Below are 72,089 nucleotides of genomic sequence, written 5' to 3' on the forward strand. Positions count from 1 at the left end.
GTCTTTCTCATCCGACATCCAATGTTGGTGACTCAAACTGAATTGAAAAGCTAACTCAAAAAGCTACAGATTCTATGTTTTCGATTTTACAAAATTTGGAGGGAAAAAAACGATCAAAATCGCGTTTCAAGTCGAAACAGTGTTATTAAAACTCGAACGACATTTGTCACATCCCAATTAAAATTAATAGCATGTAAGTCACAATATTTATACATGCTCATGAGAAATATATTTTAATTTCTAACAATAATAATAAAGAAAAAGTCTAGAGAAGTTCACACACAACACACACTCACCCACCAACACAAGAAAGAATAACACAATTTAATAATAATATTTTTATTTGAACGGATACATTGTCCCACGTTTTATAATAAAACATAGTACTACGTGGAACAATCGAGTCAATTACACCCCCCCCCACCCCACCCCCCTACCCCCACCCACCCCCCACCCCCATTGTGTATATATATAAAGGCCAAAGGTTTCATTTTTCTTCGTTTCAGAGAAGATTCAAAGCAAACTATAGCAGCAGAAACTGAGAAAAAGAAAAGTCAAGTCTTAGGGGAATTAATAATAAATAAAAAAAAAGGATAATAACTAAGAAGATTATTGGATAGTGAATGAAGGGTGGCGATCAGCAGTTGAGTTTACCGGCGGGATTCAGATTCCATCCGACGGACGAGGAGCTTGTGGTGCATTATCTCTGCCGTAGGTGTGCGGGACACCAGATTGCACCCCCTATTATCGCTGAAATTGATCTCTACAAATTTGATCCATGGCAACTTCCTGGTATGCTATTTTTTTTCTTTTGTTCTAATTATTATATTAATATTAAATAATAATAAACTATTATTATTATTCTTATTATTATTATTATTATTATTATTATTATTATTATTTATTTATTTATTTATTTTTAATTTTTGGCGGTGGATCTACAGTAATCAATATGCCCTCTGATTTCGAATATTCTTGTATTTTGATTTAATTTAATTTAATTCCAATATATTTCAATTTAATTCTCGATATTTGGTTCCTAATTATTTATTGTAAATACAGGTATGTCACTGTACGGTGAAAAGGAGTGGTATTTTTTTTCTCCAAGAGACCGGAAATACCCGAACGGTTCACGGCCGAACCGGGCCGCTGGAGCCGGCTACTGGAAAGCCACAGGAGCCGATAAGCCGGTGGGAAAGCCGAAGACTCTGGGAATAAAGAAAGCACTAGTGTTTTATGCAGGAAAAGCTCCTAAAGGAATCAAAACAAACTGGATTATGCACGAATACCGTTTGGCTAATGTGGATAGATCCGCCGGCAAAACAAACAATTTGAGGGTAATTTTGTCTTTTTACACTTTAATCCTTTTTTTTTGGTTAATTAATTTCCACTACTTTTCTTTTGTCTAGTTTTGATGATTAGTAAAATCTAAAATGACAGTGAAAATGAAAATGCAAAATGAAATCAAATTGCCCTTATTCCCGTTTTAATTTCTATTTTGAGCTAGTGCATACGTATTAAGAAAATTAATAATTTTATTGATTAAAGCAAAAAAAATCTCATAAAGTGACTAAAATGCCCCTTCTTTATTAATTGTTTCACTATTAATTATCGGTCAATAAATTAGGAGTAGTAAGGGCATAATTGAGAGAACTATAATAAATGCTTAATGGTAATTCTGATAGTGACAAATAATTTGAAATAAAAATTGATTATTGAATGCAATTGATGATTTGAATTATTAAATATATTATTGCAGCTTGATGATTGGGTGCTATGCCGAATATACAACAAGAAAGGAACGCTCGAAAAGCACTACAATGTGGTTGATCAAGAGGCGGTTCAATTTTCAGACAACGAAGAACAAAAGCCGAATGTGAATACTAATGTGTTCCCGCGCAATAACAATCCGATGAATAATGAGTACGTGAATTTCGACACGTCGGAATCCACACCTAAGTTGAATAATACCTACTCGAGTACCACAAGCTCTCGTGAGCACGTTTTATCGCCCGATTTTAAGGAAGTTCAAAGTGAACCGAAGTGGAGCGAGTTCGAAAGTAACACTCCGTTTGGTTTTCAGACGAATTATTACATGGACGAAGTGTTTCAAGAAGACCATTTTGCCTATCAGACGATGCAATATAATAACGAGCAGCTCTCGTTATTGCAAGAGGTGTTTGGTTATAACTAATGTGTCTAGTTATAGTAATTTTGATCATCAATAGTATAGTATAGTATAAAAAGAATAGATAGCTATTAGTTTGAGGGTGACAAAAATTCTCTCTCTAGACCTTTCTAGAGAGAGAGAGATCTTGAAAAACTATGGTGTGGAGGACTAAAATGTGGAAAAATGACGAGGTAGTCAAATTTGATGGGCTTGGAGAGTTGCTAAGATGTGGGTGGTGCTTGTGGTGTTAGTTGCATTGAATATATCTTGACCGAAAAAAAATGTTGCATTGAATATTGGGCTTTCTTGTATGGTATGGTTAGAAAATTTTTGGATGTATTCGATGATTCGTTCCTTCTTTCTTACTGTATGATTAGAATGTTGTGTTGATGCATGATGAATATGATTTCGCTTTCGGCAAAATACGTTTGTAAATATATACATTTGAGTAATTAATCCTACATATATATAACTATATGGTTCAAGACTCAAGAGCAAGCTAGATATTCATCGTCCATTCTATTACGATAATAATTCCGGTTCGTCTATTTTTTTCTCCGAAGCTAATGTTATCGGTTGTGATGGAATTTTACAATAATGAGAGGATTCCTTTTTCCCCACCAAGAAGATTTTTTGGATGAAAATTTGAGAAAAAATGAATTGTTTATATATTAATGTAGATGCAGCGTGAAAATTAATGTAAATGTAGCTTTCCCTCTGCGAAAGAATAGTTTTTGATCGTAATGGTGACCAAGAAATTACCTTTGGTGGAGTGTGGAGAGACTTCAAGGTCGACCGATTGTGATAGTTGGCGAAGCCCGAACAGCCCAACATGTTTTGTTGATTGCAATCTCGGAGGGATTGAATTCAATTATTCACGAGAGTAATAGTAGCATGGTGACGGAAGCTCTGCAAAATGATATTGATTGAAGATTATTTAGTTTCAACCAAGTTCTTTCGTTTGTGCTCTTTCTCAAGGCAGTCCGTCTTGCTCACGCTGTAGCTTATCCTACGAACCTTGTTAGGTTGGAAGACTTTAGTCTTAACTCTTAATTCAAGCTACATATATGTGTTTATAATATGCTCCAAGCAGGGGCGGACCCACAATGTGTCTTAGGGGGCCGCCCCTACAGAAAAAAATATAGCAATTTTTTTATATTATTATATTATTTATCTATTAGTTTATATGCTTAAGCCCCCAAAGTTTGAATTTTATACAATTTAAGCCCATAAAAATAATTCTAATAATAATAATATAATAATATAAGCTTTACGTTATTATCATTTCAAATAAAATTACATAAAAATAGTGCATTTGTTTAAATGATTTTTGAATTGTTACTTCCTTCGGAGTTCGGACTTCGCAATTACTTTGCTCTTTTTTAAGGGATCAATAATTATTAGCATTACAACTGCTGTCATGTGTGTTTGCCTGGTCCCACGTAGTTATATACCTTAATCTACCATATTCGAACAAAAAGCTCTCATAGCTCAGTTGGTTAGAGCACCCGTTTAGTAAGCGGGAGGTCTTGAGTTCAACTCTCAATGAGAGCAGAAAATTAGAATAGCTGTACATTTTAAATAATATTTAGGTTGTGTTTTTTAATTTTGAAAATTGATTTTGGTCAAATTACAAACATTTGGCACAATAAGTCGTTCATGTTGCATCATAAATTAAATATTTAAAACTATTCGCCAACATAAATTCAAGCATACAAAATTTAAAAAATAAAAAAATAAATCACATATTATTTAAAAACTATAGTATTATGGAACCTCAAATGATTTTTTAAATCTAATGACTGTAATTTAATATTTTTAATATATTTTTTTTGGTATGCCAAATGTCAAGTTTTTTTTTTTTTTTTTAAATATTCATCAATCATTTTCAAACTACACAATGCAAAAATAAAAATATATCTTATCAACATATTTAAATATTTTTTCAAAAAAATGATATTTAAAATAAAGGAAAAAACTTCAAGTATTTTGTTATCAAATTATTTGAAAAATATATTTTTTTTCCCAAAGATTTATACTAAATATTTTCACCAATTACAATAAAAGATCCATCAATTAAATAATTTAGTGTTTAAAAAAAAAAAAAAAAAACCAGTTGTAAGAAATTGTAGTTTTCCTAGTAATTCGCTGTCATTTTTTTTTCGCATTTTGTACTCTCGTATTTACGTTGGAGGTAGAATAAAATAACAATTTAATTTGTTATTTTTCACCACGGAAATAAAAAGCCAATAAAAATTTAAATTACCTTCATTAAGATTTAAATATTCAATTCGGGGTGCATTGTAAATGATTGATTGGGTTTCTAGGATGCAAAATGCTATTAATTTTTTCAAATATGCAAAGTACCAGAATGTTATATTTCGAGCGTATAAAATGGAATATAATTAAGCCCAAACAACTTCCCTAGTTTTCCCTTTCTTTTTTCTCTTAGAGAACAAACACCTAGAGGAAACATGATTATACTCATTTGTAGTAGATTTCTGTAAGGTAAGCTTATCAAAAAATTCTTTAACAAAATGTTAATTTTTAGCTTTTTTTAAAAGGTAAAAAGAAAGATATTTTATAAAAACAGAATAAGCTAGCAAGTTATAAAAAATACTGAATGAAGTTTGAAGAAAATCGTACATCAGGACAATATAGTCCTTTTACTTCGTAAAAGGGGTTATCCAATAAAATGGACCCTAGAAAAAAAAATGTTGTCGGAGAAAAAAATATTGTGAGAAGCTTAATCTTAAACATGGTTATCGGATCGTAAATATATCTCGTATCGTTTTGCTCCACATCTCGTACCGTATCGTTTATCGTATCGTATCGTAAGATATTTAACCAACTATTAAACTGGTAAAAACATATATATATATATATATATATATATATATATATATATATATATACACACACACATAAGAACCACCCAAAATATGCTGGAAAATGCAAGAACCACCCCAACAATGCTGAAAATTGTACAAGCAAACCCCATTTAATGTTGAAAGTTGCAGAAACACCCCAACCAATGCTGAAAATAGCACAACACCCCCCAACTAATCTGAAATTTGAACCAATCACCACAAATCAACGAGCCCACCTCAAATTGAACAAACCCATGACAAAAAACGAACAAACCCAGCCCTGATTGAACGAAAATTTGAAGAAATAGGGTTGTAGATCGCAAGCCCGTTCCAATTGGTGTTGAATCTCAAACAAAACGAAAGAATCAATAGAAATTAAATATTAGAGTTGAGATATTGTGAGGATTGTTGAAGAAATTGAAGAGATGAGTGAAAATTAGTGTTAAGTGTATATTTATACACTTAATTGTACCTTTTAATTGGAGCTTTTGATGTGTTTTTACGATAATTGGTGCTTAATATGGTTATTATTTGTATTTTAGGTGCAAATTGAAGAATTGGCAACTTTTGGGGTGAAAACTGCAAATTCGGAGAAAAAGTGGGCCAAAAGTGACAAAATCAGAATTCTGGAGAATCAAGGACCGGACGGCCGTCCGGATTTTAAAGCCTATTCTCGCACGGCCGTCCGGATGGACGTAGGGGCGCAGTGAAGGAAGTTTAATTACACAAGGAGACCCGCCCTATTATAGTTTTGCACCCTATTTAAAGGCCACAAGCACACAATTAGGATTATCTTTTACCTTTCATCTTTAATCTTTAGGTTTTTATTTTTTCATCTTTCTACACGCAATCAAGGAGCATAAGAACGAAGACGAAGACTTGACGATTCTTCATCATAGTTCTCCTCCTTTATTAGCTTTTATGATTTTTCGAATTTTTATTATGTTTTTCGTAACGAACATGAGTAGCTAAGTTTTTATTTTAGGATTTTATTGGAACCCTATGTGGTAATTCGAACCTATTTTTCTAATTTTATGCAAAGTTTAATTCTTCGATTATTTCTTCTATCTTGATCTTATTTAGCGCATGAACGTAGCTAATTTATGTTGCTATTTGTTATTGTTAGAATTGATTGACAGATCGTTTTAATAATTAGAACATGATAGAAGAGCCTTCGAGTAGTTTTTCACCGAATGTGTGTGTTAAATTGCATGTATTATTGTAGACATACAGATAATACCTTAGGTAGCCGTTTACGAGACTTGTTATTTAATGCTTTATTTGTACTAGGTTTGCATAGACATATAGTGAATCTTTTATGAATAATAGGCTTATAACGCAGCGACAGCTGGTTATGAGTAATTTCGTGTCTTGGGTTAATAATCGGGAATCGTAACTTGCATGATAGGAGATTAATTGGGTGAAGAATTATCGCATATGGGGAAGATAAAATCCTAGATCCGTTTTATATTGCTATTTTTCTCGTGTTTAATTGCTTTCTTAATTAGTTTAATTTATTTAGTTAATTAATTTGACAACCCTGCGTAGGCTGGATAAAAATCACAATTGTTAGGATTTGGTACTTAGGATTAAATAATTTGCGTATTCCCTGTGAGATCGACATCCGACTCTCACGAGTCTACTTTACTACTTGTTTGCGATACGTACACTTGCGTGTTGGTATTTAGCACCCAACAAGTTTTTGGCGCCGTTGCCGGGGAATACGGCTAAATTATTTATTTATCCTAATATTAAATTTGAGCAATTTTTCTTACTTCAGCCATTTATTTTTTTTATTTAATTTAATTATTTTGTTTTATGTACTTTTTATGCGAAGAGGACACGACACGAGCTTGCTACCTCTTGATCCCGAAATTGAGCGAACGTTTAGGCAAGCCAGGAGAAATCAACGGTTAGCTCAAAACACTCCCGCAACGATGGAAGACGAGAATAATCGTGGGGGAGGTGTCCAAGGGCGCCCTACCGAATGCGGCAGGGAAAGTCGTTATCGAGCAAGAGCAACGCCAGCTAATTAATCCACCACCGCGTCAACGGGCACTGCATGAGTACACCGTCCCGACACTCAATGGGTTCCAATCAAGCATCCAGCAGCCCCCCATTGAAGCCAACAATTTCGAGATTCGAGCGGGACTCCTCATGATGCTTTAAAACAATGGTCTTTTCAGCGGATTGGCTCATGAAGATCCACATCTTCACTTGGTCAACTTTCTCGAAACGTGTGACTCGCATAAGATGAACGGAGTAACACCCGAAGCACTGCAACTCCGCCTGTTCAAGCATTCCCTACAAGGAGCAGCCCGAGAATGGTTGCAAACTCGTGCACCGCACTCCAACTCGTCGTGGGCCCAGCTAGCGCAACTCTTTATGAACACATACAACTCCCCAACAAAAACTGAGAGAATCCGGCGAGAAATTCAAAACTTCATACAAGAAGCCGGTGAAGCATTATTCGAGACGTGGGAGCGGTTCAAACAGTTAGTAAGGAGGTGCCCGAATCACGGACTACAAGAGTGGCGCCAACTGCAAATATTTTACGATGGACTGCAAGACAACTTGAGGACAGTGCTCGACTCTGCAGCTGGAGGTATGTTCATGAGTTTGACCTACGACGAAGCATACGAGCTCTTGGAGCGAATTGCTAGAAATAAATACATGCGGGCATCGGACCGGTCGAATAGCGGAGCAGTCAGGACGGGAGGAATTTTGGAGTTAGACGGAGTCACTGCAATCACGGCCCAATTGGAGAAGCTATTGAAGCAAGTAACAGCCTTGCAGACTCAGCAAGTCCACGCAGTCCAAGTTCCCGACCAGCGCGTAGAAGAAACGGAGTCTCTGAATTATGTGCATGACACCAACCGACAACAGAGGAACCCGTACTCCAACACTTACAATCCCGGATGGAAGGATCACCCTAACTTTGGGTGGGGAGGAAATCAGCAAGGACAAAGGCAAACAACACCTCAAGGTCAACCGCCAAATCATTCACGACCAGCTCCCGGATTCCAAAATTCGCCTCAAGCTCAACCTCAAGGTGTAGATCTCGCAAATATCTTGGCGCAATTCATGACAACCACCCAAGCCTCCATCCGGAATTTGGAAACACAAATGGGTCAACTTGCAACCCAGCTAACCGCGAGGCCATCGGGAGCACTGCCATCAAATACTGAAGATCCTCGGAAAAACAACGTCGAGCAGTACAACGCTGTGAGTTTAAGGAATGGGAGACAATTGGAGGAAGCCCCACGAAAGGAGAAGCAAAACACGGTAATCGAGAAGCCGAGCGTGATTGGGGAAAAAGAAGCAACTCACAAAGAACCACTATCATCTCTAGTCAAATCACGAGCCCCTCCAATTCCATATCCTCAGAAGCTTATAAAGAAGAAGCTCGATGCCGATTATCAAAGATTTTTGGACAAGCTGAAGGAAATCCAAATAAATATTCCGTTTATTGAAGCCCTTCAAAAGATGCCAAAGTGGGTGAAGTTCCTCAAGGGAACGAGATGATCCAACTCACGGAACAATGTAGTGCAATTCTTACACGGCCCCTTCCACAAAAACTCGGCGATCCAGGTAAGTTCACTATCCCTTGTACTATATGAGGTAAAAATTTTAGATCGCTTTTTGATTTAGGTGCTAGCATTAATCTTATGCCTTATTCTACTTTTAAAAATCTTGGGTTAGGTGAAATTGAACCTACGGCTATAACTCTGCAATTAGCCGATAGGTCTTTGGTTTACCCAAAAGGTATTTTAGAGAATGTGCTAGTAAAGGTGAACAAATTTATCTTCCCGGTTGATTTTGTTGTACTCGATATAGATGAAGATAGGGAGATACCTCTGATTTTAGGGAGACCGTTTTTAGCCACTTCAAAAACTTTAATTGATTGTGCGAGTGGTGATCTTACAATGACAGTGCATGATGAAACGATCAAATTTAATGTTTTTTGTGCTAATAAAAATCCATGTGAGAATAATGAGTGTTTTACTATTGATCTTATGGATTTTACGAATCATGAAAAATTTGATGTTTCAATTTTGGACCATGGGAAAGCATCGTTGAGTGCAGGAGATGATAACAGAAAAGGGAATCGGAAGGAGCACGTTTGTTGTGCGAACTCAATTTCAACACCTCCGAGAGATAGTCAAAAGAGTTGGGGTGCTAACGATGATGAACGTGCAAGGAGGATGTGGCCACCTAAAAAATCAAACGAGAGTCATCGGGGAGAGGAATTCAATTGCCAAGTGACTTCGGTCACGTTAGCTTGAACAAAGAAGCAGACAAAGTCCGACTGAAGACTGTAAACTTAGCGTTTCTCGGGAGGCAACCCGAGATTTCGTTTTTCTTTCTTTTATTTTATTTTCTTTTAATCTTTGTTTTTATTTATTTATCTTGTTAGTGTTAGTTCTTATTTTATTTTTACTTAAAAAAAAAAAAAAGTCTCAGGGGCACTTATAAGAAGTTTTTATTTTTCAGGGGCTTAATTGCAAATTTTGCAATTATTCACACGGCCGTGCAAGAAAAAGGCAGGAATTTCACACGGCCGTGTGAAATTTGAAGAGGCTACTGCCCAAAATTGGAAAAGGGCACGGCCGTGCGGATTTTTCACCTAAATCTCGCACGGCCGTGCGGGAAAAAAAAAAAAAAAAAAAAAAAAAAAAAAAACAATTTCCATAATTTCAAATCCCCTCTCTCCCCCACTTCGAACCTTCGCCTTTTTTTTTTCGAAATTTTCTCTTTTCTTTGACAAATTTCCCCGAAAATTTACCAACTACACACACATAATACGTAATCAAGGTGGTTTGTTATTGATTTGCGCAGGGAGATTCAAGAACGGTGCAATTTTCTCGAAAAACCCATTCCACAAAGAACGCCCACAAGGTGTTCGACGATTTTCCCGCACCGATTATTGAGCCGGTACCCGAGCTTTCGGATGATGAAGGAGATGGTGATGCTCATGCGCAAGGTGGAGTTGGTGAGCAACCCGACGATGGTCCCGACGTTTAAAAACAGGTGTTTTCTATCCTTAAACTCCGGGCGAATCACATTGAGGGCAATGTGAATTTTAAGTTTGGGGGTGGTTAATTACTTGTTTTCGTTTATGTGCGCTTTAGTTGTGTTTTAGTTAAATATATTTTTTAGTTTGCATGCTTTATTTGCGTCTTATTATTTCCGTTTTATTATTTCCGTTTTATTATTTGCTGTGAAGAAAAAAAAATAAAAAATTTCGATACATCGATGAACTTGCACCAAAAGGCGAATCCCTCGCCCCCAGGGCCCCCATCCCTTGGCCCGACAAGGATTGATGGAGGATGTAAATCATGGTAACTCAACGGCCCGTTAAGGTAGCGGACCCGGACCTGGTGCCTACAAGGAACCAACCCTCATTTGGAGTTGAAATTCCCACACTGCGGCTGCCAGGATTCGATCCTAGGACCTTGCACCAACTTACCACCTCCGGAACCAGTTGAGCTACACCCATGCGGGCGATACATCGATGAACTATGATGATGGGAGATGGTCAATGTTTGATGATGAGATTACTTGTTTTATGTTGATAAGGAGTAGATATTTGTTTAGCTTTCGATTCAACGGAACGTAGAAGTGAATTATTGCTAGGAATCACGCCTTATGCATTGCTTTGGTTGAATGTTTTGCATTTTAAATTTGGAATTTATTTGTGCTCAATCATGCTTTGTTCGGTTTTAAATCTCACCTTAGGACATTTATGATACGAAGTGTTGATAGTAAGTGAATTGAGATATGATTTGGGCCTTCTTTGAACCGTTTGAGCCTTTCAAGCCTACCATTTTTGTCAAATTATCCTTAGAACCTTGATTTGAGCCTCGGAGAAAAGGTGTTCTTTCTTTTAGCCAATATGTAGAAGGTAGAAAAGTGGAGATTTCTGAATAATCATCCCTTGGAGGTCGGTCGAAAAATTCTTATAAGATCTTTCTTCTTCTTCGAAAAAAAAAAAAAAATAACAATAGATATATATGTGCATCTTCATATATATATATATATATATATATATATATATATATATATATATATATATATATATATATATATATATATATATATATATATATATATATATATATATATATATATATATATATATATCTAAGTTCTTTGATTCGAATAAAAAAAAAATAAAAAAATAAAAAAAAATAAAAAAAGAAGAAGAAGAATAGATTATAAGGGAGAAATAAGGACTAGTTGTTGAATTGTGTTGAAAACTCGAGTCATTGCCTCAAAGGCAAAAGTGTTGACGTGTGAATTTTGGAGAATCGAGTTTATTTAAGTCCCTAGAGGTGAATTCATTGTTTCAAACGCCTATCTTTCAAATTTTGGCGTAATCACCTCAATTCAAGAAAATTAGCCACACATACCCATATTACCTACCTCGGACCAAAGAGCCTAACAATTGAAAGCCACAAAGCCCCAATGATCCCAATAGCTTATTGTTCAATATTAGTTGAGTAAAATAATTTGGTGGGTATTTGGAGTCAATTATATGTATGTAAGTATAAATTCTTTCTATCTTTAACTTGCAAATATTGGATACTTGAAGCAATTGTATGATTTGTGATTTTTGGTAATGGTGAGTGACTAAGTACCGTTGAATGTTAAGCTTGCGAATACCTAGGAATTATCATCATAATTGCAAGTTCTGAAAACGCGAAGTTGACCAATCGATCTATGTAATGAGATGTATGGTTTTGTTTTGTGCTCTTAATTTGATTTTACTTGAGGACAAGCAAAAGTTCAAGTTTGAGGGTGTGTTAAGTGTATATTTATACACTTAATTGTACCTTTTAATTGGAGCTTTTGATGTGTTTTTACGATAATTGGTGCTTAATATGGTTATTATTTGTATTTTAGGTGCAAATTGAAGAATTGGCAACTTTTGGGGTGAAAACTGCAAATTCGGAGAAAAAGTGGGCCAAAAGTGACAAAATCAGAATTCTGGAGAATCAAGGACCGGACGGCCGTCCGGATTTTAAAGCCTATTCTCGCACGGCCGTCCGGATGGACGTAGGGGCGCAGTGAAGGAAGTTTAATTACACAAGGAAACCCGCCCTATTATAGTTTTGCACCCTATTTAAAGGCCACAAGCACACAATTAGGATTATCTTTTACCTTTCATCTTTAATCTTTAGGTTTTTATTTTTTCATCTTTCTACACGCAATCAAGGAGCATAAGAACGAAGACGAAGACTTGACGATTCTTCATCATAGTTCTCCTCCTTTATTAGCTTTTATGATTTTTCGAATTTTTATTATGTTTTTCGTAACGAACATGAGTAGCTAAGTTTTTATTCTAGGATTTTATTGGAACCCTATGTGGTAATTCGAACCTATTTTTCTACTTTTATGCAAAGTTTAATTCTTCGATTATTTCTTCTATCTTGATCTTATTTAGCGCATGAACGTAGCTAATTTATGTTGCTATTTGTTATTGTTAGAATTGATTGACAGATCGTTTTAATAATTAGAACAGGGATAGAAGAGCCTTCGAGTAGTTTTTCACCGAATGTGTGTGTTAAATTGCATGTATTATCGTAGACATACAGATAATACCTTAGGTAGCCGTTTACGAGACTTGTTATTTAATGCTTTATTTGTACTAGGTTTGAGTAATTTCGTGTCTTGGGTTAATAATCGGGAATCGTAACTTGCATGATAGGAGATTAATTGGGTGAAGAATTATCGCATAGGGGGAAGATAAAATCCTAGATCCGTTTTATATTGCTATTTTTCTCATGTTTAATTGCTTTCTTAATTAGTTTAATTTATTTAGTTAATTAATTTGACAACCCTGCGTAGGCTGGATAAAAATCACAATTGTTAGGATTTGGTACTTAGGATTAAATAATTTGCGTATTCCCTGTGGGATCGACATCCGACTCTCACGAGTCTACTTTACTACTTGTTTGCGATACGTACACTTGCGTGTTGGTATTTAGCACCCAACAATTAGGTTTGGGAATATTGAGATGTTGAAGAGATTGCTCAAATTCGTTTTTTTTTTTTTTTTGGCAGTCGATTGAATTTTCTTTTTTTTTTTTCTTTTTTCTTTTTTTTTTTGGTGGATAAATATCGTATATATCGTATCGTATCGCGATACGGCGATACGATACGATATATCGCAATATTTTCCGATCTTTATGAAAAATCGATACGAAGCCCGAGTTGTATCGTTTTGATTGAAACCGTACCGTATGGTGATATATATCGCGATATATCGCGAGATTAACTACCATGATCTTAAATAGTGGTACACAAATAGCAAATCATGTGAAAAAAAAAAAAAACGAATTAAAACTTACGAAGAGAAATACAAGCATGGAAAATTCACAAAGCATAGAAATAAAGATGTTGATCTCACTTCTGAACAAGACAAATGAGTTAAAATGCACATTTTTGCAACCAATAATCTAGCCCTAAACAATAAACACGCACAAAAAAAAATTACGAAAACCTTACGCGATTATTGAGAACAAAATTAACAAATCAGCTACACAGAAACAATGAGGTATGTATCAACACACTTGGAATTATTACCAAAACCCAAAACCATGAACTCATTGTCAAGAATAGTATCTCTTTTGCATTCACCGTCAAGCATTGGGTTACAATAATTCAACACTTGTGAGAGCATTTAACCTTCCTTAACCAATTATGATAGGTTGTACCTTTATTCCAAATGAAGCAACAATCACAAGAGGCACTCCAACAAAATAATAGATTCCGGTGTTTATATATGCAACTTGTGAAATTTATAGGCCCGTGAACCGCCGGTTCAATCCGTCGATTCAACCCAGGGAATCGGAACTCACCCAAAAATGTGTTTGGTGGGATTTAAATTTGCGACAATTGAAATGAACAAGAGACCTTACCGTTGGGCCGCAATAAACTATTGAAAACTAACTAACAATAGTTTATTATTTTATGCAAACACAATGTATAAATATAAAAATATAAAGAATTGCAGTTCAACCCGTGTAATTTAAAAAAAAAACTATTTATAATTAAAGTCCAATATTCTTTAATTAAAACTTATCATACAAATAATCAAATTTAATTCTGTAACAATCAAATCGTAAATCGTAAGAATAGATCGACTTGTAAAGACCTAATCAAATCGTAACATTTGAATCGACATGTTTGTGTGTATAGGGTCTGGTAACCTTATTGTTGATATACTTAATTATTAAGTAGATCAGTAACTTTTTACATAAAAGAAATATTAATTTATTTCAAAAGTGTTTTGATTCCAATCTAATGGATCTGACCCAACCCAAATGAAAAATCATATAAAACTCAGTCAGAAGATGTATATCAAGATTAACAAAGAATGATTTCATTACCGTTCATTTATGCACACTAATATAATGTGATACCATTAGTTCTGTGATGCTTAGCTTATGTGTTTTTATGAACGAATTAGGAGATGTTGTTTTTTTTATACGAAGTTTTTTTTTATATGAAATCAAAGTCAAACTTAGTCGTCTTGTCTCATTTCTTCAGCGAGCTAATTATTTTTAAAAAAATTCATTTAGTTTTTTAATTTCATTTTTTTCAATATGTTAATGTGTTTTATTATCTTGTTTTCTAGCCATGGGTGTCCCAAGCTCTTCTCCCAGAGGAAGAGTTACAATAGGTCGTAGGTTTAGATAGTCAGTCTGCAAATCTATCTGCTACTGTAAACTTTGTTGGAGTTTTGAGAAAGAGTTACTATTGGGTCACCCATAGGTATGGCTAATCGTTCTGCAAATCTGTAAACTATTGTAAAGTTTGTTGAAGTTCTTTTTTATCCGAGAGTAGAGAACCACTTATACTTTCTGATTTATGTGCGTGGATACGAGTATAACTCAAAAAAGAGCAAATATCATGTGGGACATTGGGGAGTATAACTCATTAATCATTGTAAAACAGAGTGTGAACCAGATGTGCCCTTAACTATGAGATTGGTTGCACTTTACGCCTAAAAACTAAATTGACATTTGTAATTAGTGTTTCGCCCAAATTCGAAAATAAGCAATGTGCAACTAATAATCGAGTTTAGGGAAAAATGTGAGTAACAATTATTTGAACGGCAATGTACAAATCGACATATAATCATGTGAAAATTTATTTCTACCCATATAACATATACCATTGTTGTCAAAACAGGACCGGGCACAAAATCGGCTAGATATTCTGGTCACGGTTGGACCGGTTCAATCCGAGTTTTATTCATTTTTTTTTTTACTTTTATACACGTATAAATATATCCAAAAAAACATTTACTTCATTGAGCAACATATAAAACTAAAGCCTAATATAATCCAAAAACCATATATGAAAGACTCAATTGAATTGAAAGACTGAGACATGAATTAGAACTTAAACCAATTGCAAATTGCTCATCAAATGAAATAAAAAATGAATTTAAAAGTTGCACGATTCAGCTTAAAGAAAGAACTCAATCGCTTCGGCACCTGGCGGATTCTAGCAATTGTTATGAACTCCACATTATCTTCAATTTTCAAACTCTAAAAATGATAAAACCTGCAATAATGGTAACTCATCAGTTTAACAATGGCGGCGGCTCTAATATTCTAGGGTTGATAAGAAAAAATCTAGAATATAAAGTTAATCTATATTAACCTGAGAATTACCAGAAAATGGACCAAAGTTGTCAGCTCCCTCCTTGTCTTCTTATACTGCCAACATGTGAGGGAACGAGGGTTTGTGTGTGGTGCTTCCCATGCAGATCAGGGGTGCATACTTTTCTGATCTTCTCAAAACGACGTCGTTCTACTTTCACTAATAAACTTAATAAAATGTTGAAACATAAAAGCGCGCTCACGCTTATATAAGTTGGACGACGCCGTTTTATTCACGAATTTAAAAATTCATTTATTCGGTTGTTACACTACTCTTTTCTTTTCTTCAGTCATGTCTCATGGCTGAAAAGTGGGAAACTTCTTCCCCATCTCTTCTGCATTTTCCCAAGTAGCATCCTCCCTGGACAGATGAATCCATTTCACCAATCATTGCACTACGACAATATCGTTCTTCTTTATCATTCTTCTTTCTAAAATTTCTTCTGGCACTAAGAGAAATTGGTTGTTTTCATCAAGGGGTGGTATATTGGTAGATACTTGAGCATTTCCCCCTACATGTTTTTTTAGTTGTGAAACATGAAACACTAGGTGCACCTTATTGTCAAAGACCAAGCTTATATGCCACTGGTCCAATCTTCTTAAGAATGAGAATGGACCACTGTATTTTGGAGAGCTTCCATAAATGACTTTTCCTCAAGCTTAGTTGTTTATAAGGTTTATGTTTTATATAGACTAACTCTCACCTTCCTCAAAATTTCTTTTACTTCTGCTTTGATCATAGTAGAATTTCATCCTAGCTTGAGTTTTTTCTAGCAATCTCTTCAATTGCTGAGTAAACCTTTGGTGTTCTTCCATCCACACTCTGACTCCTATTTTTTTGAGCAATTGGGGACCATATCCCAATTGTGGTGGTTTATAACCATACAGAGCTTCAAAGGGTGTCATCTGGATGGTAGAATGAAAAGTGGTGTTGTACCATCATTCAACCATACAGAGCTCCATTTTTTAGGCATTTGCCCACATATGCACCTCAAGTAAGATTCCAAGCATTGGTTTACTCTCTCTATTTTTCCATCAATCTGGGGATGGAATGCAGTGCTCAATTGTTGTTGCACTCCTAAGGATTGCATTAGCTCTTTCCAAAAGTGGCTTGTGAATATGGGGTCTCTGTTAGAAATGATGTAATTTGGTAGTCCATGTAACTTATAGATCTCTTTTATGAATATGTGAGCCAGAGAAGAAGCTGTCACATGTTGTGAGAGAGCTATGAAATGTCCATTCTTGGTAAACGTATCAACTACCGCCCATATGCTCTCTTTCCCATGAGATTTGGGTAATTTCACAATGAAATCCATTGTAATGCAAGTCCAGGCACCCTCTGGAATAGGTAAATGTTGGAAAACTCCTTGTGTTTTGACATTTTCATGCTTAATCAGTTAACATATGTGGCAATTCTTGACCTATTCTTTTACTTGACTTCTGAGGTCAGGCCATATAAACACCCCTTGGATAATTTGATAAGTGTTCTGGATTCCAGAGTGCCCTCATATGCTTGTTCCATGCATTTGCTCAATCAAGTTCTTTCTCAGATCTTGTTGACTTCCTACAAAGATTTTGCCTTTGGATATTAGAATCTCCCCACTGTATTGGTAAAATGATACATCAAATGGTCTCAAAGAGCAATTAGCAATATTTTCCTATGACTCTTCATCATTCTCATAGCTTTGTCTAACCTTTTGAAACCACATAGGTTGGATTACTATCACTTGATTCAATGATATCTCATCATTCTCTCTTCTGAAGAGTGCATCAGCTGCACTATTTTCAGTTCTCTTCTTATATTCTCTGGTATAGTTGAAGCTAGGTACTTATATTGTAATAGTTTTTTTATTCCAATAGATATCTAAAGCTTTTCTGGTTCTTATCACAAAAGTCCCACAAATGAGATCTGCTCTCCATTTCTGTACTGCAAAAAATATAGCTAGGAATTCAAAGCAATGTATATGTGGCATCTCCTCAACCATGTTCTAGGAAATTCCCCATCAAACTTTGGGAATTCTACTTTGACAGCTCTATTTTTCCCTCATCTACCAGGGTTATTATGATTTTCCACTTCTACATGCATTTGGTGTTGTGCATTGTGTGTGTTTTCAGAAAACCTTAGAGGATTTTCAAATGAATTACCTTGAGTGTAAGGATCTTTTCCATGGTTTCCATTGACAGCTTTCACCAGCTCTCTCACCAGCTTACTTAGATCTTCAATCTTTTGGTTAGTTTCCACTCTTATTTTAGCCATTTCAGCTTGGAAATTGGCTTGCATCTCAATCATTGCTAAGTGTAAATTTTTACACTTTACCGTACCTTTTTATTTGATCTTTTGGTGTGTTTTAACGATTATTGGTGCTTAAAAAGTTGATTTATTGTATTTTAGGTACAAATTGAAGAATTGGAAAAGTATGGGGTAAAAACTGCAATTTTGGAGAAAATATGGGCCTAAAGTGAAAAAGTCAAAAATATGAAGATTTAAAGCTCGGACGGTCGTCCGAGTTTTAGTTCAAAATGCGGGACGGCGGTCCGAGACCACGAGGCAGCGCAGTAAAGGGATTTTAATTGCACAAGGAAACTGCCTTCTTCCCCAAGTTTTTCACCCTATATAAGACCAAGCCAAGCACGCAATTGGGAGTCGATCTTTTACACAATTTCAAGAGCAACAAAGCAATAACGAAGAATTCGAAGACTCCAAGCATAGACTTATCGTTTATGATTAATTTTATTTGCTTTTTTCCATTAATCATGAGTAGTTAGTTTTCTTATTTCTAGGATTTTATTTGGAACTCCATGTGGGATTTATGAACCATTTTCTATGATTTTATGCAAGTTTTAATTTCGGATTATTTCTTATACTTGTTTTATTAAGTTCATGAAACTGGCCACTTTATGCGCTTTTATGTTATTGTTAATCGCATGAATCGGAAGATCGGGTTAATAATTAGAACTATGGTAGAAGAGCCTCTGTGGTATTAACATATGAATATAGTTAATCTATTAGGTAGCCATTATTGAGATTTGTGTTTAATGCTATGTTTTAGAATTAATTGCGTAGGAATACAGTAATTGAATCTAGGGTATTAGAATCGTAATACACGCGGAAGCGGGTTAGGATTAATTTAGCATCTCAGGTTAATAATCCGGGTTAATTACTTGCATAATTGAAGGATTTGGGGGAGTAATAATCACATAGGGGGGAAGAATAAAATCATAGGCTTGCTTATCTTGATTAAATCTTCGTTTTAAATTGCTTTCTTGTTTTTGCTTGCCTTTTAATTTAGTTTAATTTAATTAATTCTCTCTAAAGTCGATTGTGTAGGGTGGGCTTGATAATAATTGCTAGAATTTAGCGTCTAGGATTAAGTAATTAAATATTCCCTGTGGGTTCGATATCCGGACTTAATTGTCCACTATATTACTTGTACGATACGTGCACTTGCGTGTAGGTATTACAACCAACAATCATCTCTCCTTGAATCCTTTTGTTGAAAGCGAGTTGTTCATCTAAATAAACTTCTGCATCAAATCTGGTGTTATCACTTGACCTTGTTCTCACATGACTCCTAGTCATCATTTAAGGTGAGGATAACCAGAAACGGTGGCTCTAGATACCAAATGTTATGAACTCCACCTTATCTTTAATCTTCAAGCTCTGAAAATGATAAAACCTGCAACAGGGGTAACTCCTCAGTTTAACAATGGCGGCGGCTCTAATATTCTAGGGTTGATAAGAAGAATTCTAGAATATAAAGTTAATCTATATTAAGCTAAGAATTATCAGGAAATGGACCAAAGTTGTCAGCTCCCCCCTTGTCTTCTTATACTGCCAACATGTGATGGGAAAGAAGGTTTGTGTGTGGTGCTTCCCATGCATATGAGGTGTGCCTACTTCTCTGATTTTCTCAAAACGACGTTGTTCTAACTTTCACTAATAAACTTAATAAAATGATGAAACATAAAAGCGCGCCCACGCTTATATAAGTTGTACGATGCCGTTTTATTCATGAATTTAAATATCCGTTTATCGGTTATTACAACAACAATGCCTAGTGGATGCCGCTTCAGCGGCGAATTGCGGCAAGATGGTGGAGAACCTCAGTACATGTATATGAAAGTGGAGTGCAAAAGATGAGAAGAGGTTTGTATATTTTGTTTTCCTGTAAGTTATCTGCGATTTTTTTTTCTTCAGTTGTTTTTTCTAAATCTAAATAGTGAAACGACGTCGTTCACTATAGAATATAAAAAATTAAAACGCCACGGTTTGGTGAAAAACAGATTCAATGGTCAGTTTCCGGTTCGACCGTGTTCTGGCCATTTGGACCCGGTTTTTTATTGCTCCGATTTCGAGATATATACACATGTATTGAATTTCTCTGCAATTAAAACAAGACTAGTGAAAAAAATATTAGATCAAGAAGCCTTAATTGAAAGAAAAAAAATTAATCCAAACAAAACAAAAATGGATCTTCAGATGTACAATATATTCATTAATATCATTCGTAATAATCTATTCATGTTATTTCCATTATAGTAATACACTTTTGTCAGTCACAATATTAATTTATGTCAGTCTCAATATTAATTTATGTTATTATTAAAAGTCACATAATGACAAGTAGTCAATATTGTGATATACCGCGATATTATATTTCTACAACTTGTTATATGTATCGATTGTAATCAAATAACACCAAATATCGCTACAAATCGCAATGCGATACGATGTACACTAATTACAAAATTTATTCTGAGAGTGATATTTGCGATGTGCTTGCACGCTAATTACAAAATTTAGTCTGAGAGTGATATATGCAATTTTCAGCACATTTAGGGGCGATTTGTGTGATTATCACCACATTTAGAGTTGATTTATTTATTTTCAGCATATTTTGGAGTGATTTGTGCGATTTTCAGCATATTTTGGAGTGATTTGTGGCCGACCGGCCCGATAATAATCAGCTTGAAACCACACAAACTCATAATCGAGGTTAAAGAAAGTACTAAACAATCCGAAGAAAACACCTTTCATAGTAAACATACTTGATGTTCAATCTAGGTACAATCCGGGAATCCGAGCAACCAAATCAAAAAACGCTCCACCGGAAGTTAGAGATTTACCAAAAAGCCACTAGCATTTGGATATTAAACAAAAGCATAAAAGTCAAGCAAGAGGGTTCACATACATATACATACAAGCCCTCTCATTACATGCTACTTAGGAATTCATTTCAGACGAACGGAAAAAGAAAAAAACATTAACCCCTTAGCGAGATTATGTTTCGACACCAGCCATCAGCTTGTCAATTTCATCCGCATGGTCTCTAAGTATTTTCCACTGCAAACACAACGAGACCAAACCATATAACAAGATCCATACTGAAATCGAGATATTAAGAATGGAAAAGGAAAAAAAAAACTTCGGTTTTTATAAGGCAAGATTACCTGATCCATGAGCAACGATATGCCTGTAATCACATATAAAAATTTGAATTAATCCAAATTAAAAAAAAAATTGAAATTTAAAAATTACATCTAAATCGGCTCAATTAAGAAATTGAGATATTCTACCAAGTACAAATCAATAGTAAATAAGATTATCTATAGAATGCGAAGATAAGTTACCCATTCATAGAGTTATCATTCAATGTAATTTATCGAGCAAGATTAGCTCTCGGCATTACTCCAAACTTCTTATTCCTTTAGAGAAGAACGAATCGTTTATCGCATATTACAACATTGTAATAACTCTATAATTTACTACTTCCAACTATAAAACAGTTTTCCAGTAAATAGTTGAAACCGAAGCGTTTGATGCAGCAAACCCTAATTCAAGAATTGGAAAACAGGGTTTCATATTTGCCACAAAATTGATCTGTCAGAATACAAGCACGTGGAAACAACATTGGGAAACAAGATACATAACAATATTAAATTTCTAAGGCCCCGTTTGGTTTGGCAAGATAAGCTTAACCAAGATAAGATAAAATAATCTAATGAAACCAATTATATTATTAGACCTTCGATGATCCAATAAAAAACACACCTACAAGACAAGATAAACCATAATAACATAATATTTGCGGGCCGACCCGGCAAATTATTGTGAATACCAAACATCGAATAAAATCTTATTATTTAGTTAATCATAACAAATCTCTCCAACCAAACGAGTCCTTATTAGATTTATGTAACTATACATTTTTAGCATATAACAGTCACATTCAAGAACACCTCGAAGATAACCACCAACCTTAAACATTTCATTGTAATAAAAATGAATGAATCAAAATGAACCCTAATACACAGAGAGAGAGAGAGAGAGAGAGAGAGAGAGAGAGAGAGACCTTTTTTGCCAGGAACTTCTTTGCCGTCTTTCAAATAGAACTCCCTAATATCAACCATGGTCTTCCCCTGCCAATTTCTCACCGACACTTTCCTATTCTTCGACAGCTACACTCCAAAACAAAAAACCCCATTATAAAGATGCAATCTTTATTTTATTTTATTTGCAGAGGAGAGGGGGGGAAATTAAACCCTAAAATGGAGGGTAAATAAATGAACCTCGCAGATGAAAACGCTGTCGGGATCATCGGAATCCTTGCCGGACTTCATAACCTTCTTCGGTGGCTCGTCGCCTCCGGACAGTGCCTCGTCATCGCTCTTTTTCCCCCTTTTCGACATTTTTAATAATCTCTATAAAAAAATCAAAAAAAAAAAAATCAAATCAAAGAAACAAACAAACAAAAAACAAAAAAAACCCTTTGTTTGAAGTTAAAATACTTGTGATTACAGTGTAGAATGGGTGCAGTTGAGCATATAGTGGTCGAGAAAGCACACTCAGTATGTGCTGTGTGTGTGAGAGAGAGAGAGAGAGAGAAACAAAACCTGGGTATTCCGAGAAATTTGGGTAGAGGGAAAATGGGGTGGTGCAAGGGCTTTTTTATAGAGTTGGAGTCGGGTTTTAATTGCTTCAGCGACTTTAGTACAAAATTTAAAGTGCGACTTCAGATTTATATTGAAATTTTGGGCAAATTATAAAGGGGGGAAAATGGGGTATTTCATATTTGAATGAGGCTTTTTTAGATTTTTTTTAATTATTTATTTGACAACCGATACTAATAAATAAATTGTAAGGATTTGATAAATACATGGCATCTTTTAATAAACACATGATATATTATTTAATAAAATTAAAATTCACTATCAATCCCATCTTTTTTTTTTGCAAACATTTATTTTGGTTGAATATCGCATTATTAATCGTTAAAATATGAATTTATTAAATTTTGTGCGTAACTTAGGGCAGTGTTTGCCGTAGATGCTCGTTTTTCTGGATTTCTAAAAAAAAAAAATCGAATTGTTTCAACATTTTTTTTTTGTTTTTTATTCCCAGAAACTACCGAAAACTATTCACTCAAGTGAAAACTTCTATTTTTCAATTTAAAGAACAAATTTTGAGTTTAGATGATTTTTCTCAATTTAGTTCTAAAAGTTTAAAATTCTTAGTTGAATTTAAAAATTCAACAATACTAAATGTAATAAATTTAATTATGAGAGTGAAATCAAAAAAAATTATTAGAAGAACAAAGTTAAAGAGATTATAAGTGAATGGAATGTGATTGAAAACCAAAATTAAAAAATTGACTAACGTTTACTAAATATCATCCTGTAATTATCATTTCATCAAGTTTCTAAAAAAACAGAATTAATAACTAATGGAATGTGATATATGCCGTTCGAGCTTTAATAATATCGTTTCGACTTCAAACGTGATTTTGTTCATTTTTAATTCCAAATTTTGCAAAACCCGAAAAATAGAATTTGTAGTATTCTGAGTAAGTTTTCTAATCTAACTTGAATCACCAAAATAGAATGTCGGACGAGAAAGATATACATGAATCAATGGATACTGCCCACAACTTTGATGTATTGAGGTATCTAAAATTCAAAATGTGACTCATTCATGCATAACTTTGTCACACGGCATCCAATCTAGCGGATTTAAGTTGGATTAGAAAGTTAACCCAAATGACTACAGTTTTTATGTTTCGAATTTTGCAAAAATCAAAATATAAACATGTCGAAATCAGGTTTGAAGTCAGAACGAAATTAGTAAAATTGAAACGAAATTTAACATTTCAGATAACTAATTGAATATTTAATTAACGAGGTTCAAATATACCTTGGAATGTAAAGGGTAATAATATACGCAGACCAAATTAAACATTCAGGCACTTTTTTACCATGATTTTTTACCTTTTTACCATAACTATTTACCTTTTGTACTATTCCTACGAAATAAAAAAAAAAAAAAAAATTAAATTGTTGTGCTCGTGCAAAAACATGCGAGCATTTCAACAGTGCTCGTGTGAAATCAGATGAGCACTGTTGAAATGCTCGCATGTTTTTGCACGAGCATCTTATAATTCAAAAAATAAATTTAAAAAAAAAAAAAAAAAATTAAAAATGCTCGTGTAAAAACACGCGAGCGGTTGAAAAGCGCTCGTGTGAAATCACACGAGCCCTTTTCAACCGCTCGTGTGTTTTTACACGAGCAATTAAAAAAAAAAAAATAACAAGGCCTGACTTTGGCCTGCTCGTGTGGATTTACACGAGCGCAGTGGATGCGCTCGTATAAATTCACACGAGTAGGCCAAAGTCCGATTTTTTTTGTTTTTTTTTCGGATTCGTAATCTACATAACAAGAGTGTCGTAAAAACGTAAAAATTACCTCCGATCTGTTGACGATTTGCACGGGCTTTGCGAAAGAAAATCGAAAGGTTGAGAGAGTTTTTGAGACAAATTATTTCAGGAAAGTAAATGTAATTAGAGCATTCAATTTGACAGGATATCTGATGGATTTGCTTGAAACGGCGACGTTTAACTGAAGCCCTTCATAATTATAGGATCAGAGGCTAGTAATTAATTAACCTGTCAAATGTCAATCTGTACTGAAAAGATATGGCCTAGTGAATCAACTGAGATGTTGAGATTTCTATGACTTGTCAACAGTGTAGTCAATTCAAAAGAATTATGTTGAAAAAATAATTGATAATTTAATTTGTAAAAAAATAAAATAAAATAATAAAATATTAGTTTTATAATATAAAATAGGGCAAGTTACGGTTACCGTGACTTATTGTAAATTAAGAAATCTGTCTCCTTAGCCGATAATTACAGTTATTCCTTAAACTATGTATTAGAGCAACTCCAATGGGAGATATCAAAATGGAGCATTAAATATTGATTTGATACTTGATATAATACTTTGATACTTCTTGAAAAAAAATTCACTCCAACCACAAGTATCAAATAGAATATCAAATTTTAAGTATATGAATAATTATATTTTTAAATGCCACGTGTCAAATAGTGATAGGTTAATTGGGTGGTTATATTTTTGATACCTCATTTTCCAGGGAGTATTTTTGCACCTCGGGGTGGTTGAGTATCAAAATAATTCTCCATTTAATGCCTCCATTGGAGAAGGATTTTTTAATTTTAGAGCATCAAAATGGTAGTTTTTTAGTTTGATACCTCATTTAGTGCCTCCATTGGAGTTGCTCTTATCTTATGAAAAAAATTCTCCAAATGTAAATTTAGGGATGTTAAATTGGTAAAATTGAACTGAAATTTCGGTACATCAACATTTCATCGCGTTTACTGAAATGAATATAAGATTATGTTTGATAAATAACCGAATTACATAAATTTTTGAGTAAATTACAACTACCCCCTGAGGTATAGTAAAACTAAGAAAACTTCCCTCTTGTTTGGGTAATTACAACCACCCCTTAACTAAAATTTTCTTACACGTCCACCCTTGCAGTTTCAAATTTAGTGGAATATTCTTGATTATATGGTATATTATCACTTTTGTACTCGTTTCATCCCGTTCGAGCTCCACAATTTGAAGGTTTTTGGCTTGTATATATCTGATTTTGGTGCATCAGAAACAATATTTTTACACAAAACGAGTACAAATTAGAGCACATTCCACGGAATCTAGATGATTATGTTGAATTTGACACCATAAGGGGGGAGGTGTAAGAAAAAATTGTAGTTGAGGGGTAGATGTAATTATCCAAACGATAATGTACCGGACCAGCTAATTTTGCCTCGGTAACCAAATGCACAGTCAGATGTACCATGATATCGAAAAATGCAGGGGGGAAGATCTTTTCAAGCTGGCAAAGTATGAGAGCAATCTCTTTTTCCATTCGTGTCAAATCACCAACTTGAAGTGTTTTAGAACACGAGTCTCTAAAGTAACGACTCAAATGAATCAAAGGTGAACGTACCGACTTTGGCAAAAGTTTACGCAATGAAAGTGGCAACAATTGTTGCATCATTATGTGACTATCGTGACTCTTCAAACCAAAAATTCTAGTCGGTTTCAAGTGCACACACCTCGAAATATTTGCAGCATAACCATCGGGAACTTTAACATTTTTCAATACCTTACAAAATCTTTCCTTCTCAGATTTATCTAATGTGAAAGATGATGTCGGTATCCACTCTTTTCCAAACTCATCGGTATAAGGATGGAGTGCATTCCTAATGCCCATTTTCTTCAAATCCATGCGGGCTTTATAGTTATCCTTTGACTTATCGGAATCGATTAATGTATACAAAACCTTATCACACACATTTTTCTCAATGCGCATAACATCGAGATTATGACGTACAAGATTTTTTTCCCAGTATGGCAAATTAAACAAAATACTTTTTTTTTTCCAGCTGTAAGGTAAATTTAAATCGCCCACATTCTTTCCAAACTTGTTATCAATATTTTTTATATCATCTAATACCGTGGATCCCGTCAAATAAGGAGGTGCCTTTCGAAGTTCCTTTTTCCCATCAAACGTGGCTTTCTCATTTCGATACGGATGACCATCGGGTAAGAAAATACGATGACACATGTAACAATACTTGCGAGAATTGTCTAACCATTTAGAGTTAGTAAACTTATAACACACGGGACAAGCGAATTCTCCTTTCGTACTCCAACCAGATATAGATGCAAGGCCAGGAAAGTCACTAATAGTCCATAATAAAGCTGCACGCATTTGGAAATTTGTTTTCGAAGAAGCATCGTATGTAGTTACTCCAACTTCAAATAATTCCTTTAGCTCAGCAATCAAGGGTTGCAAATATACATCAAGATTATTGCCAGGTTCAGAGGGACCGGGTATAAGTACAGATAACATAAAGTAAGACTTCTTCATACAATCTGCAGGTGGAAGATTGTATGGCATTAATATTACTGGCCACGTACTATGGGCTACATTCATGGTTTTAAAAGGATTAAAACCATCAGTTGCCAAGCCCAATCTTATATTGCGAGAATCTCTAGCAAATTCGGGATTATTGTAGTCAAAAGTTTGCCATGCTGGGGAATCGGCCGGGTGTCTCATGATACTATCCTTAGTTCGTTCTTCATCATGCCACTTCATAAGGACTGCAGTTTTAGAATTCATAAACAACCTCTGCAACCTTGGCTTCAACGGGAAGTACCAGAATCTTTTTACAGGCACCTTCTGATCTTTATTAGATTTTTTCGATGGAAGACCACTCTCATCCGGAGTACTTTCTGGTGTGGTCCACCTTGGCTCATCACAAGTCTCACACTTGGTCTTATATTCATTCACGCCCCAGTATACTATGCAGTCATTTTTGCATGCATCAATCTTCTCATAGTTTAAACCCAAATCTTTCAATATCTTCCGAGTTTCATAATAATTATTAGGCAATTGAACATCCTCTCGAAACGATTCTCTTAATAAAGTAAGCAACAAGGTAAATGAACTATCACTCCAATTACCAAGACACTTTATCTGGAGTAATCGAATAATGAAAGAAAGTTTGGAAAACTTATTACATCCAGGATAAAGTTCTTTTTCTGCATCTTTCATGAGCTTGTAGAATTTCTCAGCTTCTTTACAAGGTCTTTCTACTTCCTCAATATCTGGCATTGTTTCTTCATCATTGATTTCATCATGCACGAAAAATGCATCATGCAGCATTTCTTCCATATTATCAGATGCATTCATATGATCATATTTATTTGACGGCACTTCGTTAGAGAATAACTCTCCATGAAGTAGCCATTTAGTGTACCCACTCAAAAACCCATTCCAGAGAAGATGTTCTGACACAACCGAACGTGTTTTGCATAGACCATTTTTACATTTTTTGCACGGGCATAAGATCATCCCATCATTTGAATTTGAGAAGGCTAAGTTCAAAAAATGTTGCAATCCTATTCGATATTCATTGCTTGACCTTGGTAGATCCATCCATGTTTTGTCCATCTAAGTATTTTTGTAATGAACCAGAAGTAATAAAAAAATAGAAGTAATACAATAATAAATTATAAAGTAAGTGAGTAAGAAAAAATACCTTTAAACTTCAAATCTTACGAATAATTCACCCAAGCAACCAAGATCTCTATAGAAATTGAAATCACCTTCGTTGAGTGACTCAAACCCCTGATCATCATGTTTAATTAGAAGAAGTTAGTTTTAGAGAACAGTCGAAATAAAAATATACATGCATTATCAAAAAATTAACACGATTTGAGTACTCGATTAGACCTCCCATACTAAATCATATTAATTTGATTTCACTTTACATATATCAAATTCTTATTATACATACTGTACAAGTTCACAAGAATTACATTGAAAAAGAGTTAGAGTTATAAGGAAAAACCATATCTGAAACATGGAAAAAAATATTTATGTCTGATTCCAACCATACACACCAACATCTAAGGTCATACAATTCAGTCAAAATTATTCTTTAGTAACTGAGCATTACTAGAGTCCAGAAGACGACCGATTCAGAACTCTTCCGAGAGTTTTTTTTTTATAACGTTTTAAGAGAAAAAAAAAAAGAAACACTTAACAAATTTGTAGAACTCGACAATTAAACCGGTATTTATTTTATCGATATACAATATACTATCAAGTTTATATTTTAAAAGGAATTCATATATTACATATGTTTAACTATAATGAACACATAAACGTTCTCTCAACCATGGCAAAACATCTCTAGAATAATTTTAAGAATAAATCTAAACAAAAATATAATTAACTACTCACTGAAATACATATTGTTCCAAAAAAAAAAATTTACTAGTTCAAACACTTCAACTCACCACAAATAAATTAAAAAAAATGGTTCAAACAATTATTTAAATCTTAACTATGTTCTGAAAACAGAAAAAAAAAACAGGGGAAAAAAAAGAAAAAAAAAAGGGGGGGCCAAGAGAGAACAAAAATCAAAGTTATAGAGGGAAAGAGATATGCGAGAGAGGGGGTATTACCCAAGATTAATTCTTCCCCCAAAATCAACCCCACCAAAATCAAAATCCCACCAAAATCATAGTTTTCTTATGGGTTTGCCTAATTGGAGCAACATACGTAATCATAGGGTCATTTATATGTCAAATTTTATACAGAAAATAAAAATTAAATAAATGGAACTAACATCACTTCAATAACCAGATGATGAACTTTTTTACCTTTTTGAGAAGGCAAAGCACGATACTTCAATGAAAGATAATTATTTGGCAAAGGAGAAACACCACCATCCGTATTAGAAGAGGAACCGTCAATTAGGGTAGTATGAAGAGGAATTGTAAATTGGGGGAGGGAGAAGGAAAAAGGGTTAGTAAAAAGGTTGAGATAATGGGTTGTGACTTATGCCGCCAAATATTTCGAGGGTAAGGGGAAATTTTATGAATTAATTTAGGGAATTTTCCGCGCAGGTTTTTTGTTTTCGTGACAACTAATAGAGAATATACGACGCCTCATGAAAGTCGTCTCAAAATAAGTAGTCTATTACGACGGGTTCCTAAAAAGCGTCATATTTGTTATATTCCGAGAATTAAAAAATTAAAAGAAAATGTAATATTGAGAAAATGGCCCGCTTCTAATTTTATCCGTCTTTATAGTATAGTTTTTGAGACGATAATTAGAGAGTGTCATATTAGGGCGTCATTGAAGCGTCACAACAGCCTGATTTTCTAGTAGTGTTTCATAAATTGACCATACCTCAGGTGGTTGTAATTTACCCTAAATTTTACGTAAAAATATTTAGAAGGAGAGAGGTGGCTGTAATTAGGGGTGGGCATTCGGGTCGGGTTATTCGGGTTTTTGACTTGGAAATCATTACCCGAACCCGACCCGAAATAACCGGGTACCCGGCAACCGGGTACCCGATTATTTCGGGCGGGGTCGGGTCTGGTTCGGGTTTCTTCTTTTTTTTGTTTCTCTTTTTTTTTTGCTTGGGGTTTTTTTTTTTTGCACCAGTATATTCAATAATAATGTTGATATTCTAACTATTACCTATTACAAAGTCATTTATTTATTATAAAAAATAATAATAAAATTAGGTGTCAATATAAAAACTTGAACGACTAAACAAATTGTTGCAATATAAAAACGAGAATTGGAAGCTCGAAATGAAATGTATTAGATGGAACTCAATAATAAATAATAAAAAGAATATATAGATGATGTAACATTAGATGAGCTAGAAATTGGGTTGGGCTTGGGTGAAAATGGGTCATGTAGTTTAGTTTATTTATTTATTTTTGTTTTATTTTTTTTGCCAGGTACCCGATCGGGTACCCGATTAGAAATTCTAAAACCCGGACCCGACCCGATTAAAGGACGTCGGGTACTCGAACCCGGAAAAAACCCGGGGACTTCAAAATTACCCGATCCGGTCGGGTAAAACCCGGACGAGTCGGGTCATAACTCGAATAACCCGACCCGAATGCCCACCCCTAGCTGTAGTTATCTAAACATGAGGGTTTTTTCATACTTTAGCCATACATCAGGGGTTGCCGTAATTTACCTCAGGTGTGGCCGTAATTTACCCTATAAAACAATATTTACAATAAAGAAAAATAAATTTATAAAAATATATCTTATTAGTTCATACAACACATTCGTTTATATTAATATACAAATAATCATTTAGATTATATATGTTCTTCTATTGTTTTTATTTGTTTATAGTTTATAAGAAAATAATTGTAAGAATAGATTATTCCATTCATTAAATAAAAGATTTCGTTAAAGTTAACAAAATTGTACTTGTTTTACCCTATTCAAGTTCCACATTTTGAAATAACAAATTAGATATCATTTCAAGAATCTAAAAGATTATGTTAAATTTGATAACATAAGTATGAACGTGTAAGAAGATTCATAGTTGATGGGTAGTTGTAATTACCTAAGAAGAGAGTTGTTAATTTAACCTTACCTCAATGAATAGCCTTAATTTATTGTATTATACCGTTGCCGGTTGAAATAAACAATTAAAACATGCTAATACTTTGGTGATGCAAAAAAAAGAAAATAATGAAAAATTACAGGAGTGAAGATTGTAACGAAATTAATTTCCCATTAATTCTATAACAATATTTTTCATTCCGGAAATTGAGAATTTTGATTATTCCTTTTTTTTTTCTTTTTCTTTTTTTCTTTTTACTTGGGGCTAAATGCTTAGCTTGCATGTGTACGTAGTAGTTTACTTTCGTAGAAATGCTAATTTAGTTATTTGTAGTGTTAAATATAAGCACAGTAATAATGACAAAAATGTAATTACAATAGAACCTCGGTAAACTAATACGCGATAAATTAATAACCTCGCTTAAATAATAAATTTTCCCGGTCCCGACTCGGGGACAACGTGTTAAATTAATAATTCGCTAAATTTATAAGATAATACACATTCGAATTTTTTTAAAAAGCCCCATATAATATATAAATTAGTAATTCATAAAAATAATTCTTAAATTACGTGGTACTATTATGTAACCTATGGTGGATGTCTATAGGAGTTACAAAATCATTAGTGTGTGTAATTAGAGGTGATAATGGTGGATGTTAAGGCCATTCATTCTCTTGTAACTCATGACCTTTTGAATTGTCTTCTTGTACTGTAAAAGGGGCACCGTTGTATGGAGTTGAGACACACTTAAATAAGAATACAATACATACACACACTTGCTCTCTTCTTGTCTTTCCCTTGTTAAATAACACGTTATCGACACAAATTTGCTCTACTTTCTTTTCTAATTAATAGAAAGAAAGTTGATTATAGAAAGGTAAAATATTATTTCTATCAAACATATCAATTGATTAGTTTCGAAATTATGTTTAGATGGTATAGTCTTTATGCACTATTTATTTCATTTTCATTACCTGTCGTTCTCAGTGACTTGCATTTATATGTAATTAAGTATAATCTCATATTAATTATATGAGATTACATTCCCATCATATTACATATAATTAAGTATATATTTCGGATTGGAAGTCATGGAATCTCAGACTGTACACATTTTGAACATTATTATTACAATTCAATATTATTCGATTCTGACTGTATCTCTTTACCACAAGAACCTATAATGTTCTCAAAAAATGGCTTGGTTGCAGCCTAGATAAGGAGACCAGCAGTTTCAATTGAATAGGTTAGACTCAAAGTCTATGTGATAATACCCAAATTTGAAAATTCGAGTTAGTGGGTATTCTCCATTTATAGTACTATTATTTCATGAGTACGTAGTACTATAACAATTTTTATGGAGACTTGAGGCCCAAATCGAGCACGTGCAATGAAGAGACTCAAAGATTTGAGTAGTATATTACAAAACTATTCTCATTTATATATGGTACTATTTGTTTCATGATTAAGTACCAATTATAAATGCTTGAGACCTAAATCGAGTACATAAATTCAAGGCATAAAACTCAAACCTTGATATTTAAATAATACATTGTACTCGAAAGAACTATTCAATTTGTGGTTCAATGATATATACGAAGATTTGAGTTAATTATAGTACTATTATTTCATGACAAGTACTATATATATAATGATTTATATGAAGCCTTCAGGCTCAAATCGAGTACGCAACTTTAAACGATAAAACTCAAATCTTGAGAATTATATATATATATATATATATATATATATATATATATATATATATATATATATATATATATATATATATATATATATATATATATATATATGTACTCAAAAAGACTATTCCTTTGTGATTCAATGATATGAGACATATCACGCAATTTGAAATTATTTTTGATAGCTCAAGAAGAAACGCAACTATGAGCTTTGGATCATTGAAGTTGAAGATCCATTTATGTGTCATGATGAAATAGACAAATATTTCATATGAGAATGCGTCTTAACGACTGATAAGTGTTCGTTTTGCACGATTTTGGCTTATCAAATCTTCGAGTTTTGGTCTTCGTTCGTCCGAGTTTCGGCTATATTTGTATATATTATTGCGTTTCTTGTTTTATTTCTATTTTTAGGTTTTGTTAGCTATTTTTGCCGATTCGAAACGATTTTGAAAGCGAAGCCGAGAATCAAGCAAACAAGAGCAAAATTGCAATCAAGTGGATGGTAGCAGCGTTCGGTATTTTACGCATAACTGATGCGATCTCTTGTGTATCATAAGATTTCTTTACTAAACGTAAGAAAACTCTTCTTTATTATTTCTCTTCATTATAAAACCCTAGCACAAAACGACTATTTAAAGATAATAAAACCCTAGAATCATAATCTAACTAGAAAAGATAATTACCTAGACTAATAAAATACTTAATATATATCCTAACCTAAACACACGGCTATGTATAATAAACCTAACAAACTATTCTAATTAATTAATAATAAAAATACTAACTATCTAATAATTAAACGATATATATTAATATATCGTATCAAACCACCCCTCTTGAAATGAACCTTGTCCTCAAGGTTCGAGCCAATTTGGTCCCTCTCCTTTGCGTTTCCACCTATGTTTGACTTCATCGATTTGTTCATCGACTTGCTTCCGAATTAACTCCAAAAAACACGATGAAAAATTGAGCTCTTTTCCAAAGATGAACCTATCTGCCCGACTTAAATTTCTCAATCACTTTCCCGCCAAATCGACCGACAAATCGACCTTCTCAATTGCCTTTTCAAATTTCATCTCCTTCACAATCAATATCATGCTTTTATTTTTCTCAGTCGTCTTTACAGATCCGGCCTCATTCAAAGTCACCAAATCTTGTTCGTCTCCTTTCTTTTGCACACCATGGAAATCTCCCAATATCCACTGTAGTTCTTCGTTCTCTTCCTTAGTTAATTCCCCGTCTTCGTCCCAAATTACCTCAAGTGAATCCGATAATTCATCTTTCGGCGAACTCACAAAAAATTGGGGTTCTTCGAAAAATTCATCGTCGTCCTCTTCCTCTTCCTTTTGCGGTAGGCTTGGCATTGGCGGCGGCAGTGGATCTTCGAAAAAGTCATCGTCGTCCTCGTCCTCTTCCTCCGGCGATAGGCTCGGCGGCGGCGGTAGTGGTGTTGTTGGTCGGTGGTGGTGGTCTCTTCGGCTCTTATGTTGGCGCCGTCCTTGACTTTGTTCGAGCAGTTTTTGGAGACCAATCCGTATCTCCTCCACGGATTTTTCCAATCGCTCTAAACGTTTTCTCTCGGACGACATAATTTCGCAAAGTGTTGATGTAATCTCAACTTTGCTCCAGCGTAGCTTTGATATAATCGCTGCCTTGCTAACGAAGCGTTGGTGTTAATCGCAACTTCGCTCTGATACCAATTGATGCGATCTCTTGTGTATCATAAGATTTCTTTACTAAACGTAATAAAACTCTTCTTTATTATTTCTCTTCATTATAAAACCCTAGCACAAAACGACTATTTAAAGATAATAAAACCCTAGAATCCTAATCTAACTAGAAAAGATAATTACCTAGACTAATAAAATACTTAATATATATCCTAACCTAAACACACGGCTATGTATATAATAAACCTAACAAACTATTCTAATTAATTAATAATAAAAGTACTAACTATCTAATAATTAAACGATATATATTAATATATCGTATCAATAACTTCTTCATACAACCTCCGATTGAGCTGATTCAAATGGATTTACAAAGCCAACTGCAAGGGCTACAACTTTCATGAAATGCATTTTTGCCACATTCAAATTGAAAAATGGTCAAAACAGAGCTTGAAGTTATTGCAGTGACCATATCGAGACATAACCTCCCATATCGCGCGATATCACCTCCCATATCGCGATATGGCAGAAAACAAAACAGAGAGCTTGCAATTTTACCATATCGCGCGATATCACCTCCCATATCGCGATATGGCAGAAAACGAAACAGAGAGCTTGGGTTTTTGCCATATCGCCCGATACTGATTCCCATATCGCGATATGGCCTCGGGATGTGTAATAAATATCTAAAAAGCCAAATATTCCTCAATAAGATTTGCCTTACTATAAATAGATCCCTTGTGCCATTTAACAAAGGAGAGGACTTCGTGGACCGCCTCTTCGACTTCTTCTTCGGTTCTCGCCAGTTCTTCGCAGGAAGCTTCGACGAGGGTTTCGACTCGGGTTTTTCATAAGCTTTTTCTTTACGTTTAGTTTATGATTTCTCGTGTTCTTTATTTTGATGCTATGTTTGTAATGAACTAAGCATTTTCTTTTAGGGAAATGAAACCTTGTATATATTGATTTTGATTTCCAGATCTGTGATCTATTTGTCGTTCTTTGATTCTGTTTATATTTTCCTGTATTAAATGCTTTCGATTGTTTGGCCAATAGTTGAATTGATTGTAAATGGGAATGAACTCGAGAGAGGATTTCTCGTTTGATTTTAGGAAAACATAGCTCGGGTTGTGGAAACGGAGACGTGATGCACCTCGGGTAGCCCTTAAGGACTTGACCTAAATGCTCTCTTAATATCAGGTTCTGAACGGAGACGTCGGACCTGTGGGTAGACTCTAACTACACTGGAGACGGGGGTTAGGGTATTTTAGTGTCTGGGTTAGCGAATATAGAATTGACATTAGATTCGGATTTGTAGATCTTTATCGATAGTACATTGGTGGATTTTACCCTAGAATCCATCACACGTCGGAATTCCTCGCTTTTACTGGCGGACCGTTGCTTTTATTATTGTTTCTCTCTTTTTAGCTTCATCCCCCACCCTTTCGATCGTCTAGATAAAGTTTAGGATAGTATAATTACGGTACTTGGTAAATTTAGGAACTTAATTCCCTATGGATCGATATCTGGAATTCGCTATTCTACAAAACGCGATACTGTACACTTGCGGTTTTTCATACGTAGGTTTTACGCGTATCAACGACACACCAAAGTATTACTGTATCTAGAGGATACAAATAATGTATTGGTAATACATGTCTTGATGGAGAAAATGAATATATGTTGCTATATGTGTTTTGAAGATACACAAAATGGAAATTTGTAAGAGAAAATATTCTCTAATCCATGTGACTTGAAATGCTCCATCAATAGCAACATTTTGATTTAAATTATGCTCGTGAAATAGCAACATAAAAATTAAAGTTGCACTTGTACTGGCAAAAATCAAGAAAATTTGATAGCATATCGTACTATAATACGAGTTGTAGAGCTAAAACTGAAATAATGCAAAGCTCGTTTGATTGTTGTTATTCATTGACAGTTAAAACAACAAAATATTTTCAAGAGATATCTTATATAGATATCATGGTGCTTATTACAATATAAATTTATCTCACCATTAGGGTTAAAGAAATGTGAGAAATATGAAAAATGATTGGTCATAAATCCATTTCACGATAAAGCATGTTGATAAGTTTTATCAAGCACCAACACAAAAGCAAAAGAAATTGCGTGATTTTGGAGTCACGATATTGACCAATTCAATTAAAGTTGTAAATTTCATTCCAAATACATATCTATGAAGGTATGTATATGATTTTTTTATAATGGGTGTAGATGAAATGAGATGAAATTTCAAATCAAACGAAAAAAAAGGGATCTGATTTTCTTGTTAAAATTCCAAACCCTCTGCATATTCTGATTTTTCGAAATTTACGGTTTACTCCTTCAAAATTTTCATTTTAGTCACCCGGATTTAAAATTTTTATGATTTAGTCCAAATATTTCGATTCTCCGAGTCATGCACGTACCGATTACAACACTTAGAACAATCGCATAGTCATTAAACTACTAAGGAGGTCTCGATGAACCAACGCCTCTAGTTCAATCGGGACATATGAATCGAAGGGATCGTACTGTACGTTAACTATATCAAAAGGTTCTTACAGGCACTTCATTTGTATCTAGGGAATCATGACGCGTAGTTGCTAGACGCCAATCTTGATTCGTTGGGTGATTAAGGTGAAACGAGTTTCCTCTTGATCGTAACTCTAAGGGACGAGTTTTGACCACAAAGGGTTGTGGACTCACGACTAGCTTACACCTGAACCATCGAGGGTCACTGCTCGTGCACTCGAGATCTTTGAATAAACGGTCAGAGATAAAAAATGTTTTATCTTTGCATGATTGGAAGTCAATATGATTGAGTCCAACATTCGTAATTTGGAATTATGAATGAGAATAAGAAAAGGAAAAGAATAGGCGAACATCTTAGTGAACTTTCTAAGTCGGGAAGTTTCCAAATTTAGAAAAGTGCACTGAATTAGGGTTTCCACTTTTAGAAAGTTGGAAATCGGGAATTGGCACTCGTAATGACGAGGACATTACAATGATTCCGAAAATGTAATCGTTACAATTTTACGATCATTGAATTGAGAGAAACGAGCGAGTAAAGAACTAACGAACTTAAGTTGTTGGGCCCGGTCCAACTTAAGCCCGTTAGGGCTTTTATACAAGACACTATAAATACTTGATTTGTAGGTCTTGCACAAAAACACAACACATCACAAACCCTAGCCGCTCATCTCACCCACGGCCGCCGCCGTCGCGGCCGCCACCGCCGCCATCGCCGCTCCCCGAATGCACGGATTGGTTTCCGTGGCAGTCTTGCTTCGATTCGTGCGCCAACCTCACGCTTCAAGAGGTAATTCTCGAATCCGGTATTCGTTAGGTTTTAATTTAATTAGATTAAATTATCCTTGTTCATTTTCGTAGTATGCTTCGTAAATTTATATGTTTTATATGATTACATGAAATTCATGATTTACTACGAGCATATTAAATGATTTACTGCGAGCATGCTAATTGATTTACTGTCGATTAAATTAATTCGCATGATTGTCGTTTTTAATTTCGGTGGAAGCGCAAAGGTACGCAATTAATTGTTTATAATTATCGGGCACGTGATTATGTGATTTAAATTTGTTTAAACTCGCATAAAAATTTTGTTTTCCGCTGCGACACGTGTCGATTCCCAACAGTGGTATTAGAACTCGTTGCGCAATTAATTGCGTTTTTATATGCTATGCTTATTTTGATGCATGTTCGATTTATTAAAGTTGTGATTGTTGTATTATTTAATTGGGTGTTTTAGAAAGTTTAAAATATTTTTGAAATATTGTTTAGAATTTTTTCCAGCTTTAAAATTGTTTAAAATTGGAAAATCGAATCTGAAATTTAATTAAACTTGTCGGTTTTTAATTTGTTCAGATCGAACATGTCGAACCGGCCAGTTCGATGGTTCTGCTCGATCCAATTGACCGAATCCACGTAGATTCGAGTCGGTCAGACCGGTTCTCGGTCCGACTGACCCGACCCACTGATTTGATTTCATAGAAAATCAAGTAAAGCCATATATATTAACAGTCTACAGTATTAATACGAGCTTTTTCAGAAAATCATATGGCAAGCTTATATAAATAATAATGAAAGAACTCGAACATATTGTAATATATTTATTCGGGTTTTCTGCAAAAAGTACTCTTGTGTTATCTTGAAATAGCAAAAACCCCCCTGTAATAGATAAATTAGTAAAAACCCCCTTATATTTATTCGGGTTTTTGCTGGTTTATTTATCACAGGGGTTTTTTTGCTATTTCAAGATAACGCAGGGGTACTTTTTGCACAAAACTCATATTTATTCATAAACATATTTTTTAGGGTAAATTTCACTTTTCCCTTGTACTTTGGCTCGATATCACTTTACCTCCTTCTGCTTTCAATTGCATCGATTCGCTCCCTTGTACTTTGGCTCGATGTCACTTTAGCCCCTTCTACTCTGAATTGCATCGATTTGCCCCCTGTACTTGAAAAATTGTCTCAATGTATCCCTCGTCGTTAGTTTTCACACATTTGACCTTAACACCGTTTGATCTAAGTTTGAAAATTACAAAAAAACCACCCCTCCCAGTTTAAGTAATTATTAAAAAAATAAAAAATAAAAAAATAAAAAAATAAAAAAAAATAAGTTTGACCCTTATTCCAATTTTGACACACCACCACCGGAGACCGCCGGTCAACCGCCAGTCTCCGGCGTTAACATTTTATTTTTTCCCGGTAGGTCAACCGTCATTGACCGCCGGGTCCCCCGCATTGACTTTTTTTTTTTCTTGATTTTTTTAAATTAATATTAGTGTCTTGGCTGCTAAATTACTGTCTCCAACAGTAATTTAAATGTCGAATATAGTAATTTAACTGTTAATTAATTTTTTTTGTTGCTTAAAAAAATTATTTTAATTAATATTATTGTTTTAGCTGCTAAATTAGTGTCTCCAACAGTAATTTAACTGTTAATTGACTTTTTTATTTTTTATTTTTTTGTTTTTTGTTAACAAAAATTATTTTAATTAATATTATTGTCTTGACTCCTAAAATACTGTCTCTTTGAGTAATTTAACTATCTGAAACAGTAATTTAACTGTCTGAGACAATAATTTTACTATATTAATTAATTTTATCGTCTTGGCCTGCAATTTTTCTGTCTTCGACCGTAATATTCTGTTTCATGCAATAATATTACTGTTTGGGATAGTCATATTAGTAATATTACTGTTTAAGAAACAAAAAATTCAAAAAAAAAAAAAGTCAACGCCGGAGACCGGCGGTCAGTTGCGATTGACCGGCCAGAAAAAAAATTCAAAAAAAAAAAAGAATCAACACCGGAGAACCGCCGGTAATCGCCGGAATCTAGCTGGAAAAAAAATCATAAAAAAAATAATTTTTTCAATTTTTTTAAATGGGGGTTAATGTGATATATTTGTTTAAATCTGGGGTCAATGTGTAATATTGAGGAAATTACAGTATAATGGATGAAATTGATAAAAACTATATTATGGAGGGTATTTTAGACTAAAGATATGGGAATAGGTTCATTTGAAAGCTTTTGTGTGGACCAATGTGCATTTAAGTCCCTTGTCATGCCTCTTTGTCATTTGCCCATATTTAATTTCTTTCATTAAACCAAGTATCTCAAAATAGAAGATTAAATCAGGGTAATTATTTCACTCAATGTAAACCAAACCCCCAGTATATTCAAACTTTGTAAATAAGTTTCCATAATGAATTTTAATTGCAAAGAGATGATTTGCCATTAACCTACAACAAAATATGTTCAATTTAATAAAATATTAAAATAAATTCAAGTATTGTTTGCAGGATGAATTATGTTGGGAAAAATGAAGGGAATAGTGACTTTAGTTTGTATTTTTTATTTTGGTTGAAATATTTTTAAGTACTAAAATTCACATATATTTTCCATTGACTACATATGGGTGTAAGATTGTAAAGAAAACATTACAAAACTAATGTCTTTACATTTTTGTGAATTTGACCAAAAATATAAGGTGATATTTGGTACGTTTCGTAATTGATGGTTGTGTTTGTGACACATCCCATAATTTAGTGGTGCAAAGTGAACTTTGCACTTTTGGTAATTACTGTTAGGTGGGGTATTTTTTATAATTTAGCATAAATTTAGAGGAATTTTCGTAGTTTACCAAAAAAATAAAACAAATATATTTGCTGTCATTGAGAGTCGAAGTCCAGATAAAATAATTAAATTGTGAAGCAATAAAATATGTTTGAGACACACCCCATAATTCAAGGACTTGAACTTTGCACTTGTAATTACGGTTAGATGGGATATTTTTCGTAATTTATCCTAAATTGAAAGGAATTTTAAAATAATTAAATTGCACTTTTGGTATCGGTGGAATAATTTTCGTAATTTATCCTAAATTCAGAGGAATTTTCGTAATTTACCCAAAAAATTAACACTTAAAGCAATATATTTGCTCTCATTGAGAGTCAAAGTCCAGATAGAGTGATTAAGTTGCGGAGCAATATAATAAAGGGGTAATATGCTAAGAGCCCCTCAAATCAAACTTAATTTGAACTAAATGACAACCTTAAATTTAATCTTTTAATTAAATCCCTATTTTCAAATAATATATGAGCCACATCCTTTAATTTTTTTTAATCCCTAGTTTGCCCTTATACCCTAAATATAATATCTATATTCACGTTTCTCCGACTTATCAGATTTATTTTCTCTTATTTTCTTTTCTCTCTTCTCTCTCGTTCTCTCCATCTCGTTCTCTCCCTTTCGTTTTTTTCCCTCTCTCAATCTCTATCTCCCAACATCGATCTCGCTCCTCAATAATGGTTGGGCTGGTGACGGTGGCTATGATCGGTGGACTATGGTGGCGGAAAACAACAGATCTACAAATTCCGGCGATGGATCGAGAGGGTTTGGTGGAGGCGGCAATGGCAGGTGGAGGCAACGGCGGCCGGTGAAGGCACATCGGCGAGTTGAGGCGGCGCCCGTCGGTGGCCGCCGGTGAAGGCGGTGGCGGTGGGTGGGGGTCGGTGGCGACGGGTGGAAGGTGTGGTGGCGGTTGTGCGGGCAGGGCTGTGATAAATATTATGGAAAGTATTTTTTGACTAATTAATTGGATCTAATTTCCTTGTGTTTTGAAAGATTTTGCTTGATTTGGGTTGTTCAAATGTCAGATCTAGGTTTTCCCAAGTTGGTAGGTGATTATAGCCGCGACGGCTGCGAGCGTGGGTTGTTAGGGTTGGCGGCGGCTGCTAGGGTTTGCGACGGCTAGGAGTTTTTCGTGGCTAGGGTTTGGTAGTAAAACATAGTACAGTGCAGTATACTATACTACACCGTAGTATACCATAGTACACCACTACACTATAGTATACTACAGTACGTCGTAGTATACCATAGTCTATTACAGAAAAATTAAAAAATATGTAAATTGAAATTTAAAAAAATAAAAAAATAGTATATTTTTTTTTTTGTAATTCTGAATATTATGTAGAAAAAAGAAGGAAAAAATAAAGAAATTTTTATAATAGTGTATAAAATGCTAAAATGAATAACGAGAAAAATGAAAACAAACGAATATTCTGAAGAAAAAAAATATTAGATGAAAATATGAAAATATTAAATGCACGATAAATAAAATGATAAATGCAATTTGGAATTTACTTAATGAATATTTCGAATTTGTGAGTGGAGGGCATTTTTGGAATGAATTTTATAAAGGATGTGAAGCAAATGTTTAGTTAGACTTGTCATTTAGTTCAAATAAGTTTTGTCACGAGGGACCTATATCCTAAGACCCCTATAATAAATGGGTGCTATCATAATAAATATAATAAATAGGTGCTATCATTGAGAGTTGAACTCAAGACCTCCCGCTTACAAAACGGGTGCTCTAAACAAACACACTAACTGTGATTTGAAAATTCGTGAATAATGCCTTCAAAGGGACCAAAATAATTGTTAAGTTTGAAAGAAATAACATTTCAAAAATTATATAAACAAATGCAACATGTATATATTAAAATTTTGATATCTTAATACATCAATTGTTCCTTTAACACCAAAGAATTGAAATTGAAACACTTGGGATGGTTATTAAAATTTTACGATGTATGATTCGATTTGATTCATACCTAAATCGATTCAAATCTTGAAACAAATCTTAAATGTCAAAAATCGATCAAAATTACTATTCAATTGTTACGATTTAAGAAAATTTTAATCTATTATATATTTATAATAAATATTTTAAGAAAATAGCTAATGTGATTATTATGTTATTGTCAACACCTTATCCTCTTTAATACAATTAAATCAATTATATATATACTCCTAAAAAAAATAAAAATAAAAATTAATTATATAGATAAAGAAAATCACAATATAGTATTACTTTTGCTTCTACTCCTTATCTATTATTTTTTTTTTTTTTTTGTAATGCAGGAACCCGCAGCCAACCATATAGGTGCACTGGGTAAACCTACACTCTCGTATAATAGCTTGCAAACCATACGAGAGATGTAAACCACACTAGGCTAACCATGTGTGACAAGCTCGACCTAGCGACCGTTGGCAAGGGGATTCGAACTTGGGTCAATTGACCCAAGCTCCCTTGCTCCAACCGCTAGGCCACCCTTGCGGGTCCTTATCTATTATTGCATCATACAGTAGGGAATCAATTGGAATGAGTTCAATTCTATTTTATTTTAAAATAAATATTATTTTATTTTAATTACTTCTCAAGAGACATTTGTATTTTTACTCGATTTTTTCACACGCCACCGATTTTAATAGCATAAGTGAACTTGTATTAATTCATCTATTTATTTATATTTCTGGGCGGCAGTTATATGCAAGCCCATTTTTTTATTAGTTTAAACCCACATAAAGGAGTTTTAGTTCAAGCCCGTAAATTAATCTAATTTTATTACATCAAGACCAAAGTTGACAAATATACCCTTATCCACAAATAATACTCAAATACAAATAAATTCTATTTTTAATTTGTTCAAGACCAAAAATAAAAAAATAAAAAAAAGAAAAAAAGAAATATCACGACTGCTGCCGCGACGCCGACCAGCGAGACTTCCACCGCACCGGCGATGACCAGCGACCCACCCACCGCACCATTACCACCACCGCACCACCACCAACAAGTAAGTCCTTTTTACTAAACTTTTGTACTTTTGTTTGTAAATTCGAAAACATTAATCGAACATCGATGTCCTTTTTACTAAACTTTTATCTGTAAATTCGAAAACATTAATCGAGCGTCGATTCTTGATAAATATGTATGAATGAACATTAATCTATGCTTATTTCTTGTTGGGTTGCAATGTTTTGGCCGATTTTAGAAAAAAAATTGAGATTGAAATTGGTTTTTTTTTCGTTGGTTTCCCCAATCGGTTTACCCAATCCGATTTTGTACACGAAAATCGGCGTCATAATGCCGATTTTTTTAACCAAATCGGCGACACAACGTCGACTTTACAAGTCAAAATCGGCGTTCTAATGTCGATTATTGAGTACAAAATCGGTTTTCGGATACCGATATTTTTCGGTTTTTTTTTTTAATAATACATTATATATTTGGTTAATTGATATTTTTTAAATATTTGAAACGAAAATGTTTGTGGCGTCTACCAACTCCTTTAACCCAATCGAGTAGAGCTTTCCGTGTCTCAAATATTTATTCGTTAGATAATTCATTTGAATAATCCTACATCAATCCCCTAGGTTGTTGTACGAAAGTATGAGAAAAAAGTGTTAAAAAAACACAGATAATAAAATCGGTACTTAAAAACCGGTTTTTGTAGTACAAGTCGGCATGACAATACCGATAATACAAAAACAAATCGGTGTTGTCATGCCGATTCGTAACAAAAATCAGTTTTTAAGTACCGATTTTTATAAAATAATTGGAATGTGGTTATCGACTTTAGTAACAAAAATCAGTATTTGCAGACCGATTTTTGGTATCGTCGAATTTTTTTCCCAACAAAAAAAAAAAAAAAAAAACGACCCAAAAGCAAAAATAAACGGTTAAAACATATTTCATTGTGTTCTCCACCCTCGTAAACCACCATATCATTGTTTTCTGGTTCCATCGTGAATGTTTGGTATGTATTTGATAATTTTGGTGTGTAGGATTTCTTGTTGGGTTTGTGAAGAAGGAGGAGATTTTCAAGTCCTTTTATAAGGTCTTGCACAAAGGAAATGATTTTTTTTAAATATTTTGTGTTTTTTATTTGATTTTAAATTTCATTAAGGGTAAATTAGTATTTTTATGTTGAAGGTCTTGAACTAATAAAAAATGGGTTTGCATATAACCGCCGCCATATTTCTGAAATGTCTAATTGGGCTAGGTCAATGGGCCAACACTTTCTTAAGATACTGGGCCACAAGCCCAATTTTGAAAACTACTAGTGTACAATGGAACCCAATCACCTTCAAATAAGGTTTGAGCCTAATTTCAGCCCGACAAACTCCGTATAAATAAAGGTTATAAATCATTTTTGTTAAGGTACGTTCATTATTCCGGCAATACAACTCTCTGAACTCGATCTTTTGTTAAGACATAGTCCTTTCAGTGTCGCCATACTCACTGAGACACTGCCACCTGGAATAAATCGACCCAGCCGGTGCCGTACGTCCGAAAATTTTCCGACCCGAAAAAAATATTAAAAATTATGTGGACGTAGGAAATTGAATTTGGCACGGTGGTTGTCGGGGCCGTTTTGTTAGATTTCCAGAATTGTTTCGAAAGTCTCGGGTCTACCACAATTCGATGGAACTTGTGACTCATACGAGCACATTGAGAAAGTTTACACACAAATGGAGATTATGTGTAGACTTCACCGATCTCAACAAAGCCTGCCCCACGGATCTTTTTCCTCTACCGCGGATCGATCAACTTATCAACTCGTCTTCCGGGTGCGAGCTCCTCAGCTTCCTTAATGCGTATCAAGGAGATAACCCCGATACTACTCACCCTAGAAGATCAAGAGAATGCAAGTTTCATTGCAGCACAAGGCATCTACTGCTATCGAATCATGCCTTTCGGTCTCAAGAACGCAAGAACTACTTACCAACGTTTAGTGAACACAATGTTCGTTGATCTAATTGGTAAGAATATGGAGGTCTACATCGACGACATGCTCGTCAAGAGCATAGCATCCAAGCTTCGGAACACCTCGCCGATTTGGTTCAGTGCTTCTCCATCCTATGAAAGTATAGAATGAAGCTCAACCCTCTCAAGTGTTCATTTGGAGTTCGAGGAGGCTAAGTTCCTGAGTTATATGATCTCACAATGCTAACCCCGCCAAGATCAACGCTATCACCTCCATGATTCCCCTACATCGATCAAGCTAAGAAGGTTTAACAACTCAACGGTTGTTGCCGGCTTTGAACCGGTTCATCTCCCGGTCGGCGGATAAAGGCCTCCCCTTCTTCAAAATAGTAAGGGGCGGCGAGTGGAATGAAGAGTGCCAACGTGCCATCGCTGAATTGAAAGCTTATATTGCGTCTCCACCTCTACTAACAAAGCCTCGGCACAGAGATATCCTCATTCTCTATTTGGCAATCTATAATGATGCCATTAGCACAGTGCTCGTTCGGGATCGTGAGAAGGTCATCAACCAGTATACTACATCACCCGAGCCCTTCAAGGAGCTGAGTGTCGCTACACCAACGTGGAAAAACTTGACCTCGCCCTCATCAGTGCTACGAATATTAGACCAAACCTCCAATGACTTCTCACTCCAAGCACCTCCTACCAAAACACTAGCCACCGCTAACCACCCAAGGTTCCGCGCTCGCAGTGAAAAAAATTATATAAATAAACGTGACATTAAAAAATTGACTGAAATTGCCATCAAAATATAGATCTCGATGAGAGGAATCCAACGTGGGTAGCCCATCAAATTCCAACTGTCGGAATACAAATTACATCTCTGGCGAGACCCACCGTCATCGAAATACGCGCTGACTGTAAAATGATTGCAAAAACATATCCAAAGATTCAAACGGTACGAAATCACCATCAAAAGAAATAGCTCGACGAGAGGAATTTGACGGTAGCTAAACCATCGAATTCCGACCACCGGAGAGAGAGTTATGACTTTGGGAAGCAACATCACTGGTTGGAGACCTATGGGGACGAGATGTGGATATGAGAGTTGAGAGAGGAAGAGAGAGATGGCAGTGAGTTGACTAGGTTTTAAAATTGATTTTAAAATGGCATTTTAGGTACTTCAAAGTGGTCAGTAGTATCCCAAATTAATACCAAAATGGAAGGAGTATGCACCAGGATTTAATATTTTTTGTGGTTAGTTCAAAATATTTTTCACACGAGGGGTCCATCAAATAATCGCTACCTCGTACGTATTATCAAGTGAATAGGATTTGATAGTGATAATCGAACTAAGGCAATCCCAGTGTATATTTCACGAGTAGAGTACTCATCCATACTTACAGAAATGTAACTAACATTTGTTGAATATAGCTTGAGTATTCGGGACCAAAAATGATTAATGGTGACCAGGAATAAGTTTCTTCAGCTTGAGTATTCATTATATGAGACAAGAAATTTACATTCATATATTGTGCAAGTAAAAGTGATCTTAGCTACATACTCCAAAACCTTAATCTATGATCACTAATCAATTATCTTTATACTAAAAACATAAAAATATTATAAGTATATTGTTATAGAATAAACCCTATACTACTATTGTCTACTATATCTAGGAATAAATATGTGGAAGACCGAATGATATGAAAAATGTTAACTCATGACATAAATTAAGGGAAGGGCAATTTGCTATAGGTTCCTCTATATTATAATTTACTAGCATTTTTTCCCCCCGTGCGTTGCACGGGATATTTTTTCAAAAGTGAAAAAAAAATATTCAATTTAATACATAATAAGAAAATATAGTATACTAACATAGTAAAATTTAATAATGTAGTATTATTCATATTTTATATAACATTAGTTTTTTTAAATTGTTAAGATTTATAATCCAAATATATAGATTAAGATTTAACTAATCGAATTTCTATCTTTATCTGTTAAGATTTGAGATATATTGATGAAAAATAGGAGATTGATAATTGTTGAAAATTATAGTTAAAAAATTAGTAGACGAAACATATTAAAAATAAATAGTTACAAAAGTACCATTCGATATGATTCTTCGGAATTTAGTTTCAATTTTGATAATTGTTAAAAATTATAATTAGAAATTAGTAGAGAAAAAAATATTAAAAATATTTAATTACAGAAATACCATTATGGTTTTTTAGGGTTGCCCAGCGTTTCTTTCTTTTATATATAAGATGTGTGTAGATCCAGGTCAAAATTTCCATATTTTAATAAATTAATAATATTTATTGTGGTCAAAATACCCTTAGTTTAAATCAAATCAAATCCTAAAAAATCTCTCTATCAAAACAAATTTCCAAAAATCTCTCCTCCAAATATTAACTAAAAATTAAATTAATTCATAAAAAAAATATACAATTTATTTTACTAACTCGTACTCTAAAAACGCTACCGATGACTCCGGGACTTCCCGCGACCCCTATGACTCTGTGAACTGCAAATACCAAACTGAAAATTAGATCTTGTGGTATTGAATTGCAAACAACAAAATACTTATGATTTCGTCAAATACAAACAGCAAACTGAAAAAAAAAATCCAGAATTTACATTATTAAATTGCAGACAAAAAAAATTACCTATGAATTCGCCAAATGCAAACAGTAAACTGGAAAAAAAAAATCATCATCATTAAAAACACCAACAAAAAAATTGTTTATGAAACACGTTGCAAACAGCAAAAATATTAAACAAAGTGTTTTGTAAAATGTAACTTAACACATACATTGCAAATTGTAAACCAGATGAATCGAATTTCAACACCAAACGTAATTTTTCAAACAACAAACGAAGTTAAAGCAACCTGCAAACGAAAATTGCTAACAACAAACGATGGGAAGGTTCTACATAAGGGAGACACAATGTGAATTTTGGCTAGAATTATGGATTTCCGAATTTTTTTAGGAGAGTGGAGGGGATGTTTGTTGTCCTCTTTAATTCTTTCATCAATAAATCATCTCACGTCCCTGTTTTTCTCCTTCTCTATAATATTTCTTCATAAAAAAAATAAAAAAAACATAAGAAGAAAAAAAAAAGGCAGAAGAACGAGAGAGAGAGAGAGGCGTGAGATTAGATACAGAGGAAGAGAATGAGTGATTAAATATAGGGTGAGAGAAATGTGAGATTGGATAGAGAATAAATGAGATTTTTTTTCTTATTAATTGAGGGTGTTTATGTCTATATACTAATTATTTTATTTTATTTATATTATTTTTTGGGGTCAAATGACCTATGCCTATATTCATCTGGGAATTAGAATCTCTACCCATATAAGTCCAGAATAAGAGGTGTCTAGCCAATTTCCCCTTAGAAATGGAAATATGTATATTTCTCATTACATTCGCCCATATTTATATTCAAGCCTTACAATTGGATAATCATTATTGATATAGCTACACGTATACAACAAGCTATGATGCATCCGATTTATTGCATGCGTAGTCCACATATTATTATAACATATATAAGTTTATTTAGGGGTTTTTATGCATAAGTCCTCAACCAAACATGTTTATTATTCTAGGTTTAGGGGCTATATCTATTTCACCAATAAACCCATCCCTTTAATATTTATTATAACTAAACGAAACATTCATGTATATCCCAATATTACCCTCAACCATTTATACCCAATTCTTAATTATAACCCCAATTTATCAATTTTGTCCACAAAAATTCAATTTTGACTTTTTTTTGGAGCATAATTTAATATGCTCCAATTTCATCCTTAACTTAATTTAATCTCAATTTGACCCCAAATTTCACAAATTATTCAATTTTGACCCAAATTTTTTTTTTTCAAAAAATATTTAAAAAAAAAAAAAAAAACTTTTTGCCGCCGGTCTCCGGCGTTGACTTTTCAAAAAAAAAAAAAATTCTTTCGAATTTTTTTGCCGGTTTCCGGCGTTGACTTTTTTTTTTTTTTTTTTGCTTTTTTTTTTCTTTTCTTCCGGATTTTTTCGCCGGTTTCCGGCGGTCTCCGTCGTTGACTTTTTTTTAAGGTTTTTTTTTTTTTTTTTTTTTTCTACGTCCGTTGCTAAACGTTGACCGTAATTGTGCTGTCAATGACAGTAAATTAACGTAATTATACTGTCAATGATAGTTAATTGACGTAATTGTACTGCCGTTGACATTACATTTATGTAATTGTGCTGCCGTTGACAGTAAATTAATGTAATATTATTATTTTTTATTTTTTTATTGTTTTTATTTTTATTTTGTTTGATTTGTTGACAAGTCAACGTAATTATATAACTGTCGTTGACAGTAAAATAACTGTAAACACAATAATATTACTGTCAACAACATCAATATTATTATTTTTTTGGGTTTCTGTTTTGTTTGAGTTATTCACGGAGTAACGTAATAATATTACTGTCTATTATTGTAATATTACTGTAAACACAATAATATTACTGTGGTTGACGGTAATATTACTGTTGTTATAGTAATATTGTTGTCAACCACATCAATATTATTATTTTGTTTGGATTTTTTGTTTGTTTGAGTTATTCACAGAGTAACGTAATAATATTACTGTCTATTATTGTAATATTACTGTGGTTGACGGTAATATTACTGTTGTTATAGTAATATTACTGTCACTCACAGTAATATTAATTCTTTTGGTTTTTTTTTATTATGTTTACATTTGTTGAACGGTCAACATAGTAATATTACTTTATTCCACAATAATAATGAGTTTTGTTGCGTTAATATTAATGTGCTAGAGATTAATATAGCAATATTACTGTGTTAAATTATAGTTTAGTTAATTTTACTGTGTTTAACAGTAATATAGTTAATATTACTGTCAATCACAGCAATATTGCTGTTTAAACGGAAAAAAAAAGTTACAGAAAAAAAAAAAAAAAAAAAATCAAAAAAGTCAACGCCGGAATCCGGCGAAAAAATCCGGAAGACAGAAAAAAAAAAAAAAGTTGAAAAGTCAACGCCGGAATCCGGCGGGAAAAAAAGTTTTTTGAAAAAAAGAAAATTTTGTGTCAAAATTGAATAATTTGTGAAATTTGAGGTCAAATTGAAGTTAAATTAAGTTACGGATGAAATTGGAGCATATTAAAGTATGAGGGGTTATTGTAGTCCTTTACAAAAATTTGGACCATGTGTGGACTTATTAATAAATGAGATTTTTGTCTGAATCTCTTTATGAATAAGTACTCATTGATGAGTTTATTTGTAATATGCCCGTTTATTTATGATTGTTAAGGGAATTTGTCTAAAGGAATACTTAAGAATAGGAATATACTCTGCAGAATGGAATACATAAAACAATTAGTATAGGAATTTTCCTAAAAGATGTCCAAAAGCACGATTTTTAGGTCTTGGGCAAAAAAATAATACTAGTACTAGTTCCGTTTTATATAAAAAAATTTAAGAAGGTAGATTTTTTCTTTGTCCAACTAAATAAATAGAAAATAAAAAGCAGCGAATGAGAACTTTTTAGCTCAAATCAATGCTAGTTAATATTTTTTTTAAACGACGAAAATACCAAACATTATTACACCTTTAAGGGGCACCAAATTTCTAACCATACTCCATAACTTTATTTATTCCCAGTTATGTCATTCAACTAAACACTCCACCACTTCATTAGAGTACCATATTAAACGAATGAAAGATTTATCATAACAAGACCAAGTGCATAATAAAACCAAATTGAACATTATCTGCAAGAAGAAAACTGTTGGGGAATTAATAAGAGTGCTTAAAAAACCAAGTTGCTCTCTTTATAATAGGATCACTCCGATCCATAGCCATAGGACGAGCACCAACAATACCGGCATTAACTTTGAGGGATGTAAACTTGAGGATGAGGACAAGCCCATCGTCTATGATATATTTCTTCATGTGGGATAAGCAACGTCATTGGCGGATGATTCGTCAACACTAACATACATGATACATACAACACAAACAAAATTATAATAATGAGCTAATTGCAAATACCACCCCTGTGTTATTTCTAATTGTCAAATACCCCCCTGTGGAAAAAAAAAAACTCACCAACACCCCCTTGTGTTATCAAAGTCAGAGCATCGAGACCCCTAGAGGCAAACCGTGTCACTCACTCACGGATTGTGCGATTTTTAATAGTATTTTTAGGGTGAAATGTCATAAATACCCCTTTATACCCCTTTATAAAATAAAAAATAACCTTATTGGTTAAATTATGAATAACCTAAATTTATAGGACCAAATTATAATTTTCAGAATTCAAAATAATAATGTGACAAATATTATATGTCATTAAAAAAAATAAAAAAATAAAAATAAAAAATCATTGTCTTCTTCCCGATCCCCACCCCCCATCCCCCAACCCCAACCCCAAGTTCAACATCATCACCTCCTATTCTGCAATCCACATATCAGAGCCGAATCCGCACAACCCGAGGCTACCAATTACAGCAACGACCTATTTACAACATCTCCAAACGATTTCTCTCGACGGCGACGAGTTTGACGGCCGAACCTGCTAGGTCAAAAAATTGCATTTTTTTGTGCTTTTCTCTTCTCTTGCTCGCCTTATCGCCGCCACCGCCATCAAAATAGTAGATTGTGGTAAGGTTTGAGGCACGCGTAAAGTTTATTGGTGGAAACTAAAATTTCGAAGACGTTGTGGGTGGAGAATTTGAAGAAGATGGTGGTGGTGGTGGAGGGCTGAGATGGTGGTGAACAGCGGCGGAGCAGAAGCGGCAGCCGGATGAATTAATGGTTGATGAGTGATGGCGCCTGTGAGTTGGGTGGAAGGGAGGGATCTGCAATGGCCGGGTTCTGGAGAAGAAGCTCTTTTCTTTTTTTCTTTTTTCTTTTTCTTTTCTTTTCTTTATTTAATATAGAATGTAAAAAATAAATAAAAAACATATAAAAACTTTTAATGTTATAATATATATTTTATTCTGGTTTAAATATATTTTTGTATTTTTAATATTTACAAAATAAAAAAAATATATAATATTTATAAAATTATAATTTGCTTTATTAATTGCTGAAAAACCCTATAGGGCATTTTTGTAACTTTACCTTCAGTCAAAGCCTAAAATCACAAAGGGTGCAGTGTGCTTCGAAAATGATAACACAAGGGGGTGTTGGTGAGTTTTTTTTTCACAGGGGGTTATTTGACAATTAGAGATAACACAGGGGTGGTATTTGCAATTAACTCTTATAATAAGTAAGGCATTTAATTAATTAATGCTCTAGTTATAAGGCATTTAATTAATTAATTACCATCATTAGTAATCCTGGTATCCTGGTCTTCCTCACGTACGGTTGGCGAGCTCAGCCTTGAGTTGTTCGATATGAACCATGAATTCTTCGAGGGAAAGACGGAGCTGTTTGTTTAGTTGTCGTGCTGTTTCGATAAACTCGACAATGTGGGGCATGTTAGCACTAGTCCCACATAGGGGTCGGCAGGCCCAAGTACGGGCTTGCATGGCGTAACGACATATTTCATGGCTGTAAGCATTCACTAGTTGGACAGGGCCCTCGTCTCTTGAATCTTTTCTTGGGTGAAAAGCCTCACCGGATCTGCGAAAGAATCCATAAAGTAGCATGTGTTGATCATCAACCTTTTCATCTCCATAAAATGTTGCCATAGTTGGACCCACAAATCTCGATCTTGGTCGTTGTTCTGCGGCCCCGTAGAGAGATCCATGAATTGCCCCAATTTACTTCGAGTTGATTCTACTGTGTTTCGGAATTCATTTATGTAGCCTTCTAGTGACAACCTTGTCATTGCCATTTTCCTGTGATTTCAGATTAATTTTGTTTATTAATATCATCTCTTAAACACCACAAAATTCGATTCGACTCCGACGCAAAAATAAACAGAAATCAAAGAAAGATAACAAATACAACAAACCCAGATCTGTCATTATCTTAAACCAAAACGCAATTCACATCCAAAAGCAAATACATAAGGAAAGCCTAAAGGAATAATAAGAACATAGAGCCGCAGGAAATACTCACCTTATAAGATTATCTTTCGTAATCTATATATAATATAAAAAGAGGATCTATGCCCTCAATGATTGACATGTGGCAAATGATGATGTCATTTATCAAAATTGCTTAGTTGGAGTTCAATTAATGAGATGGATTCTTCAATTGATTAGGTGACATTTTTATTTAGGTATGTTTTTAAGTTCTTTCCTATTTTACATTTACACAATCATTTAATAATTACCACATGTATATATATTATTTTCAAAGTTAATATTTTATAAATTCGAAATAAAAAAATCTTATTTATATTTCCAGTATTTCAAAATATATTTATTGAAAAAATTCATGAAACTCAATTTATTTACGAATATTCAAATAATTTTCAGAAAAAAACATTTTTTTTAAATACTAAAATATTAAAATAAAGGAATATGTTGTTGTTGTTGTTGTTGTTGTTTTTTTTTTTTAATTTTCAATATTTTGGAATATTCGAATATCCATTCCATTAAAAATAATAATAAAAAAATGTTTTATTTTTTAATTGAACTATTTAATAAATATACAATTCTTTTGTATATAATTTTTATTATACCATATTTCAAATTAAAAATAATTATACTATTTAATAAATATGCAATATTTTGAAATTTGAAATTTTAACAATTTAAATGCAGTATATTTTAACAATTTAAATGCAGTATATTTCGAATACACTATTTAATATATAGTATGTTTCGAATTATACACTAGATTATGCATTATATTTGTCAATTACTATTTTAAATTATCATGTATTACATATTTAAAATATCAAATCACCAATACAAAGGAGTCTTTAATATTCCAAGATTCCTTTATATCATCTTTGATTGATTTAATTTACACTTTAATTCAAAATTCAATGGTAAAAATTAAAATCGTATCTTCATATTTAATTTTTTTTTATTTCAAGATTTTTTTCTACAAGTTATTTTTTTTTTTTTGGTGTTTCCTTTATTTGTTTGATTTGATTTCATTTACTAATATATAAATCTTTTGAATATTTAATTTTTCCATAGAATTAAGTTCATTTTCAATACTATATAAACCCCTCAATGTTCATTTCATTTTGTCTACCACCATTCGATTACAAAAGTGCACAATGTTCGTATTATACAGTTTCATATTACATCTTTTTTTATCATTTCTTATAGATTATTATAAGTATATATGCATAGTTTTATATTCATAATTATTTTTATATATACATATTAGTACTATTTGTATTTTTTTCTTTTGGGTTTTAGTTTTAATATATTTTTTTAATTGTTTTCATGCAGTTTATTAAATAAAGTCGTTCGTACTTTATGAAGATAAAAAAAATTGTTTGCACTCAGTCCAAACAATGTGTTCTTTGCAACGCGTATTTTGACCCTAATTTCGATCCATGTATGTGCGTCTGATGTAGGGAATCAATCAAAGTCGTTTCACGCTCTGGATCTTGCATAATCTTTAACAAATTGGAATTCAATGTATTATGTTCTTCTTGATGTTTTGGTTTCATTGATATTCGTTGTTACACTTAATAAAAACAAATAAGTGTATACAATGTAACAACAAATTTTTGTTTTTAAATTCTTTGTTTAATTAATATTGTTTCATTTTTTATTATCATGTCTTTATGTTATTGTTAACATTCTTTTTTTTTTCTTTTCTTTTTTCGCAGCATTATTTGTATTCTTTAATATCCGTTGTTTCGGTAAAATTCTTTTATTTCTCCTTACTTCTTTATTTTTTTTATGTTTGGCAACTTCCATTAATTTTTCCTATCCCAATTTTCTTATATTTTCATTTTTATTCAAAGTTTTTTTTTTTTTTTTTACCAATGTGATTCTTACCAATTTTTCTTTTACTTTCATTTTTTCTTATTATTATTATTACTATTATTATTATTATTATTATTATTATTATTATTATTATTATTATTATTATTATTATTATTATTATTATTATTATTATTATTATTATTATTATTATTATTATTATTATTATTATTATTACTATTATTATTATTATTATTATTATTATTATTATTATTATTATTATTATTATTATTATTATTATTATTATTATTATTATTATTATTATTATTATTATTATTATTATTATTATTATTATTATTATTATTATTATTATTATTATTATTATTATTATTATTATTATTATTATTATTATTATTATTATTATTATTATTATTATTATTATTATTATTATTATTATTATTATTATTATTATTATTATTATTATTATTATTATTATTATTATTATTATTATTATTATTATTATTATATTACTACTATTATTATTTATTACTATTACTATTATTATTATTATTATTATTACTACTATTACTACTATTATTATTATTACTACTATTATTATTATTATTACTATTATTAGTATTACTATTATTATTATTACTATTATTATTATTACTATTATTATTATTATTATTATTACTATTATTATTATTATTATTATTATTATTATTATTATTATTATTATTATTATTATTATTATTATTATTATTATTATTATTATTATTATTATTATTATTATTATTATTATTATTATTATTATTATTATTATTATTATTATTATTATTATTATTATTATTATTATTATTATTATTATTATTATTATTATTATTATTATTATTATTATTATTATTATTATTATTATTATTATTATTATTATTATTATTATTATTATTATTATTATTATTAGGATTATAATTAATATTAGGATATGATTAACATTAGGATTAGATTTCAGATTAGGATTAACATTAAAATCAGAATTAAGATTAGAATTCGCATCAACATTAGAAGTAGTATTAATATTTGGATTACATTTATAGTTACGATATAGATTAGTATTAGTATTAGGATTAACATCAACATTAGCATGTTAATATTACTATTAGCATTAGCATTAGCATTAATATTTGTATATTAGTAAAAGTATTAGTATTGGAATAAATATTAGTATTAGTATTAGTAATAGTATTAGTATTAATATTAATATTGGTATTAATATTAGTATTTGTCTTAGTATTAGCATTATCATTCGCCACATGTCAATCAATTTTTTAATATAAGAAGTTGACGCTCAATTGATGAGGATCTATGCCATCAATGATTGACATGTGGCAAATGATGATGTCATTTATTAAAATTGCTTAGTTGGAGTTCAATTGATGAGGTGAATTCTTCAATTGGTGAGTTGTCAATTTTATTTTGGTATGTATTTAAGTTATTTTCTATTTAACATTTATACACTCATCTAAACAATTACCAAATGTATATATACTAGTAGAACACCCGTGCGATGCACGGGGATCAATTCTAAAATTAAAGTGTATTAAACTATTAATAGCTAAAATACATCGAGGAGGTGAATCGAATATCTCTATGAATGAAAAGAGGATGTTAATGCTATATATGGGGTAATTTAAAAAAAAAACGTTTTAAATAAAACAATCATACGAAAACTTTGAATAATTGATATATAATACGATATAATCCGGAAATTCTGAATAGTTGGCATATAACACGATATAGTTTGAAACATAAAAACAAAATCCATTCCATTTGATTGAAGTACTGAGTTAGACAAAATAAATGATAAAATAAAATATAAAATACGAAAATTTGGGATAAAAAAATAATAAGATACATTATCTGACTCAAATGGTACAACCATCTCGTCCAATACACTCAAATCCTTAACATGAAACTTAATTATCAAAGTAGTGTTTCATAACACATGCATTGACACGGCCTACAACTCATCTAATACCTTGCAAGTAACACTCACATCTTTCATTGTTCAAATGCTATCAGCGATACACATTATTAAAACATAAATCAAAATATTAAAAAACAAATACAATTTATACTAAATTACTTTGATTAAAGAAAAAAAAAAACCCATTGCAATCGACAATAAGATTAGCATAAATTGCAAATAAACCTAACACGAAAAAATAATTATACATGTAAATAATAGAAACAACAAATGTGTATCTGAATTATAATATACAATTTTTCTGAATATCTTCGTAGTCACTGAAAAACTTGCTTGCGGGCAACATCTACTCTTAACTCTCGACATAGCGATGTATAAAAGTCCATATAACACTAACAATAACACTAACACTAACACTAACACTAACACTAACACTAACACTAACACTAACGCTAATACTAACACTAATACTAACACTAGGCCAAATTTCATTTCAGGCGACGTTTTATTTGCGACGATTACGGAAACGTCGCACATATTGCGACGTTTTAGTAACAAATCGTCGCAATAATGCATAATTTAAATTCAAAATTTAAAAAAATGAGTAAATATTGCGACTATTCTTAATTCCGTCGCAGAAATCATCGCAAACTTTAAAACGAAAAGTTCCCTGAAGACAAGGCGACGAATCTGATAAATATGTCGCAAAATTGCGACGTTTATGGACAGTTTCGTCGCAAGAGAAAAAAAATAATTTTTATTTTTTTTACTTAATAATAGTTGCGACGATAATTGGGAAACGACGCAAAGTGATTGAAAAATTGGCGACTTTTATATATTAATACGTCGCAATGGTTTTCCAATTAAAAATTTCTAAATTTGTTTTGCGACGTAAATAGTGCGATGGACGGAAACGTCGCAATATAATTGCGTTTTTTTTCCACAATTTTCTTTTTTTGCGACGTTTTATAATGTAAAGTCGCAATGTTATTTATTTTTATAAGTTTGTTGTTGCGACTAAAATATAGTAAAACGTCGCAAGGATATTTTCGATCCTGCGACTAATAAATAGAAACGTCGCAAAACCAAATTAAATCCCCTCTTCCAGACCCTAATTTCAGAACACTTACATCCACACACCCCTCCTCCACCGAAAATCGCAGCTGCTCCCACACCCCTCCTCCGCCGAAAATCGCAGCTGCTCCCACACCCCTCCTCCGCCGAAGCAAATTCCGTCGCCGTCGCCGTCGCCGTCGCTGGTGACGTCATAAGGCCTTGTGCAGCGTAAATTCCTTGGAATATGCTGAGGAATCGATGGTTTGTGGGTCGTATATTCCATGGAACTTGATGCTGAAGCGGTTGATTGATATAGCGATGCCCTAGAAATCAGGTGTTTTTTTCCCTTTTCATGAATTAACTTTGATTTAGGTTTACCTTCTCATGGGGAATATTTTATTGTGATTTTGATACGAATTTGTGCAATCTCAGAGAGTTAACGTTGCTTAATTTGTCCTCTTCATTTTGATTATTGCTAATTATTAAAACTTTAACCGTGGGATCTATAATTGGCAATTTTCTTAATCAGTTTGTGAGTTCGGATAAGTGTAAATATAAGCAGCTTCTTCTCTTGGTTTAATGGATTACTAACAGTTTTTCACATGTTCAACAGGAGGTGTGCAGCGAAGTCAACAAGATAGCCACCGCCGCTTCCTCCGCTCTTCCTCCATCTTCCACACCGCCGCCGCCGCTTCTATATTCTCCACCGTGCCGACGACATCACCGATTACTAAGGCCGAGCCACCACCGAAGTCCTTCTTCTCCCGCTCCTCCTCCCTGTTTCACACCGCCGCTGCCGCTCCCGCTCCCGCTCCCGCCGTTGTACCTTAAGTCCTTCTGTACTTAAGGTACGTTGCAGATCCAAAGACTTTATGTAGTTGGTATGAACCATACCTAAAAGATGATGAGGTATGAAAAAGGTGACTTTTCCCCGCTTATTTCATTCTGCCTGGCAATTCAGTAATTTAATGATGTACTTTTCAATTTTGTTATCGTGTAATTTGAAGTAACTATAATATATTAAGAATCTCTACGTGTTACTTTGTGAAGCAGCATGGATATCTATCGGTGTAGTAATACCAAATTGAAATTAGACGAATACATGCTACACGGTTTTTGCTAATAGCAACTAGTTAATAAGCAGTACCATAATACCATTTATTGACTAGGGAATTATGGCATCTTTTCCTTGTATCAATCGGGATTTAATTGGAAATTCCGAGACATGCTTCCAATTTTAATGACTTTATAATCGTTTATTGCAATGAATTGGTGATTTTTCTATGTGAACAAAATCTCTTTCGTATGATTCGGGATTCTTCTGTTTTGTTTTGTGACACCTGATGGCTCAGGTGGAGCGAATTTACGATTCCTCAGTGGTGCGTCAGCATGATTCTTGTTCAGGTGATCATGTTCGGAAAAAAAAAAGTCTCGTTAGTTTTCAGGATTTAATATGTACCAAAATATCTGCCTGTTAGGGGTTTTCGTTTATTTTGAAGGTTTTGAACTGCTGATGGCATTATATTCTCGTCTCAAATTGTATAGTCGTTTCTGTGGGAGCGTAACTTTGTAGCCGTGCATAAACTTTGATCTTTTAATTTTGTCCACTTTTGATCGTCACTATCAGATAGCTTAACGTTTTATGGTCATTGTTAATATCTGTCCAGGAATTTTCTCCGGGTTCTAATGGCCGAACGGCAACAATGGACGCGTATGTAATTGATTTGCTTCTTGGACAGGTTAGCCGTTACCAGCTTTTGTTTTTATGCTTTTATCGACTCAGATTAAATATTCTCGATTTTTTTTTTTTACAGTACTACTTCGACACGCTTTTCCCCCGAATCCCAGTTCCAGTGATGCGAACTGTAGTAGCTAATCTCGAGAATATGAAACTGCCCACTAAACACTGCGGAGTCATGGCGAGTCAACACGTGGGTCAGAGGAGAGTGCTAGGAGACCACCTTCGGTCAAAGCATCACTTTCGGTCTCTTTCGGTCAACGGGCCCCTCACCGTGCTTCCACTAGGGGCTCCTCTCCCGTCCGCCGCACCTCCACTCCATCTTATGATAGAGACGAAAACTCCAGAAGGTCGCCCAGCACTCGTCGGAGCCAAAGTCGTGATTTACCCGATCGAGATTATTCAGACAGAGATAGAGACAGAGATAGAGATAGAGACAGGGATAGAGATAGAGATAGAGAGAGGAGGTACGATTATGACAGAAGATCACGTGAGAGCTATCGAAAGGATTACGACAGAAGAGAAGGTAGTTCTCGTCGGAGCAGAAGCAGGAGTCGGAGCAGAAGTCGGAGCATACATGAAAACAGTAGACACGAGCAGAATATTCCTAGTACTTCAAGACATGAAAGCAAGGAAAAGACGTCTGGATATTTTAGGGCTTTGAAAGAAGACAATCAGACTTTAAAGGACGAGATGAATCAAATGCAGAGTACTATGAAAGCCATGGTCGAATATTTTAGGGCTCAAGGTGTCGAGTTCCATCCCCAGAATCCACCCGGCGACGACAACTAGTTTCCTCTACAACATTGGTTTTGGGTACTTTTATTTCATGTTTGGATGATTTAAGTTGTTATTTGCATTATCTTGTGTTTTGATAGAATTTTTGGATGATTTTGTGTTTGATGATTATGTGTTTTGGAATGTTTCGACGATTTTATGTTTTGGAAGAATGTTTTGGATTATTTAATTTAAGCGAGTTGTTTAATGCTTTTGTGTATTTAATTATATTGGAATTATTTATTATTACAGGTCAAATAACAATTAAAATAAAAATCAGTAAAATATTAAATAAAAATATTTATATATTTGCGACGTTTTCCGGATATTAGTCGCAATAGCAGAAATTTTTTTGCGACAATAACTTTATATTCGTCGCAATTTCGTAACAAAACTGTGCGACTTTATCAAAAAAATGACGCAAAGCTAAAAACAATTGCGACGAAATAATTTCGGAAAATATAGTCGCAAAATATTTGCGACGATATATATGAGTCGCGGTTGGTGGACGAAATGTGCGACGTATTGGCAAAATCGTCGCAATAAATCAGTAGACGAAAAAATTACAACATTGCGACGTTTCTACGGAATCGTCGCAAATGGTTGCGACTTTATAATAAAAACGTCGCACATATTTGCGACGGGCACTTTTTTGACTTTTTTCGCGGCAAATTTCGTCGCAAAATTACAAATTTCGTCGCAAACGGGGTTTTTACGTCGCAAAAAAACGTCGCCTAAAATGTGTTTTGGCATAGTGAATATAATACTAATACTAATACTAATACTAATACTAAAAATAATACTAATACTAATACTAATATTAATACTAATACTAATAGTAATACTAATACTAATACTAATACTAATACTAATACTAATACTAACACTAATACTAACACTAATACTAAAACTAAAACTAACACTAACACTAATACTAACACTAATACTAATACTAATACTAATACTAATACTAATACTAATACTAATACTAATACTAATACTAATACTAACACTAAAACTAACATTAACACTAACACTAATTATAATACAAATACTAAAACTAATACAAATATTAATACTAATACTAATACTAATACTAATAATAATACTATTACTAATACTTATACAAATATTAATATTAATATTAAAACTAATAGTAATATTAATACTAATACTAATACTAATACTAATACTAATACTAATACTAACACTAATAATCATACTAATACTGATACTAACACTAATACTAACACCAACACTAACACTAACACTAACACTAACACCAAAACTAAAATTGACACTAATATTAACACGGATACTGATACTGATAGTAACATTGATACTGGTACTGACACTAATATTTCTGTAAATATTTATTTTTAATATTTTCTCTCCACTAATTTCTTACTATAATTTTTAACATTATCAAAATTGAAACTAAACCGTGAAGAATTCTACCCTAATAGTTAAATATTAATCTATATATTTGGATTATAAATCTCAATATGTATATATTTTTTTTAAAAAACTAATGTTATATAAAATATGAATTATACTACTTCATTAAATTTTACCATGTTAGTGTGCTATATTTTTTTTATTTTGTATTAACTTGATTATTTTTTTTACTTTTCAAATAATATCTCGTGCATCGCACGGGGAAAGATGCTAGTACTATTACTGATACTAATAGAATTACTAATACTGATACTGATACTAATAGTATTACTAATATTGATACTAATAGTAATATCAATACTGATACTTGTACTCATATTAATACTAATACTGATACAAATATTGATGTTGATATTGATATTAATCCCAATACTAATATTGATACTATTACTAATATTAATAGTAATAGAAATATGAATACTGATATTGTTACTAATATTAATTTTTATACTGATTATGAAACTGATACTGATATTGATTTTTACATTGATTATGATACTGATAATGCTACTGATACTGATACTAATACTCATACTAATCAATACTAATACTAATACTAATATGCTAATATTAATATTAATCCTAATACTAATACTAATACTAATACTAATACTAATACTAATACTAATACTAATACAAATAGTAATACTAATACTAATACTAATACTAATACTAATACTAATACTAATACTAATACTAATACTAATACTAATACTAATACTAATACTAATACTATCACTAACACTAAAACTAACATTAACACTAACACTAATTATAATACAAATAGTAAACTAATACTAATATTAATATTAATACTAATACTAATACTAATACTAATACTAATACTAATACTAATACTAATACTAATACTAATACTAATACTAATACTAATACTAATACTAATACTAATAATAATACTATTACTAATACTTATACAAATTTTAATACTAATATTAATATTAATAGTAATAATAATACTAATATTAATACAAATACTAATACTAATACTAACACTAATAATAATACTAACACTGATACTAACACTAATACTAACACCAATACTAACACTAACACTAACACCAAAACTAAAATTGACACTAATATTAACACTGATACTGTTACTGATAGTAACATTGATACTGGTACTGACACTAATATTTCTGTAAATATTTATTTTTAATATTTTCTCTCTACTAATTTCTAACTATAATTTTTAACATTATCAAAATTGAAACTAAACCGTGAAGAATTCTACCCTAATAGTTAAATATTAATCTATATATTTGGATTATAAATCTCAATATGTATATATTTTTTTTTTAAAACTAATGTTATATAAAATATGAATTATACTACTTCGTTAAATTTTACCATGTTAGTGTGCTATATTTTCTTATTTTGTATTAACTTGATTATTTTTTTTAACTTTTGAAATAATATCCCGTGCATCGCACGGGGAAAAGATGCTAGTACTAATACTAATATTAATACTAATACTAATACTAATATTAATACTAATACTCATACTGATAGTGATACTGATACTCATACTAATATTGATACTGATACTGATTTTTATACTGATACAGATATTGATACTAATGTTAATGCTTATATTGATATTGATACTGATTTTTATACTAATACGTATTTTTATATTTATATTGATATTGATATTGATCTAATTCTGATACTGATACTGATATTTATACTGATTTTTATACTGATACTGATACTAAATTGGGGTTATAATTAAGAATTGTGTATAAAGGGTTGTGGCTAATATTGTCATATACATGAATGTTTCCTTTATTTATAATAAATATTAAAGGGATGGGCTTATTGGTGAAAGAGATATAGCCCATAAACCTATAATAATAAAAATGCTTGGTTGAGGACTTATGCACAAAAACCTCTATATTATAATAACGCCTTATTAGTTACATTTTTAGAGGAACTAATTGGTAGACTGATGATTTTACGTAGAATATATTATAATAAGGCCATATTAATTACATTTTTAGAGGGAGTAATTGGTAAGACTGATGATTTTACGTGGATTTTAATATAACAGGCCATTAAATTCAGTCATATATAAAGATTTTAAATATTTTCTAAATGGAATAAAGGTTGGATGGAATACATTTAAACATAAGCAGAAAATTGTGTTAAATTGTGTTAATTACGAAAACTTAAAAAAAAGTAATTGAAATACATAATATGATTTAGTACATGTATTTATACATAAATATACATGTTACTTAGATAGATGAACATGTAGTTGGTTCATGAGATTTAAGTTATTTTAAAATAAACTTTCATATTAAAAAATAAAACTGAAATAAATACAATCGTACATGGATGAATTATATATGTGCATACATTAAAAAAACTTCATGGAACAAAAAAAAAAATCAATAATATAAAAAAAAAAAATCCTCTAGCTCGAGTGAGTTTTTGTTGAAGAACAACGACCTTGAACTTCAAAGTGAACTTTTTTACTTCTAAATAATCTAGTTGTTTTGTTTTGTTGAAGAACATCGCCTCAACAAACTGTTTGTTTTGTTTATACGTTACAAATTATGTAAACAATAAACAAAAAAAAATATCAATAATATAATACATAATATATAGTTGCAAATATATTAAAAAATCGATGGAAGAAAATGCCAATGGAGAGAGAGAGAGAGAGAGAGAGAGAGAGAGAGATGGAAGAAAATGCCAATGGAGAGAGAGAGAGAGTTATGGTTGAGGGAGAAATTGAAGAAAGAGAGGCCGATGTAGAGAGAAAATCGAGTGAATTTGGATTAATTGAAGGCATAGATCCTCTTTTTATATTATATATAGATTATTTCCAAAGTTAATGTTTTATAAATTCGAAATAAAAAAATCTTATTTATATTTTCAGTATTTCAAAATACATTTATTGAAAAAATTCTCGATACTCAATTTTTTTACGAATATTCAAATAATTTTCAGAAAAAAACATTTTTTTAATATTAAAATAATAAAATAAAGAAATACGGTACTTTTTTTTTTGGAATATACAAATATCCATTCAATAAAAAAAAATTATTTATAATAATAATTTGAAATTGCGTATTTCTATTATACGCTCAACCAATTATACTGGATTAATTTATAAAATTTGTTTTTTTTATAATATGTTATTATATTAAGACGACGATTGTATTAATACATTATATATATATATATATATATATATATATATATATATATATTAAATTTTCATATTTCAAGTTAAGATCGATTATTTTTAACCTGAAATTTTATTCCGATTTTTTTTTTAAATTTTCAGATTTCAAATCAAAATTAATTATTTTAATCTGAAATTTAAAATTTTTGGAATACATTATTATATTTTGAATTTTTTTTAAATTTTTAGATTTCAAATTAAAATCGATTATCTCTATCTCTATAATATATAAAGCCAAGGTACACAATTGATGTTTTCACATCTCCAATTTTGACTGCACATTTATTTCATCTATTTCAATTGAGTTTACTTGCCTTTTATAACACAACTTTTACATTTCTTGTATTTGTGGACTTTTTTCCTTAATTAATCCTTATTATATTTTGACTTATTTATTACTTTACCTTATTTTGTCTTAGTGGCATGAAGTCTCTCATTAAGGACATAGAGACGCCCCTCAACGGTTAGCACAAGTTTAAGACCACGCAACTAATCTAGGTAATTAGGGTCATTGAGTTTATTGTCGAGAATTGACATTATGGGATTGTTAGACATGATTATCTGAGAGGTTTAAAGAAAAGGATTATTAGGGATTCGTATTAAATGAATTTTACAATTAAATGTTTGGACTTATGTAATTTAATTGTTCTCCCACTAATTTTATCGAGTTCCAATTCCCTCTAGTAGACAAACGAGAAAACCGATTATCAGGATACTTCCTCAAAATATGTTTGGACTTCTGATGAGATCTCGGCTCCTTAGCTTGCGCCACGGCTCCGGTGTTATCACAGTACAACGGTACTGGATCATTAGCATTATGAATGACACCCAACTCTTGGATGAACATCCTTACCCAAGTCCGTTCTTTTGCAGCTTCGGACGCTGCAATGTATTCAGCTTCGGTAGTGGAATCGGCCGTCGTGCTTTGCTTGAAACTCTTCCAACACACGGCACCACCATTAAGTGTGAATATAAATCCCGAGTTCGACTTTGAGTCATCCACATCCGATTGAAAACTAGAGTCGGTAAAGCCCTCTAATTTCAACTCGGCACCCCCATAGACCAAAAATATATCCTTAGTCCTTCGTAAGTACTTGAGGATATCTTTCACGGCCTTCCAGTGAGCTGGACCGGGGTTAGACTGATATCGGCTTGTGACACTCACAGCATACGCGATATCGGGTCTAGTACACATCATGCCATACATTATGCTTCCTATAGCAGAAGCATAAGGCGTCCTTTTCATCTCTTCGATTTCACTAGGTGTCTGAAGACACATGGATTTCGAGAGACGAACCTCATGGGACATTGGCAATAATCCCTTCTTGATTATTTCATGCTAAACCATTTCATAACGGTGTCTATGTACAGGCTTTGGGATAAGCCAAGCATCTTTCTTGCTCTATCTCTATATATCCGTATTTCTAATACGTAAGATGCTTCTCCCAAATCCTTCATTGAGAAACGTGTGGACAACCATGATTTTGTTACACTTCGGAGGTTAGTTTATTTTGTTTTATGTGTGTATTAAGTTATACTTTCGGTACTAAATTTTTTTATTGTATTTTTAAGCTGAGGATATACCTGGTGCGGCTGGGATTATTGGTCCTTTGGTATTTCCAACGGATAGGTTTGACGATCATGAGCCCAATATGGAAGTTCGAACACTTGATAGAATTTGTTTAATGATCAACAATCGTTTGGTTTTTTTAATTTCATTGGCTCGGATCATAGTTGCGCAAGTTGATTTATTTAGCTCAATTTTCATTCCAGGTAATCATTGTTTAATCTTTTTTTGAGTTTTATAGTTATTCGTAATTTAAATTGAATTTGTTGTTTTCATTATTTTATAAATATATTTTCTGGTTTGTCAGGTCATCCTGTTCCCGCTGCTGGTGTTCCGATTCTTGGTGCTGGTGGAGATCATGATGCTGATGGTGTTCCGGTTCATGGTGCTGGTGGAAGTCATGATGCTGATGGTGTTTCGGTTCATGGTGCTGGTGGAGGTCATGATGCTGATGGTGTTCCGGTTCATGGTGCTAGTGGAGGTGGTGCTGGTGGAGGTCATGATGCTGATGGTGTTCCGGTTCGTGGTGCTGGTGGAGGTCATGATGCTGATGGTGTTCCGGTTCGTGGTGCTGGTGGAGGTCAAGATGCTGATGGTGTTCCGATTCCTGGTGCTGGTGGAGGTCATGATGCTGGTGGTTCCAATGTTGGTGGACCACCGACCGATGGGTCTAACTAGTGGTAGTAGTTGTATTGTCTGTGTCATATCCTTAAAACTACTTTGCAGGTTTTAGAATGTTTGAAAACTATCCATGGATGAAAAGTTTTGAGAGCTGTTTTGCAGATTTTATTATCCCAAAAACTATGATTGGGTGAATATTTTGCAGTACTGATTTTGCTGATTGTATTATGTCAGTAAACTATGGATAGGATTAAATATTCGGTTGCGTATGCAGATTTTATTATGTTTGATATCTATCAAGGCCCTTTTGCTTTCAAGCTATGGGTAGGGGTGTGTTAATATTTTTAGATAAGATTTGGGATTGAGATGATTGTATAATTGTTTTTAATTCATGTTTCTTTTGTTGAGTAAATTGAGCATGACTTCATGTTTGTTTTGACTGACGTGGACAATGAAATTACTAAAATATCCTCAGACATGTAAGCCAAAGCTCGGTTTTTTATTGATGCTCCTTGAAATGTGGAAATGTTGTTTCAGTGTCCATGGGGTTGTGTATATAAAATGCAAAATTCCTTTTTTTTTTTTCCTGCTAATTAATTTTAAATGAGCATATATCTGCTAAATTGTCTTTAATTTCTTTCCCTTACTTTCTGATATGCCTAATTGGGCCAACCCAATGGGCCTACAATTTATTTACCTAATGGGCCACGAACCCAATCACCTTCAAATAAGGTTTGGGCCCAACAATCTCATCTAAGCTCTCATCTAAGCTATAAATAAATGTTTGAACTCATTCCTTAAGGTACGTCCTATTATCTGAGCAATACTATCAACTGTATTCTCTGGACTATTTCCACTATCCGCACGTCTGACTTGAGCGTCGGAGGGATTTCCGCCGGATCAACCCCCGACCTAGTTTACGTGTTCTATGATCGCAGGTATCTCAAGGTCATCAAGCTCGTGAGCCAGTGATCCACTCACTCTGTTCTTCCAACTCATCCTACTTCAACTCTCTAAGGTGATCTATTCAAAGCATCATCATTTTGGCGTCGTCTGTGGGAAGGCAAACAAGATCACGTAGCGCGCAAGATGGCCTTGACACTTCTGCTCAGGGGAGTGTGACACTGCTAACAACCTCCCACCTCATGGAGGCTCTGGCTTGCCACTTCCTCCTTCCCATGCTCGGGATCCACCACGAGACCCTCCTCGTGATGTCCCACTAGATCCTCAACATGATCCACTTCTTCCCGCCCCTCGATCGGTTCAGACAACCGGTGAGGCCCTTCAACGCTAGCAAGGGTTATCGACTCCCTGGGGGCTTACCTCTGCCCCCAAAATATTTCGTGCGCCAAGGGTTATAGACTCCCTGGGGGCATACCTCTGCCCCCAAAATATTTCGTTCGCCAAGGGTTATCGACTCTCTGGGCTTATCTCTGCCCCCAAAATATTTCGTTCGCCAAGGGTTATAGACTCCCTGGGGGCTTACCTCTGCCCCCAAAATATTTCGCTCGCCAAGGGTTATCGACTCCCTGGGGGCTTACCTCTGCCCCCAAAATATTTCGTTCGCCAAGGTCTACTTGCTCCTCGAACGGTTCAAATAACCGATGAGGACCTTCAGCGTATAATCGCGGAAGCTTCAACAAGATCAACTTCTACTTACTCCTCGAACGGTTCAGATAACCGAAGAAAACCTTCAGCGTATGATCACGGAAGATTCAACTCATGTTGCCACTAAATCAGTGGCACCATACATCGCCAAGGTTGGGCATCTCATCCCAAGGTTTCGTTATCGCCTCATCCTAAAGTTGGGGGCTATCCCATCCGAAGGTTGGACATCACCCTTACCTTTCAACACCAAGTGGGTTCACATCCCATCTCAAGAGTCGGATATGGCTTCCCTACTCAAAAAATAAAACATTATTCCCAACGCCTCACGCCAACGAGCTCCTCCACGCAATGGTGGATATGATGAAATTAACAGTCGAGGTATCTCGCTCAAATCACCTTCCCCACATAGGTAATCCCATTGGTGGACGGGCAATACCTCCAGTAAGGCGCAGTCCCTTCACTGTCGCAATAATCAATGAGATACTACCCCAACGGGTAAAGGTCTCGAGTCTACCGCAGTTCGATGGAACTAGTGACCCACAGGAGCACCTTGAAAAGTTTTACGCCCTGACAGATCTATATGGCCCAACTGATGCGGCGATGTGCAAGATGTTTCGAACAACGCTCTCCGAACGAGCATTGAGCTGGTTCAACTCCTTGCCCACTGGGTCAATTGAAGCTCTCTCCCAACTAACGGATCGTTTCACCCACCATTTCGCTATCAACAAAGAGTACGCTAAGACTCCCGCGTACCTCTTCACTATCACCCAGAGAGAGGGCGAGACCCTCCGCAACTACATTCAATGATTTGTAGAGGCAACTCAGGAAGTTCCTAACGTGGGAGGAAGCATGCTCATTGGAATCATTCAACAAAACTTGAAGGAAGGTAGATTTAAGGAATCTATTGCAGGAAGACCTCCAACCACTCTGGAAGAGCTACTAAGTCGCGCTGAGAAACACATGCGCATCGAAGAGGCTTCAGCCCTCCCTCCTTCCAAGAGGAAAAGAGATGAAATTCACTTCAGTACCCGACAACGAGACGGTCGACGACAATCGTCGACATCTCATTGAGAATCTCCTTCAACATCCCTGGACTTCCAATGAGGTCAATGACACTTGGAATCTCGCAATATAAACGTCAAATGAAATAGTAGTGGGCAAACCCAACGACACCAAGTATGAAGACAGAATGAAAAATCTACGATTTTGCGCCCATCAAAAAGAAAAAAAAAATGAGAGAAAAAGAAGAAGAATTAGAAGAAGAAAGAAGAAGAATTAAAAGAAGAAAAAAGAAGAAGAATAAAAAAGAAAAGGAAAAGAAAGAAAGAAGAGAGAAGATAAAAAAGAAAAGGAAAAGAAGAAAGAGAAGAAAAGAGAAGAATAAAAAAAAAAAAAAAAAAAAGTGGTGAAACGCGCGTACAAAACGTGCGACGGCCTCGCGAATCCCAATCGCGCGCCTCGGTCTGTGCGCCGAGCAAAAGAAAAAAAAAAAAAAAAAACTGCACAGTCCCCGTGTGGCGTCCACGCGCCTACTCTACAGGTCTTCTCCGCGCGTGCAACGCATGCGCCCCCACTGATCTCTCTCAGCGCGTGCACAGCACGAAACCCCACCCTATCTCCAACTTTTTCTGTCCGCGCGCCTCCCCATGCCCCCATCAAATCACAACCCTCCCATCACTCTCTCTCTCTCTCTCCGCGCATTAATTGCGCCCGCCCCAATAGCCGCGCGTCCTCATTGCGCGCGACCCCATGCGCGCGCGTTCTCCAATCCGCGCCTCCTCTCATGTCTTGGAGCGCGCGCAACTTTTACTACTCTCCACCAAATTGCGCGTAGATTTTGACGTGCTTCACCAAATCGCACGAGAATTTCAACACGCTCCACCAAATTGCGCACGCTCTCAAACGGATAAATAAAAATTATTATTTCTCCACACCACCCCAACAATTAACGGTACATCACCACACCGATCTACTCTCGACACGATCCAGTATCCTTTTCGACTTGGCTCCCACATCGAATCGAGAGTGGGGGGCTTGCGAGACAAATCCCATGATGAGCAAACTCGCTCGGTCCTTCAAACCCGTTGCGAGGCAACTCCCACGAGGAGCCAACTCCCTCGTGTCTACGAAACCACAGCGAGATAACTCCCACGAGGAGACCACTCGCTCCATCCTATAACCCCTTGCGAGGTAACTCCCACGAGGAGCCAACTCCCTCGGGTCTACGAAACCACAGCGAGATAACTCCCACGAGGAGACCACTCGCTCCGTCCTATTACCCCTTGCGAGACAACTCCCACGAGGAGCCAACTCCCTCGGGTCTACGAAACCACAGCGAGATAACTCCCACGAGGAGACCACTTGCTCCGTCCTATAACTCGTTGCGAGGAAACTCCCACGAGGAGCCAACTCCCTCGGTACTACTACCCACAGCCGAGACAACTCCAACAAAGAGACAACTCGCTCGGTACTACAACCCATAGCGAGACAACTCCCACAAGGAGCCAACTCGCTCGGTCCTACAACCATAGTGAGACAACTCCCACGAGGAGCCAACTCGCTCGACATTACGAACCCCTTGAAAGGCAACTCCCATGAAGAGCCACCTCGCTCGGTAATAAGACTCGTTGCGAAACAACTCCAACGAGGAGACAACTCGCTCAGAGCGACCTAAATCTGCATGCTCCCCAGTCACGCGTCAAATGCTCCTACAACTTCGCTGCGAGACAACTCCCATGAGGAGACAACTCGCCCGGAATTCACTAT

The 72,089-nt window shown here is 33.7% G+C and overlaps 3 protein-coding genes, 1 non-coding gene and 1 pseudogene across 5 annotated transcripts; 3 read left to right on the plus strand and 2 right to left on the minus strand.

Moving 5' to 3' along the window:
• Positions 1 to 498: 498 nt before the first annotated feature.
• On the plus strand, positions 499 to 2,593 carry LOC105950269 (protein ATAF2). The gene is made up of 3 exons (XM_012973622.2): positions 499 to 792; positions 1,063 to 1,337; positions 1,760 to 2,593. The coding sequence occupies exons 1-3, from the start codon at positions 624 to 626 to the stop codon at positions 2,192 to 2,194; spliced, it is 879 nt and encodes a 292-aa protein (XP_012829076.2). The 5' UTR covers positions 499 to 623; the 3' UTR covers positions 2,195 to 2,593.
• Positions 2,594 to 3,650: 1,057 nt separating this feature from the next.
• Positions 3,651 to 3,724, plus strand: TRNAT-AGU (transfer RNA threonine (anticodon AGU)). Its single transcript has one exon. It is a non-coding gene; the product is annotated as a tRNA-Thr (tRNA).
• Positions 3,725 to 20,726: 17,002 nt separating this feature from the next.
• LOC105959867 (RNA polymerase II transcriptional coactivator KIWI) lies at positions 20,727 to 22,629 on the minus strand. Its single transcript, XM_088826818.1, has 4 exons — positions 22,287 to 22,629; positions 22,070 to 22,175; positions 21,168 to 21,190; positions 20,727 to 21,060 (listed from the first exon to the last, which is right to left on the minus strand). The coding sequence occupies exons 1-4, from the start codon at positions 22,404 to 22,406 to the stop codon at positions 20,998 to 21,000; spliced, it is 312 nt and encodes a 103-aa protein (XP_088682944.1). The 5' UTR covers positions 22,407 to 22,629; the 3' UTR covers positions 20,727 to 20,997.
• Positions 22,630 to 25,738: 3,109 nt separating this feature from the next.
• Positions 25,739 to 29,432, minus strand: LOC105954316 (uncharacterized). Its single transcript, XM_088827206.1, has 3 exons — positions 29,257 to 29,432; positions 28,128 to 28,216; positions 25,739 to 28,039 (listed from the first exon to the last, which is right to left on the minus strand). The coding sequence occupies exon 3, from the start codon at positions 28,037 to 28,039 to the stop codon at positions 25,739 to 25,741; it is 2,301 nt and encodes a 766-aa protein (XP_088683332.1). The 5' UTR covers positions 28,128 to 28,216; positions 29,257 to 29,432.
• A 29,269-nt stretch (positions 29,433 to 58,701) lies between these two features.
• On the plus strand, positions 58,702 to 61,060 carry LOC148766256 (uncharacterized; annotated as a pseudogene). The gene is made up of 4 exons (XR_016034934.1): positions 58,702 to 59,246; positions 59,690 to 59,741; positions 60,005 to 60,076; positions 60,152 to 61,060. The product of XR_016034934.1 is annotated as an uncharacterized LOC148766256 (transcript).
• Positions 61,061 to 72,089: the final 11,029 nt, after the last annotated feature.

This window comes from Erythranthe guttata, chromosome 12, assembly GCF_056151865.1.
Source record: "Erythranthe guttata isolate IM_541 chromosome 12, IM_541, whole genome shotgun sequence".
In the NCBI taxonomy this organism is placed as follows: Eukaryota; Viridiplantae; Streptophyta; class Magnoliopsida; order Lamiales; family Phrymaceae; genus Erythranthe; species Erythranthe guttata.

Bases quoted from the DNA above. Each gene is read 5' to 3' on its own strand.
- LOC105954316 (XM_088827206.1), bottom strand. From the start codon at position 28,039: ATGGACAAAACATGGATGGATCTACCAAGGTCAAGCAATGAATATCGA.
- LOC105959867 (XM_088826818.1), bottom strand. From the start codon at position 22,406: ATGTCGAAAAGGGGGAAAAAGAGCGATGACGAGGCACTGTCCGGAGGC. The intron at 22,176-22,286 runs GTTCATTTATTT...TTTGGAGTGTAG, and splicing joins ACAGCGTTTTCATCTGCGAG to CTGTCGAAGAATAGGAAAGT. The intron at 21,061-21,167 runs GTAATCTTGCCT...TTGTGTTTGCAG, and splicing joins TATCGTTGCTCATGGATCAG to TGGAAAATACTTAGAGACCA.
- LOC105950269 (XM_012973622.2), top strand. From the start codon at position 624: ATGAAGGGTGGCGATCAGCAGTTGAGTTTACCGGCGGGATTCAGATTC. The intron at 793-1,062 runs GTATGCTATTTT...TTGTAAATACAG, and splicing joins TGATCCATGGCAACTTCCTG to GTATGTCACTGTACGGTGAA. The intron at 1,338-1,759 runs GTAATTTTGTCT...ATATTATTGCAG, and splicing joins GCAAAACAAACAATTTGAGG to CTTGATGATTGGGTGCTATG.